The 71,377-nt window shown below is 37.3% G+C and overlaps 4 protein-coding genes and 2 long non-coding RNA genes across 15 annotated transcripts; 4 read left to right on the top strand and 2 right to left on the bottom strand.

Annotated features, from left to right (window-relative positions):
- Positions 1–5,418: 5,418 nt before the first annotated feature.
- On the bottom strand, positions 5,419–13,818 carry LOC137732100 (cullin-1). 9 transcript variants are annotated; one of them, XM_088688359.1, is made up of 20 exons: positions 13,320–13,818; positions 12,820–12,964; positions 12,613–12,712; positions 12,165–12,350; positions 11,847–11,894; positions 11,565–11,768; positions 11,393–11,470; positions 11,155–11,244; positions 9,091–9,171; positions 8,902–8,964; positions 8,108–8,143; positions 7,949–8,035; positions 7,715–7,864; positions 7,552–7,607; positions 7,304–7,424; positions 7,010–7,171; positions 6,762–6,905; positions 6,408–6,626; positions 6,145–6,312; positions 5,419–6,030 (listed from the first exon to the last, which is right to left on the bottom strand). In XM_088688359.1, exons 2-20 carry the CDS (start codon positions 12,951–12,953, stop codon positions 5,929–5,931), a joined length of 2,229 nt encoding a protein of 742 aa, XP_088544485.1. In that variant the 5' UTR covers positions 12,954–12,964; positions 13,320–13,818; the 3' UTR covers positions 5,419–5,928. The 9 variants fall into 9 exon arrangements, with proteins under 9 accessions (XP_088544485.1, XP_088544488.1, XP_088544489.1 ...); XM_088688362.1 differs by having other exon boundaries at positions 12,820–12,954; positions 13,325–13,687; XM_088688363.1 differs by having other exon boundaries at positions 12,820–12,954; positions 13,320–13,639.
- A 21,105-nt stretch (positions 13,819–34,923) lies between these two features.
- On the top strand, positions 34,924–40,414 carry LOC137732207 (uncharacterized). 2 transcript variants are annotated; one of them, XM_068471507.2, is made up of 4 exons: positions 34,924–35,117; positions 35,321–35,373; positions 36,630–37,400; positions 38,140–40,414. In XM_068471507.2, the coding sequence occupies exons 3-4, from the start codon at positions 36,630–36,632 to the stop codon at positions 39,895–39,897; spliced, it is 2,529 nt and encodes an 842-aa protein (XP_068327608.2). In that variant the 5' UTR covers positions 34,924–35,117; positions 35,321–35,373; the 3' UTR covers positions 39,898–40,414. The 2 variants fall into 2 exon arrangements, with proteins under 2 accessions (XP_068327608.2, XP_088544367.1); XM_088688241.1 differs by lacking the exon at positions 35,321–35,373 and having other exon boundaries at positions 34,925–35,117.
- A 568-nt stretch (positions 40,415–40,982) lies between these two features.
- Positions 40,983–42,187, top strand: LOC137731047 (uncharacterized). The gene is made up of 3 exons (XM_068470103.2): positions 40,983–41,286; positions 41,399–41,538; positions 41,708–42,187. Exons 1-3 carry the CDS (start codon positions 41,127–41,129, stop codon positions 41,993–41,995), a joined length of 588 nt encoding a protein of 195 aa, XP_068326204.2. The 5' UTR covers positions 40,983–41,126; the 3' UTR covers positions 41,996–42,187.
- A 90-nt stretch (positions 42,188–42,277) lies between these two features.
- On the bottom strand, positions 42,278–46,201 carry LOC137731046 (mitochondrial thiamine diphosphate carrier 2). The gene is made up of 8 exons (XM_068470102.2): positions 45,948–46,201; positions 45,604–45,768; positions 45,111–45,227; positions 44,841–44,952; positions 44,089–44,216; positions 43,598–43,750; positions 42,979–43,128; positions 42,278–42,795 (listed from the first exon to the last, which is right to left on the bottom strand). Exons 2-8 carry the CDS (start codon positions 45,718–45,720, stop codon positions 42,577–42,579), a joined length of 996 nt encoding a protein of 331 aa, XP_068326203.2. The 5' UTR covers positions 45,721–45,768; positions 45,948–46,201; the 3' UTR covers positions 42,278–42,576.
- A 5,195-nt stretch (positions 46,202–51,396) lies between these two features.
- LOC148689952 (uncharacterized) lies at positions 51,397–54,110 on the top strand. Its single transcript, XR_015958020.1, has 3 exons — positions 51,397–51,820; positions 52,507–52,565; positions 53,913–54,110. It is a non-coding gene; the product is annotated as an uncharacterized LOC148689952 (long non-coding RNA).
- A 7,747-nt stretch (positions 54,111–61,857) lies between these two features.
- On the top strand, positions 61,858–63,877 carry LOC148689951 (uncharacterized). The gene is made up of 3 exons (XR_015957632.1): positions 61,858–62,067; positions 62,167–62,225; positions 63,504–63,877. It is a non-coding gene; the product is annotated as an uncharacterized LOC148689951 (long non-coding RNA).
- Positions 63,878–71,377: the final 7,500 nt, after the last annotated feature.

Below are 71,377 nucleotides of genomic sequence, written 5' to 3'. Positions count from 1 at the left end.
TTCGGGAATACCCAAAGTTCAGTTCGGTTTCGGGTTTTGGAATCCCACCCCGAAAATGATCGTTTAGGATTCGAGGTTTGGGTTTCGGTTTGGGATTCTGACTCGAACTGGCCCTATTTTTGGGGTTGGTGATAATGTTTTGCGGTTTATCATCTACTTTCCTTTTTCTTTTTTCTTTTTTTGTAAATTTCTCATAATCAAAGAGGACAAATAGATGACCATTTTATTGTAATGGTAAAAAATAATTTTTTTAATATTTTGATCCAAGTTTGATTTTTAGTAATTTCAATTTTCTTGAACAACTAAGTATTGAACCTACTAGCGCTATCATTGTACTAAACAAAATTAGAAAACATATCGGCCCATTCAAATTGTAATGAATAGTTTGGTTCGGTTTTAACCGTCAAAAAAATTAAACAGTCGAAGTCATTGGGTTAGCTGGGGATAAATTTTTCAGTGTGTCGAGAACACGATTCAGTACACAAAGTGTAACAAAACAATTGGTTAGAATTTTTTTTTTTTTTTAAGTTTTCAGCAAGGTTCTAAAAATTGCTAGGCGCTAGTCGGGCGGTAGACAAGGGCTTAGCGCCTAGACGGCCTAAGCGGATATATATAAATTTATTATATATCTTGTAAATAAATGCCTATTTACACCTATAAAAAAATAAAAAATAAAAAAACCATACTTGTATGGATAATAAAAGAATGATAAAATACAAAAATAGAAGTAGAAGAATACACAAATTATATACATCCAAAAAGTTCAATATTTAAAAAACAGTAAGCATATAATCATAATGAGGAGGATTTGGATTATAGACTAAATTCTTCTTGTTGATGAATCATGATCCTTGTATTGGATTAGACATAGACTAAATTATTTAACCTTGTTGTATCTGGTTTATTTCTTTTCTTTGTATGTATCCCCTAAAAAATGCTCCAATTTGTTTCACTATTGGATGAACCTGTAGTAAATCCATCATTTGCAAATTAGGTACACCATTTCCATAAGTATACTACCATGAAACCAAAAAAGAAAAAAGCACACAATTAATAAAAAAATGTAAAAAATATATAATAAAAAAAAAACCGCCTACGCCCCGCCTAACTCTCCGCCTAGGCCTGCCTAGCGTCCAGCTTATTTTTCCAAACGCCTTGCCCAAAATCGGGGCAGGGCTCCACCGCCCAGCGCCTAGGCGGCTGCCTAGGCCGATTTTTAGAACAACGGTTTTCAGTAAATTATATTATTACACATAGTGTACTGGACCATGTTTTCGGCACATTAAAAATCTCTCGTGAGAGAGAAGGATGCGTAGGATAATGAGTAAGTTTAAGTTAGAAATTTTGTGTTCAAATTCTTCTCTTACAACCAAACAAAAATGAAATACTGTCAAACGAGCTCAAATAACCTACAACCTTTTTTCAAATAGATAGTCATACATGTCTACAAATATAATATAATTCTAGTCAGTATAGGATAACTGACACACCCCGACCCGGAATGTTCACTAGGACCCCAAATCAAGCTGTGCTGGCCGACACCTGGAAGGTGACGAAGTCATAAAGTGTGATAGTATATAAAATGTGAATAAATTAAAACCTAAAAGTGCTTAAGAACACGAGTGCCCGATGAGCGGGTCTGGACCCATTTCACGCGTGATAAAGAGCATAGATATAGTACAGTAAGGTAAGATAATGATTATACCATCATCAGAAGACATCTATACTGAAAAGTACCACGAATCCCCGTCGATACAAAACTCTGTTGCTAGAACCTAGAGGGGTGCAAAAATAGAAAATGTGAGTGAGTGAAACAAAACTTTTCAACCCAATTTCAATTACCAAAGGTAGTAACCCCTCGCCGTAACACTTGTATAATTTCCCAGAAAATAATAGGTGTGACTATAACTCTAAAGTTTAACCAAAATAACCGTCTCACAGCTATGCCGTGTCAAATATCTCAACAAGAATAAGTAACCCAGGTGAAATAAATCAATATGAAACAGTATGTCAGTTGGATCCACCTATTGTGGCATGTACGGCTGAACCAATAGCTCATCAACATGCTAGCTAGAGTTACCTCACGTGACCTGTACGGCTGAATCAATAGTTCATCAATCAATGCTAGCATATAAGTTGAGAGTCACCTATAGTAACCTGTACGACTTATCCATATCTCATCAATCAATGCTAACATATTTAAATTAGGATTACTTGATTGGAGTCATTCGTCAATTGGGAATGTATTAAAGATATGATTTGAGTAATTAATCATTATCTTTAATTCTTTGACTTTTCCTTGTCAAGGGCAGTTGAGTTGTGAGCAGTCTTATTCAGCTGCTGAGACCTTCAGGGGTGTGAGTTGCACGTGGGAGTATCTGAGGAGCTTGCCCATTTATCGAGGGCAATCTTGTCTTTCTAGAGCAAAAATTCATGTGTCGCCTCTAGAATTTTTGGGATTATTTTTGGTTCCACATTCAGCATAAGTAAACGAGAACATATATCAAATTAACAGAAAAATATCAGTTTTTACTGTATCTCACTCTCTCTCTCTCTAAGATTCTTAATACAGAAAGAATAGCCTGCAAAATTATGCAATCATATGCAAGAATCCAAACCCAATACCAACCACAATAATTCTTTATAATCGAACAGGACGATGGATAAAATCATCATTGTTCCGTTGTTGAGAGAGAGAGAGAGAGAGAGAGAGAGAGAGCAAGCTTTTTTTTCTGAGTGGTGGGAACCATTGAAATCATGCAAATATGTCTGTTATATTTTGTTATTCACATAATTGGCGTGAAGGAAGCAGCACTGAGCAAGTTATGATGAGTTTCTTGGTGACTCAGTAATAAGCTGAAATGACATGTGAGTGCTAACATCAACTAAGAGTACAAAGTAATAAAGCTCTAATACATGAGAGCTGAGTTAAAATGAGGGAACCCTTTAGTATGTTTCAAAATATTTTATATATCAGGATTTTTTAGCTGTTAAATTTTTTATAAAGGATGAAATGAGATACAACCACTAAATTTTTGGTGTATCAGATACATCAAAGTATAATAGAATTTTCGTAAAACAAAATTAATTATAATCTCGGTCTATGCAACTTGGAACATTAATTTCACTAAAAAAAAGCAAGTGATTTGGTGATGGAATTTGTTCAACTAATTAACTTTATCAAAAAGCGAGACATGGTTTTGAGTAAGAACATAAAACAACTTTCAATATTAAGGGTAATTCACAAAGGATTCAGAATTCTCTGTCAATATTTTCACTAAATAATATGGTAAACTCTTCATAGTTGGATCAATAATGTTAATGTCTCCACTCAGCTCGACTAATATGGATGTGATGACAATATGTATTTATGATGAGTTTTTAATACCACATAGTGACCAGTTCCATTGTTGTGGATGCATTTACTTTCGTGGAAAATTACCTTGGCGAGTCTCTTGAGTCATCTGCTCTTTTGATCGAAGAACTAAAATTTCTATAATTCGAATTCTTTAATTAATTTTTCTAACGAAACATATGTTCAAGTATCTTTGTAAATATCATATCATCTGAAAAATGTTAACAAAAGGGAAGAATCATGCAGAAGCGAAAGAAAAAAACAGAAGTAAAAGCTTGACATTCATGACTTTCTTGACAATAGAATCCTTCCCACTAACTAAAAACCAAGTCGTGACGGCAGGATAGAGATCCCAGCCGGATCTCACCCCATCAAATCTTAAGGATCAAGAGATTCGGACCTTTGAAATTTGATCCAACGGTTACAAACATAGGCCTTTCTAAAGTTAATAATAATTGTAGCCTAGTTGAAATTTTAAAAGTCTGGATCCTTAGGACTTGGTGGGGAGATCCGGCTGGGATATCTGTCCGTGCCGACAGGTACGTGCTGCTTCTTAGCTCGCAATTACCATCAACAATTGTGGAAACTTCACCACCTCTTTCTTCTTTAACTGAGAGAACGAGATATTTTTTTATGCAATCAAATTTTAGTTTTAGCAACCCCGTCGTTCAATAAACGTTTATTATATACTCAGAAAGTGTCTACCGTCTAATGAACAATTATGACATAATAAATGGTGAGATGAGACTGAGAGTATCTCTCCTTCTTAACCTCAAAATGGCTCTTGCAAGTGACCATTTACCACAGTGGTAGAAAGGTGTTAAGGCATTGCATGACGGCGTGAGTTTAAACCCCGTCGGTGACTAATCTAACATCTAATCTAACAAAATCTATCGTTTGACCAAAAAAAAAAAAAAAAAAAAAAAAAAAAAGCTCGAGAGGGCTAATTATATATGCATCCTTTGAACAAGGAAACCCTACCTTTACCTTTCCCCCTTGTTTGGTTAGAAATAGAATATAAAGTACAAGAGGTGGTGGTGATCTCAGCAAATGGATCCCAAAATCTCAAGTTTGACAAACTTTATTGAGTTGGAAATGCCCAACAACCAAGCTCGTAGTGACGGGGGCCTCCAATTTTGGCATTCATGAGAGGAGAGGAGGGACAGCCATTTCTGCAATTCTGCTGCTCTTGCACTTTTTGAGTTGGGATTTTCTTTTATTTATTGAATTAAAACTAACCTTTAATTTTGCTCCCATCACTTCCATTGCATTACCATTTTCTCTGCATTTGATAATGGGTAGTACTATTTACACTCATTTTTACTTATTACATACCGCTTTTATTTTTCGGCCGTCGTATCAAATGAATTATAAAATCAATGACTAAATTAACAAAAATGTGTAAGAGGTAAAATAGATGTCTCAATAGCCCTATCCTTTGGCAATTCATTGAATTCAACTACCTACAAAAATAACACCCTTCTTTTCTTTTTTTTTAATCTTTTTTTTTTTGGTTCTATTATAATTTTGACGACCTAGACCAACTAGAAAATCTCACTTTTGCCCTTTCCCTTTTATTGTTAGAATAAAGAATCTACTGGTCATATTTTATGCAAAGTTTTGTTTGCAATCCCATTGAAATCCCACATTCTAGTATATGAATGCAGACGAGCATAAAATTTGTAGTTCAAGTGATTAAATGTAATTACTTGTATACCCGAAATCGTTGCTTCGCATTGGAATGATAATTAATCACGACTTTGATCCCACAGCTGCCTGTCTATTAAGATTCGATTCCGTATCAACTCGGTAACAAACAGCACTTACTTTAAACATTATTTAATCAGCAACGCAAAACATCTTACCGAAAGCTACTCCCACCTCCCAATGGCAGGGCTGATATCATACCAAACTTCTTAGCGATATGCTAAGATCAAACGCTTACTTTAGTGGCCAATTTCTGACAGTTGATGCATTTGAAGTGCATATCCCGCCAACGGTCAGAAATTCCCCATGACATCAGCAAAAATGAAAGTAATAACACGAATCGACCAAACAAATCATGAAGCAGAAGAGCATAATCATCTTGCAATCATTTAGACAAATTCAGAGTTGACAAGCCACGTGTTTTGCAATCAAGACAAAGCATCCACCCGATAAATTTGATACCTGATCGGCTAAATGCAATTTCAAGTGGACACGCTGGGGCCGAAAATACGCCTCCTTCCAGTGGAGCAAAGAAACAGGTAACAAAGATGGATTGGTATAGTCATGGGATGGAAGATAATGCAGTAATCAAAGAAAGATGCGATACGGTCCCATGGGGCACCGGGACCATATTATGAAGTCAATTACAGATCTCCCCAGCAAGAGTGAACTACCCATATTAGCCATCCATACCTTGCTCCAAGGGCAAAATGTACAAAGTATTCTTGGCTCGTGCTTTTTTTAGCAATCACTATTGGTCACTGGTGCAACAGCATTTTCAAGTGATTGTGCCACTTCGTCCACCGCTTGACCCAACTTCTTGTGCTAATACCACGCCATTTGAAGGACGATCAACTTACACCACATCATGCCAAGTACCTAAACAAATTAGGGTTGTCTTTGTCCCGCTCTAAGTAGTCTCTTGTGATTAGATCTTCGATCCTCTTTTTTATTGCTTTGAAGTCGGGCTGAAAGAAGAGACAATGGAGGGAGGGAAACAAACACCACTCTTTCAGAACCAAGGAAAAGGGGTTAAAATAGTATAAAATGAGAAGGAAAATTAAAAAAAGCACTACACTAACCTTGAACATGCGACCTAGCTGCTCTACACACTCCATAACCAACTGCTGATGACCCAAAACTTTACGGCTCTTCATAATACGCACAATTGATGCATCGATGGCATACCGTCTGTCCTTGTCAACATCTTCGATTACTTTCTTCTTCTCGTCCACCGGTGGGAGTGGAATCTGCATGATGATCACAATGATAAGTTAACTGATCACTCACATGAACACAAAATTAGAAGACAAAAAGACAAGATAAAACGTAACGATCCAAGTACCTTGATCCTCCTCATTTTGTCAGTAAACTTAGCGTTGAACTCAAAGTAATCAGTAGGGGAGACAGTTTTTGTGTTTGGTTCCTTATTAAGGATCTTATATTTGGCACATGACAAGGAATGGAGTAGTCTGACAACATCATCATCAGTCAAGTTTAACTGAGTCATAATCTCCGAGTAACTCAGTCTATCTGAGGTATTGAATAACAGCAGGGCTGAAGCCTGAAGGAAGATAAAGAAAAATCAGTCTTAGAAATAAATAAATCTCCAATACATCAGCATCTCACAAGCTAGACCAAAAATATGAACAATAGATCACAGATTAGGAAAGTTCAATTAATATATTAAATACATCACCTGATAAGTCGTCACAATAAGCTCTATGGTTTTTGGTTCAAATTTCCCAATGATATTACAAGTACCCAGTGAGTACATCCATGTAAGTTTTCTGTGTTTTGTCTTTGTTTGATAGAATTCCCTGAAAAGTTCTACACACTTAACCTAAAGCAAGAGTGAAAAATAAAGAAGTCAGAAACTTCCCCAAGATTCTTAACCCAGCAGGTAGTAAATTTTGAAACGAGATTTTCTCAGCAGAATCTGTATACCATCTCTGGGGGTAGGTTGAGGTCAAAAGACTTGTAGCTTGGCCAGAAGCCAGTGGTCAACACAGTAACTGTCAAATCAATCCCAGGATTTGCCTGCGGATTATTTTTCAGATACTCCTCAAAGCCAACTTGGTTGTCCTTGGCCAATGTCAAATCAGTAACCTGCAAAAAAAAAAAAATGAAACCAGTTTTTCTTTCGTAGTCGTATCTCCAGCAGTAACCCAGAAATGCATGCATGCAAGTACAGAACATTAAAAAGAAACATTTCTTGAAGGATTTTTTAGAACAACCGACCATTCCCTCCATCTTTGAGGTAAACTGACCACCACATTGTTGCTTCAGTTTTGTCAAAATACATCTCTCATGGTCATCATTAGCACTCTTGTCAAAAAGAAGACGTCGAGCAAGCTTTTTCCTGCCAGAAATTAAATACGTATAGTTAATCTAATGCCTTATAGTTTTAAACTATATATAATCATCTATAACCTTTCCCTACAATACATTAGATTGAAAGCAAACAGTTTGAGCAATAAAAGTGATACCTATAGAACTCAGCAAACAGGTCCTTGTCACTAATATAAGCCAGCAACTTTACCACCTGCGGTTTGAATGGCCTTTATTTACTGAATTTTTCTACCAGAGTAAGAAAAATGTAATATGTCCATGGAAGGTAAACAAATGGAATGGTACATCAAGAGTTCAGACCTTCTCAAGTGTCTCCTCAATGGCTTCATCACTCAACTTTTCACTCCCACCTTTCTTAAGAATGTTATCACAAAAAGTGGCAAGTAGTTCTGCACTAGAGCTTCCAGCAACACCCTTGTTGCAAAATATCTCAAAAGCCTCTTTTAGGGCCTACAGATGCTCAAAAAACTATCAGTTATGCAGAAATAATTGGTGGCAACAATAAGAATCTTAAAGCCCCGTTAAAATACAAACCTTGTGGAAAAGAGTATGGTTTTGGAAACATTCATTGACGTATGCTATGTACTTATCATGCAGCTCAATCACTTTTCTAACAAAAACCTGAAAAGCAGTCATATTAGTTGTCACTCAAGCAAATCAAAAGTTCCACATGTGCAATGTTCATGAAATTACCTGTTCCTGCAAACCAACCACATCCTTTTTCTCTGCCTGTGGGGGAACAAAAAAGTCAGCATTCACATATAATTACTTGTCGAATACCATTACATGAACAAACAATCTGAATCAAACGAAGTGATCACTGGACTACTGATAAATCAAAACTGACATCATAAAGAAGCTGTCTAGTTAGATATGGGAAACAAGAAAAGTCAACAAATAGGACACTCTTTGGAAAAATATGAGCAATCCTTTCTTCTTTACACTATATAACATATCCTATCATCCCCTCTATGCAGATTTAATGAATCTATTAATGGTGCAATGGAGCTTCCAATCCTTGTGGATAGGAAATTTTTAAAATTACAATAAATAATAGAAGTAAAAAAAAAATATTTAATGAAGATTGTAAAGATCTAAAATTTTGGTCAAGAGGCTACATTATTTCCTCCTTCCCAACCCCCCCCCCCCCCAACCACCCCCCCCCCCCCCCCCCCCCCCCGGGGCGGCGGTGTCAAGAGTTTGGTTTTCATTTGAATCTACTTTCCATGGCTATATTATTTTCCCCCATGGGACTATTGGAGTCTCTAATTTAGAATTTCAGACTTCCCCCCGGGGGCGGCGGTGTCAAGAGTTTGGTTTTCATTTGAATCTACTTTCCATGGCTATATTATTTTCCCCCATGGGACTATTGGAGTCTCTAATTTAGAATTTCATACAAAGTCTGACCAGTAGACAGTATTCAGTAGAAAACCTTCTCAGCAGCCATGAATGTATAAAATAATAGAGAAGATGGTCGAGGCATATACCTTCTTGTTGCTTGCTGCATCTTCTGCCTGTTTGACTAAGGCTGTTCCTTCAGCAGTAACATGCTGCATCACGGAACACCATGAAATATTAAAAGCATGAAAAAAACACAGAAATGGAAAGATATATACGCTAATATGCTACATACCAGATCACCTTTAACCCAGAAAAAATAAAGGAAGACTGCTAACCTGCTTGAATATTTGAGAAACAGGATCCAAGCCTCGAGGTATCTTAGAAAATAGCCTGAACATTCTAGACAGATCATCCACCTTAAACAGAGAAAAGAAAAATGATAAGATACAACATTCGTCTAGTTTTTTTTCTTCAGAATTCCTTCAATACAACAACAACAACACAGCCTTATCCCATACAGGGTCGGCTGTATGAATCATAAAACACCACTACGCTCAGTTTTGCGTCAAGTCTTATGTTAGCTCCAAGTACTCCATATCTTTTCTTAAAGTCTTTTTCCAAGTCTTCCTAGGTCTTCGTCTACCCCTTACACCCTCAACCTCTGTCCCATAATCGTATTTTCTAACCAGTGCATCTGTGGGTCTTCGTTTCAAACGCCCAAACTACCTTAACTGATTTTTTCTCATTTTATCTTCCATTGCGGCCACTCCTACTTTACCTTGGATATCCTCGTTCTTAATCATGTCCTTTCTAGTGTGCCCACACATCAAACGAAACATTCTTATTTCCGCTACACTCATTTTTTGCACGTGTTAGATGCTTGACCACCCAACATTCCATGCCATAAAACATTTTTGTCTTTATTGTCATCTTATAAAATTTCCCCTTGAGTTTTAGTGGCATACAACAGTTGCATAACACTCACAATGCATTCTTCCGTTTCATCCATCCAGCTTGTATTCTATGGTTGACAGCTCCATCCAATTCTCTGTTCTTTTGCAAGATAAATCCAAGATATCTCACCCCTTCCCACATACTTTGTCTCTAATCTACTTAGGCGAAGAATTTTGGGGTGCATTTGTTTACCTTCGTTAAGGTTCACTGGATTAGACTGGACTAAATTTTAGAGTAATCCCATGTTTGTTATACGCACAGACTAATGTTAATGAGACTAAGTTTCACTTGCCTACACTAACGCCTTTGCTAAACTGTCTTAGCTAGAGCCCGAACACCATGGGACTGCTAAGACCTCCTCTCTCTCTCGCATCGTAGTCGAGCTAAGACCTCCTCTCTCTCTCTCTAGCATCCCAGTCATGCTGACTGCATCATCTACAACAAAGACAACTTGTCATCTCCAACCACTCCCGCAGGATCCACTTCATCTCCGACCACTCCTGCAGAGTCTTTGTCATCTTCGATTCTTTGTCCGCATAATCTCTCTCTCTCTAACTCGATCGTCGTCTCAATTTTTGCCTCTAATTAATGGTTTGTTGGATTTGCAGAGATGGCCAATTCGATCAATTGGCACGGAGGATTTTAGGTTTTTTGAATTGGATTTTGGACATTTTGAAATGGATGATTTTGAGTTTTTTATTGGATTTTGGGGTTTTTTTTTTTTTAAGTGAAGGATTCTGGGGGGTTTTAGATTGGTTCTGGGTTTTTGGATTGATTTTGGGTTTTTTGAAATGGAGGATTCTGGGTTTTAATTTTGAGTTATGAATTTTAATTTTTGAGTGATTTGGGAGATATGTGTTTCATGATTTGGGAATTCTATGTTTTGTGATTTGGAAGTTCTAGAATTTGTTGAATTTGGGAGTTGTGATTTGAGTTAGATCCTACTTCTTCAGGTACAAGGGATTATACATCCAACTTTTAATATAGTGTATTGCCACTTCAGTTGAGAGTGAAGGAAAAGATGAAGTCCAAGGAAGTTGAGAGTGAAGGAAAAGTTGAAGTCCAAGGAACTTGAGGACGATGATTTTACGTAAGTTGAAAAATTATGAAAAAATGTTCGTGTGCTTTCTTATTTGTATGAATTGGCTTTGTTTCTAAATGGGTTCTATAGATAGATGCACTACTCTTTACTTAAAATAATAATTATTTTTCTTATCCTCCTTTTTAGTTTGTTATTGCACCAAACACTTCACTGAGTTGGTCCAGCATAGTTCAATCTAAGCCAATCCAGCATAGTCCATGAAGCTAGTCCGGTCCAGATAGTCCGGTACAACAAACGCACCCTTAGAGCACTTCCGCCAAAGGTTAAGCTTCTCATTTACTCCCTCGTGCGTTTCATCTATCCAATGGACAAAAATGTAGATTTTAACATTCTCCGAAGGTACCTTGTCATCTCGAAGCAATGCATGGCACCCCGAGTGCTCTTTCTCAAGTAATTGTGTTGCATAAACAGACAACAGCTCATGTTGAACTTTCTACAATTAAAAAAATAATAACAACATTAACAGTCAGATTTCAAATTCTACAGATATTTGCATCCCGACTTAACTTACCTAGACTTACATTCCATAGGAATATATATATGCATACAAGGTAAAGTCATAGAAATAATCAAATACAAACCTCAAGCAGCTTTGGCTCACTACTAGAGTGCAAGTAGTGAGAAACTCTATCTTTCTCCCGTTTTAAACATTCCTCTGCCTGGAATTTCACACAAAAATTAAGTTCATTGAAATTGTGTCATAAGTGTATAATATACAGTTAAAACAACAAAGACAAGCATAATGGAGTTTACTTTTAGCATATAATCCGGACAGGAATCTTCTAAGATCCAATTGGAAGCTTTTCGAGAATAATAGGCAGCGGTGTCTTTAAGCATGTCAACTTCAAAGTCATTTTCATAGTGATCCATTTGCCCCATTCCAATCTCAACAAATATATCCAGAACATTCTTCAACAGAGCTCGATCAATCTGCTCTCCTTCACGTTCTTGATCAATCTGTTTCGTCAAAATGTCAAGTAAATTTATTTCAACTTAAATACGAGAACATGTGGTTCAGGTAAAACGGAAACGTACCAGAGATATTACAGCATCTCTTACTTTTGCTTTCAATTCTTGGTAGACCTGAAAATCACAATCATATATTGCCCACCATATTACAATCTGTTACTCACAAAAATCAGCTGAAGATGTGAAGGGATTGTGATGGAAGGCATTTTCATACAAATTCTACCATGAAATCGGTTCGGATGAGGGAGGAGAAGCAATTGTATATAATAAAAATATATAAAAATGGTATGGAAGTCAGTTTGGGCTATGGTTCAATAGGCAATCAAAAGAATTCTTCAAACAACGTGATTTAGGATGGCACATAAGGGTACCAGCACAACTTACGAGATCTCGGAAGCACGTAAGTCCAACTTCATTTAAGGGTGGAAGTGATCTCCGAGCTATAAAGTAGCGATCAAGATAATGAAAGAAACGAGAGAGCCACCTGACCATGATTTTATGGTTGGTCCACCTTTTCACAAGCTCTCTCAACATGAACTCATCATGCTTCTCTCTCAAAGATGGCAAAACCTGACATAAGCATATAAAATTAAACTCAACAACAGAAAGAGCATTCGTAAGCAAAAAAAAAAAAACACCTCAAACAACACTTGGGGATTGGGAAGCGTTGAATTATCCCTGACTACACATGCCACAATGAATATCATATCAATGTGCATTGAGTTCTAATAGGTCTATAGGCGATGTTAGATAGTGCAGAGCATTAAGATTAAAAGTAAGTACTGGGACTAGGAAAATGAAAAAAATAAATAATAGCTAAATGCTTCCTCACCGTCGAAGTAATGTACTCTTCAAAAGATTCCCTGTACTTGTCATAGAGCTGCTGTGAATAGTCATGTGGTGGCTTTTGAGTGCACATATTGTATATGGTTCTGCAAATAAAATTAAGAACAACAAAACACAATCAGCAACATTAATCTTTGGAGCATACAACAACAGCCAATGACAATCATAAAGATTAAAAGTTAGAAAGAAATACGTGTAGAGCAACATGTAGTCATCAGAGCTGAACTGCGGCTCGGGCAACCCTTCTAGAATGTTCTTCAGCTTTGTGATCCCCTTCTGCATGATCTCCCATCCTTGTTCTAAATCGATGGTCTTACGGTCGTTCATCCTGCCAGCGTCTAATTCGCAAATGCAAAAACCAAAGACTCATCAGAAACCCTAAATCAACTAGTTCAATCAAATTCAAAGCCAAAGAATCATAAACCCTAAATGCTCTGTTAGACAGCGAATTGAATACGCGATTCCCCAAACAGTGAAATTCCCCACGATTTCACAACAATCAATCAAACCTCAAGATTCAACTTTACGAAATCGAACTCCAAATGCGAAAAATTACCAAGATTACAGCCCCAATCAATGCTGAAAAGCACCAGTTCGTAAGAGACAGTAATAAGTTAAAGAAACTGGTGTAAAACCAATCGGTGATCAGAACAGAGATCAAGAATCGCGATGTGTGAAAGTAGCGAAATTCACCTGACCTGGGAAGCGGAGAAACTCTAATAGGAGGAAAGAGATAGCGCGCGCAAGAGAGAGAGTGGGGGCTGGAGGAGGAGGAGGATAGCAGACGAAGACGACTTAGTCCAGCAGAGCTTTAAGAGGGAGAGAGAGGAGACCGGTGAAAAAAAGGAGTCTGTGGTTAAAGCAATCTATCCGAAATCTCAGATGGAAGCACTTTTCGATTTCTGCTTGTACTACAATCATTTCATTTCAGCATTTGTTTATTTATTTTGCTGGAAAAAAAGCACTTTCCGATATCTGCGTGTACTACTATCAATTCATTTCAGTATTTATTTATTTATTTTGCTGGAAAAAAAAAATAAAAGAATCCAGTAATTTCGGTTATTTTTTCCGTATAGGGTGGCGGGGGTTTTTATTTTATTTTATCATTTTTGGGTAGGGCTGAATAAAAATCTTGAATTACCCCGAACCCAACTGAAAATTTCACAAACCCCCAACCGAAAAATCCCGAAATAAAAAATCTCGAAAAGTTCGGTAACCCAAATTGAAAAAAATCCGAATATTTTGGTATGGGAATTGGGACCTAGTTGTCAAGATGTTCGATAATCCCAAACTGATACATAATACATATTTATTAGCATAAATAAGCGTTGGATTCGGTTGATTAAATCTCAACCGTAGAAAGCTCACTCTCTCTTTAATCGCTCAAATCAGGTATGCACGCTTTCTACCTCACACAGACCTCTTGAATCTCTCTGCACTCTCTCTTTTCCTCCTCCACTCTGTCAACACTCAACACTCTCTCATATCTCTCGAATTGTCTCTGCACTCTCTATTTTCCTCCTCCTCCCTCTGTCACGAAAATATTGTCCCTTGATTTGGATTCTGAAATTGTGAATTAGGGTTTTGGACTTTCAATTTGAGGATTTAGAATTAAAATTAGGATTTCTGTTTTGAATTTCATGTAATTTCAATTACTGCTTGATTTCTTTGTATTTGGTTTCAATTTTTCTCCATTTTGAATTTTGATTGAGGGCTTTCTTCGATCTTTGTATTGTTTTCTCTCTGGTTTTTTAGGGTTGTTTGCAAATTTGGGATTTAGGTATGCATTCATACGATCTTTCTAAATTAGGTTAATAATTGCCGACTACATTCATTCCCGATCCGGCATCGAAAAACTGAAACAACTTCGAGAATCCCGAAATTCGGGAATACCCAAAGTTCAGTTCGGTTTTGGGTTTTGGAATCCCATCCCGAAATTGATCGTTTAGGATTCGAGGTTTGGGTTTCGGTTTGGGATTCTGACTCGAACTGGCCTTATTTTTGGGGTTGGTGATAAAGTTTTGCGGTTTATCATCTACTTTCCTCTTCTTTTTTCTTTTTTTTGTAAATTTCTCATAATCAAAGAGGACAAATAGATGACCGTTTTATTGTAGACCGTTTTATTGTAGTGGTAAAAAATAATATTTTTAATATTTTGATCCGAGTTTGATTTTTAGTAATTTCAATTTTCTTGAACAACTAAGTATTGCACCTACTAGCGCTATCATTGTACTAAACAAAATTAGAAAACATATCGGCCCATTCAAATTGTAATGAATAGTTTGGGTCGGTTTTAACCGTCAAAAAAATTAAACAGTCGAAGTCATTGGGTTAGCTCAGGATAAATTTTTCAATGTGTCGAGAACACGATTCAGTACATAAAGTGTAACAAAACAATTGGTTAGAATTTTTTTTATTTTTTTTTTAAGTTTTCAGCAAGGTTCTAAAAATTGCTAGGCGCTAGTTGGGCAGTAGACAAGGGCCTAGCGCCTAGACGGCCTAAGCGGATATATATAAATTTATTATATATCTTGTAAATAAATGCCTATTTACACCTATTAAAAAAAAAAAACCATACTTGTATAGATAATAAAAGAATGATAAAATGCAAAAATAGAAGTAGAAGAATATACAAATTATATACATCCAAAAAGTTCAATATTTAAAAAACAGTAAACATATAATCATAATGAGGAGGATTTGGATGATAGACTAAATTCTTCTTGTTGATGAATCATGATCCTTATATTGGATTAGACATAGACTAAATTATTTAACCTTGTTGTATCTGGTTTATTTCTTTTCTTTGTATGTATACCCTCAAAAATGCTCCAATTTGTTTCATTATTGGATGAACTTGTAGTAAATCCATCATTTGCAAATTAGGTACACCATTTCCATTAGTATACTACCATGAAACCAAAAAAGAAAAAAGCACACAATTAATAAAAAAATGTAAAAAATATATAATAAAAAAAAAAACAGCCTAAGCCCCCCTAACTCTCCGCCTAGGCCCGCCTAGCGTCCAGCCTATTTTTCCAAACGTCTTGCCCAAAATCGGGGCAGGGCTCCACCGCCCAGCGTCTAGGCGGCTGCCTAGGCCGATTTTTAGAACAATGGTTTTCAGTAAATTATATTATTACACATAGTGTACTGGACCGTGTTTTCGGCACATTAAAAATCTCTCGTGAGAGATAATGATGCATGGGATAATGAGTAAGTTTAAGTTAGAAATTTTGTGTTCAAATTCTTCTCTTACAACCAAACAAAAATGAAATACTGTCAAACGAGCTCAAATAACCTACAACCTTTTTTCAAATAGATAGTCATACATGTCTACAAATATAATATAATTCTAGTCAGTATAGGATAACTGACACACCCCTACCCGAAATGTCCACTAGGACCCCAAATCAAGCTGTGCTGGCCAACACCTAGAAGGTGACGAAGCCATAAAGTGTGATAGTATATAAAATGTGAATAAATTAAAACCTAAAAGTGCTTAAGAACACGAGTGCGCGATGAGCGGGTCTGGACCCATTTCATGCGTGATAAAGAGCATAGGTATAGTACAGTAAGGTAAGATAATGATTATACCATCATAAGAAGACATCTATACTGAAAAGTGCCACAAATCCTCGTCGATACGAAACTCTATTGCTAGAACCTTGAGGGGTGCAAAAATAGAAAATGTGAGTGAGTGAAACAAAAATTTTCAACCTAATTTCAATTACCAAAGGCAGTAACCCCTCGCCGTAACACTTGTATAATTTCCCAGAAAATAATAGGCGTGACTATAACTCTAAAGTTTAACCAAAATAACCGTCTCACAGTTATCCCGTGTCAAATATCTCAACAAGAATAAGTAACCCAGGTGAAATAAATCAATATGAAACGGTATGTCAGCCGGATCCACCTATTGTGGCATGTACGGCTGAACCAATAGCTCATCAACATGCTAGCTAGAGTCACCTTACGTGACCTGTACGGCTGAATCAATAGTTCATCAATCAATGCTAGCATATAAGTTGAGAGTCACCTATAGTGACCTGTACGACTTATCCATATCTTATCAATCAATGCTAACATATAAGTCGGGAGTCACCTATAGTGACCTGTACAACTTATCCATATCTCATCAATCAAAGCTAGCATATAAGTTGGGAGTCACCTATAGTGACCTGTACGACTTATCTATATCTCATTGATTCAGGAGTCACCTATAGTGACCTGTACAACTTATCAATATCTCATCAATCAATGTTAGTCAATAGCTCAATAACATGCTAGCCAATAACTCAATAACATGCTAGCCAATAGCTCATCAACATGTTAGTCAATATCTCAATAAGTATACATGCACACGAGTTAGAACCATCTAAAGTGGTCTGTATGATAGGACTGGATGTAAATAAATGCGCTCAAGTACTACGATCATGTGAAGACTGTGTGAATAATCATGGGTCACCTACGAGTCGGAACCACCTATTGTGGTCTGTACGACATAACTATGCACATACCTTGGATCCAAGGTGAGCGTAAGGCGTGGGAGGTAAACATCACGTGAAGGACTGTGCCCTGGCCATGGACGGGAGCACTAACACCGGGGTGTAAGTTTATGAGCTCTAACTGCATCTAATATAACAGGTAGACTCATGGGCAAGCTGTACGACAAGGTCGGAGTTGCCTATTATTGCAACATGTACAACAATGTCGGAGTTTCCTAAAACATAAATGTAGTCATGCCATAACTCCATCATTTCAACTAATACTATAAACTCACCTGAACTTACCTGTGTGTCCCGCGTTCACCTTTGCACTTCAAAGCATTCACAATAATTATGCGCATATAATATACATATGGATATGCCATGATGCAATCTAATACTCAACCATAACATAGTGTTTCCAAATATATATATACAACATGGCGTGAAATGCATAATCTATAACGCCCCACTTCCAAACTATTTATTTTTGGGAATAATTGTCGGTGATAAGCCCAACTAGACACTAGTTTAATTAACTATCATTACCTACGTTTCTTTACTTTAATTTCTTGATTCATCACACATTGATTTATGACCAACATTTAACCACCAAATCATAAGGTTAAATCTCACATTTTTCACCAATGTCCCTCATATTGCTCAATTCCCCAAACAAGGCTATCTCAATTATTGTATGGCTGCATCTAACGTCTCTTTAGACTGCCTACGTACCCTAAATAGGGATCAAGCCATTTGTAGTTCGTACTAGTCCTCCAAAGCATTCACAATGTTTATATGAAATATTCAATTTATAAACGTTTGTGGAGATGTATATATACATATGTATATATATATATATATGTATATATATGTGTGTGTGTGTGTGTGTGTGTGTGTGTGTGTGTGTGTGTCTACCCACTCACCTTAGGTCCACGCTACAACTCCCAAGCATGAATATCGAGACGTCACGAGCGATCCTCACCTAGAACAATTATTCAGTCATGTCTCAGAAGTCTTATCCATAGAACCCATAGTTTACATAAAACACATCCCAAGGACATTTTAGAATGATTTGAGAACCATTGACCATAAGTCAACCGTCGGTCAAAGATCAACGGTAGGGTCCACAAACCTACGTAACTCAATCTGAAAGATCCGCATCTCAGATTTCCAATCCATAACTTTCACAGATACACATCGTGCTTGTAAAATATCATACTAAAGTTTCATTATGATCCAACGGTTGGATCTCCGCCAATTGCCAATTCAAGTGGCGGTCAACGTTTTATTTTACGAACTTACAAATCTAATTCAGGAAGATTCGTATGTCAGATTCTCAATCCGTAAGTTTCTAATATCCTTAAATATTACATACCATAATGTATTAAAGTTTGATGACGATCCAACGGTCAGATCATCAATTCATACAAGGACCTCATGGTGGCCAACTAGGTGATCAACTACTAATTTTCATTAAAACATTAAAATTTCACTAAGCGAATGACAAATATTATCGGGTCATCAAAATTAGCCTAAGATGGTCATGTGGGGTCTTTGCCCACGCATCGCCATACGCGCCGCCGCGCGTGGTGGCTAACCGCCACGGTTCGCCGAAAAAATTCAACTATCTCCAAAAATTCTCAAATTTCACAGAAATGAAGATCTTAATGAGAAGAACAACTTTCATACCTGTGGCCAAGGCCAATTTGGCCGAGAAATACCTCAAATCCCCCTAAATCCGTCTGAAACCCTATAATGGGTGAGCTTCGATTCTCATTCCTCGATGTTCCAACGCCCTTACAACTGGTTGGGTCTTGTTCCTGGGTCCAAGGGGAGTTGATTTAGGATGATAGTGGGTAATGAAACTCATCGGAACGGTGAAATCGACTTCGAACACCTCCAGTGCTCCGAAACTGTTCTTGGTGATTTTGGACTTAAAACCCCACGAATTTGGGTGAAGATGGAAGAGGGAAGGTTGTCGAAGAGGCTGTAGGTGTTGTATGGTGATGATTCGACGGAAGAAATGGCAAAAATCGTCGGAATTTAGCTTGGGTGGTGTGCGGGTGTACGGACGGGAGAGGTGGGCTTTCTCCTTTTTTTTTTTTTTTTCCTTCTTTTCTCCTTTTTGATTGGTCAACCCTTCTTTTATTTGATTGGTCCCTTTTTTTTTTCCCTTAAAAACCGATTGGCTTCCTTCCCACAAAATGGGAGCTCAAATTATTTAACTAACTTTAAATAATAAATTTCAAACATCTATAACTATACCGTTATAATCCGGACTCACAAACGGCTTTTGCCTATGCATTCGTACCAACGAGTACTACGAGGATACACTAAAAGAATAAGTCCCACATCTCTCAAACCGATAGTCAACGAAAGTCAAAGTCCTTGCCTCTAGGGCATTTTTTGTAAATTCACGCTTTTAAAATTAATAAAAAGATAAATTAGGGACGGGTTGTCACAATAACTACTTGAGACGTCAAAAAATTTGGTAATTTATTTGAAAGAAAACTAATGAAAAAGGTTTAAAAATTTTGAGTTTTAACGAAAATGACAAAATAAAAGATAAAGTGAATAGTACCAGGATTGACTTTTTAGTGTAAAAATATGGTTTTTCATTAAAGTAAATAGTACCAGAAACTTTTCGTTAAAGTTTCCTTTATTTTATGAGCTATTTGATAACTATGTTATCTTTGTTTTATTTAAATTTAAATTTTTTTAATTACTTTCAGTTTTTAAACAAAATGAAAATCAAAAGGTGAAAATTCTAGATCAAATTATTATTTTAAAATTTTTAAATAAGAATAGAATTAGACGCATGTGTAATGTTATTTGTTTTTAAATAATTTATTTTGTTCACATTATTTGTTATTGGCATGCTAAATTCATGCAACTGCTTAAAAGATGTGTATTTTTTGGGTATTTGCCTTTTTTTTTTATTGCATTTATGGGTTTTTCATATGGGCTTCCAGTTTTGAGGTTGACATGGGCTTTTCCTTATAGCGGGCCTAAAAATGGTGGTCGAGCACATCCTTGGGTGGTGTGGGGTGGGTGGTTCGGAATTCCGGTGGTTGGTGGCAACTAAGGGTGGGCACCTGAATCCAAAAAACCGAAACTAAAACACGAACCAATCGAACCGCATTGAACGGTTTGGTTTTGCGATTTTAAAACGGTTTCGGTTTGAAACTGAACCGAATGAAGGAAAAACGGTTTGGTTTCGGTTTCGGAACCTTGAAACCGAACCGAAACCGAAACCGCATAACTTTATTAAATTTTAAATTCTAATTGGTTATTTCCTTGTTTGCATATGTGTGTGTGTGTGTGTGTGTGTGTGTGTGTATGTGTGTGTGTCAAGTATGTGTGATGTCCACATTTTAGTATCTGTGCATATGTGTCAAGTGTATTGCTGTGTTTTCTCTGGTGTGTGGTGTGTGCTCAGTGTGTGTCCCTTCCTTTGTTTTATTTTTCGCTCTATTGCCTGCGGATTCATCACATAAACGATGGCATATCTCACTACCAAAGGTATTATCTGACTGCCTATTTCTATTGATATGCATCTGTTACTATATTAACTTCAGTTACACAGAAAACCCGTAATTATTGTGCACCATTAGTTCACCTCATGCTCAATTTACTTCAAATTAATATGGGTTTAATCGTATTTGTAGTCCAATTATCTAATATGGGCTTAATATTATAGATTGATATAATCCAATATAATTGGGTACATGAGTTTTGGTAGACATGCATTATAATGTTTTTTGTCAATTCGCTGAATTATGTTATTCAAACTACTTCACTTGATTCCAAGGTAAATGGAGTTTATGTAACCTTATTGTATATAGGAAAATTATTGAGAGTTACCAACCCTAGACAGATTATGCAATTCCAAAAATCATGGGTGCAGCATGGCTGCATGATTTGTGTTTCCTGACATATTATGTGTAAATCACTCCTTAGTCTTGTAGTTGGTTTCCTCCAATTAAGGAGTATGGCTGATCTCTAGTGTTTGGTGTAATTTCCTTCAATTAAGGAGTGTAGCTGGTCTCTAGGGTTTAGTCTAAGGACTCTTTTATATATGTGTATCATTGTACATTCACAATATTAAGAAATACGAGAAAACTTAAACCAAAACTGCAACATGGTATCAGAGCAATGTCATCCTTAACCTGTCTCCGCCTTTTTTTTTTTCCCGTTATTGTTCATCTTCAAGCTCCAATGATGGCTGAAGAAAGCTCAGTGAATCTTGAAGGATAAAACTCATAAGTTTCTCCTTCTTTTGTTCCAGACACTGAGATAAATACAAATTAACGTTTATGCTCCATTTTGTTGAATGAATTCACCTATCTCCCATGGTCTAAAGCAGTGTCTCTTACTCTCAGTGGAAGAGGAAAGCTAGGGTTTATCAATGGAGGAGTTGAAACACTTGAGCCTTCTACTCAAGCACACCAAGTGTGGTTATGCAAGGACCAACTGATCATGTCTCTATGACTCAACAACATGGAGAAACATGTGGCTGAGATCTTTAGCTACGCTAAATCCTCACAAGATTTATGGAAGTCTGTGAGTGACATGTATGGGAACCAAAATATTTATGCTCGTGTGTTCCAGTTGAGGAAAAATATTGCAGATATTCAACAAGAAGGAATGACTTTTGTTCAACACCTTGGTGCCCTTAATACCATATGAAATGAGCTGGATGTATACCTTCCTCATACCACTAATCCATCAATTATTCTCAAACATGCTGAGGAAGATAATATATATCAGTTGATAGGAAGCTTAAGCTCCGAGTATGAAGATCTCAGAAGCTACATTTTAATGAGCATGAAGCTGCCATCATTTCAAAATATTTGTGCTACTGTGCAACGTGAAGAAGCAAGGAGAAGGGTGATGAACCAAGAGTCAATCCACAAACTGCCTGAGGCTTGAGGGTATGCTGTGAACTACAGGCTAACTGACAACATGGTGTACAAGGGGAATAATTCACACTTAAAGTGCAAATATTGCAATTATAAGGGACATGTGGAAGAAAGGTGCTGGGAACTACATCCAGAGTTGAAACCTAAGTTCAATAAGAATATTAGGTCAACCACTCCCAGAACATCACATATAACCCCTTACAAAGCACAACATGTTGCGAATCATGCCTCGAGCTTGCTCAACCATGGCTCAGTTGACTTCACCGCCAACCCCTTGTCTCTTATCAATGAGTTTGCATCATATCTTTAAAGCAAATGACATGGAAAGGTTGTACCAACTCCTAAGGTGGACAGTGACAACCACACTACACTTCTTGGTTAGTTTGTTGGATTCTTTACTAACCATAACCATGTCCATCCTGATAAAGCTTCAGGTATCTTCAATGTTTTCTCCATTTCACTTCAAACTAGTGTTGAACTTGATTGTTGGATAATTAACTCAAGTGCCACTAATCACATGACAAATAAAGTTTCAAACTTGCATGACTTTCATCCTTTTTCAAAACCTTCTCAATTGTCAATTGCAAATGGAAAAAGTGTCTTGGTGATGGGTAAAGGAAAATTAAATTTGATGTCAAAACACATCGAGTCTAGTGCTTTATATGTTCCATCGTTTCCCTTTAAATTACTCTCCATAGGGCAACTCACTTCTACTTTAAAATGCATTGCAACTTTCTCACCAACTAATTTGGTATTTCAAAATTGTATCCCCAAAGAGATGATTGGTGAAGGCTTCTTTCTAAATAGCCTGTATTATTTTTGCAAGAAATCTCATCTACCTAAAGTTTTTCAAACAAACTCAAGTAAACCCCAGGATCAACAACTTTGGCATCAAATACTAGCTCATCCATCCGAAGTTGTTTTGTCAAAACTATTTCCCATGTTTTGTCACCCATCCTTTAAGTGTGATACCTGTCAGTTTTCCAAATTTGCTAGGCTGCCTTTTGGTTCTTCAATGTCCAAGTCTAGTACACCATTTGAAATGGTACATACTGATGTATGAGGTCCTACTTTTGAATCAATAGAGGGTTACAAGTATTTTGTCATATTTATGGATGATTACACTCGAATTACTTTCCTTTATCTTATGAAATCTAAAGGTGAAGTTCCAACTATTTTTAAAGATTTTCATAAGCTAGTTGTAACACAATTTCACTCAACTATTAAAACCTTGAGATCAGACAATGGCACGAGTTCTTATCCAATATCATAACTCAATACTTGAGTTCACAAGGAATTATTCACCAAACAAGTTATGTGGGAACCCCACAACAAAATAGGATAGCCGAAAGGAAGAATAGAGATCTATTTGAGAAGACTTGGGCACTCATGTTGCATATGAATGTACCCAAAAGTTTTTGGTCATTTGCAATCCTTACAGCCACCTATTTGATCAATAGGCTTCCTAGTCATGTTCTAGATTTCAGATCACCATATGAAATCCTTAAAAACAGACCAATAAACCTGTCACACTTGAAAGTTTTTGGTTGCACTTGTTTTGTATATGTGCAAACTCAACATTGTGACAAATTGGATGCTAGGGCAGTGAAATGCGTGTTCGTGGGATACTCCTCCACCTAAAAGGGATATAAATGTTTTAATCCTGTCACTAACAAATGTATTGTATCCAGAGATGTTCGTTTTGAGGAAGAGACTCCATTCTTTAAAAAATATCCTATTTCATGTGAGGGTGGGCTTTTGACTGACTTGTTTCCATTGTCTATATACACTGAGCCTTTGAGTCATGATGATTCCTTAAAGGGCAGTGGCAGTCAAGAGCAAGAAGTCATGTTAGAAACCACAACCTTAACAATTTCTCAACCCAACTCACAAGTAAATGGTGATCTTGAGGCTACACCTTAACCCTTCACTCACCAACCTTCTCAAGATGTTAGGAGGAATCCACCTCGAGAAAGGAAGGCCCTTGCCAAGTTTGTAGACTATGTTACTTATGCTTCTAGATATCCCATATCTGAAGCAATAAGTAATCACAGTTTTTCAAATTCTCATGTGGCATTTCTTACTGTAGTCTTAAATCTTGTAGAGCCTAACACTTTTCAAGAAACTAATCTCATCCTTTACAAGAGGAAAGCCATGTCTGAAGAACTTCAAGCCTTGGAGGAAAATTGTACTTGTTGTATCGTTCAATTACCCCAGGAAAGAAGGCAGTTGGGAATCGTTGGGTTTACAAAACTAAGCTCAAGACTGATGGCTCAAGACAAAGACACAAAGCTCGGCTTGTTGCTCATGGTTTCACCCAAACCTTTGGGGTTAGTTATAAGGAAACCTTCACTCCAGTGGCAAAAATGAACACAGTACGTGTGCTACTTTCTGTTGATGTCAATTGTGGTTGGCCATTATACCAGATGGATGTTAAAAATGTTTTCCTTCATGGAGAGCTCCAGGAGGAAGTTTACATGCAAATTCCCCTAGGTTACTCTCTAGCAAAAGAAGGCATGGTGTGCAAACTGGACAAGGTTATCTATGGTTTGAAGCAATCACCAAGAGCTTGGTATCCAAGCTTAGTTCAGTGTTGGAAATGGAAGGTTTTCTTAGAAGTAATGTTGATTCTTCCTTGTTTGTACGGAATGGAACCATTGGGAAGTTGGTGGTCCTTATTTATGTAGATGATCTTATTATCACAAGTGACAATGCATCTAAAATTGGAGCCTTGAAAGCCTCCCTACATCAAACCTTTGCCATCAAGGATCTTGGGAAGTTGAAGTATTTTCTTGGCATCGAGATGGCAGCCTCTCAACAGGGTTTATTTTTAAACCAACGCAAGTATGTCATAGATCTACTCGAGGAAGTTAAGTTCATTGATTGCAAACCAGTTGTCACTTCAATTGACAGTAAACTCAAGCTTACCACAGATGGCGATGCACTTAAGAATGTCACCTATTATCAAAGATTGGTTGTCAAGCTTATATATCTTACTATCACCCGTCCAGACATTATCTTTGCTGTAAGCTTGGTCAGTCAATTCATGCATGCCCCCATAGTAGAACATCTCAATATTGTTAAAAGGACCCTACGATATCTCAAAGGGTTCATCGATAAGGGTATCCTCATGCGTAACAATCATTCTACTGAGATTCATGCATACACTGATGCTGACTGGGTAGGCAGTGCAATTGACAGAAAATCCACCACTAGTTATTGCACATTTGTCGGAGGCAACATTGTCATTTGGAAGAGTAAAAATCAACAAGTCACTGCCTGCTCTAGTGCTAAAGCTAGAGTATCGAGCAATGGCTGCCACTGCATGTGAATTGATTTGGCTTAAAGATCTTTTGTTTGATCTAGGGTTCTCGAGTACAACTCTCATTTTCTCTCATGTGTGATAATCAAGCAGTCATGCACATTGTTGCAAACCCGGTTTTTTCATGAAAGGACCAAGTATATTGAAGTTGAATGTCACTTCATCAGGGCTCAAGTTTAGTCACAACTTATCCAAATGATCTTCACTCACAGTTATGATCAGTTGGTAGACTTGTTCACTAAGGCTTTCTCGTCTGCACATTTTCAGCGTCTTTTAGGCAAGCTTGGATCTACTATACTTCTCGATCCAGGTTGAAATGGAGTATTGAGAGTTACCAACCTTAGACAGATTATGCAATTCCAGAAATCATGGGTACAGCATGGCTGCACGGCACCTTCTGTGTTTCCTGACAGATTATGTGTAAATCACTTCTTAGTCTTGTAGTTGGTTTCCTCCAATTAAGGAGTATGGCTGATCTCTAGTGTTTGGTGTAATTTCCTTCAATTAAGGAGTATAGCCGGTCTCTAGGGTTTAGTCTAAGGACTCTTTTATATATGTGTATCCTTTTACAATCACAATATTGAGAAATACAAGAAAACTTAAACCAAAACTGCAACAAAACTACTAGGAAGACTAACTATTTAGACTAAAGTTCATAAACCATATGATGTGGTTATAATTGAAGCCATGCTTGATTGAATTAAATTATTATATGCATGCTTGAACAATGTAGTAATAGAAGACATGAAAATGAAAAACAAACAGTAAATGTTGCTCATAGAAGAGAATTGAAGTGTATATCAAAGGAAAATGAAATGAAATACAACTAGGTAACCATAATAGCTTTTTCAAACAATGAAACCAAACCAAAACTGTTTAAAACCAAACTGAACCGAACCAAATGGTTTGGTTTCATTTCGGTTTTAGCCTCAAAACCACACTGAACCAAACCGCAAAAACTTGTGATTTTGGTTTTGGTTTCACTCAAAACCACACCAAACCGAACCGTGCCCACCCCTAGTGGCAACTGGGAGGAGGGCGTGGTGGCTTTCTAGCTATGTCCAGTTTGATGGTTGTGGCTGAGACGGTGCGTCAGATTCCTCCAACCTCAAAAACTGACCCTTTGGAAAAATCGTGATGCTAACACTACGCAAAGTTAACCACTTAGTACTACAGTTTAGTGATATTTACTTTTGCTTGTAAGTGAGAGGTTTTATATTCGATTGTCAAAGGCGAATATAAACCACATTATTACTAGCTTATTGTGAAGCTTAACTTATTCCTCTATCTCTTTAGTGTGGATAGTATCGTTTATTAAAAAAAAGTACGTAGAGTTTTATTTTCTAAATCGGTCTTTCAGTAATTGATGTACAGATGAAACTCATTAAATAACAATTGATAAAATATATCACCGACAATAGTGCAAAACGTTATCAAACAAATACATGGAGATTAGTGTCATAATTAGCATGACATGTCATTTTCTTGACCGTAAAAACTACCAAGTCTACGTGGTGGGCAGGCCGAGTAACTAATAAGCTAACTACGTCATTCGGTTGTGTGCAGAGCGTGCCAACTAGTTGGCCTAGTTCGGCCGGGCAGTAAAATATGTTGATGTGGCGTCGGGCATGCTGTTGACTTCTTGATCTTGCGACTGCGGCCGTGGAAGGAACATGTCTTAGCCTTTGGGTTCTAGAGCCTAAAGACAAGGCTGCTAATCTCTTCAAAGTTCACAAATTGTCAACGCCGGGTTCAGTCTCAGTAATTATATTCATGAAAGTATAAGTACGCTGAACTGTCACCGAACTATACGAATACAAATACTCGAAAGAGATAAATGTCTTGATTGTAAAAGTGGTTCGACCGTCGGAATGCCAAACTCTAAAATGTACTTGTGAATATCCAATTATAAAATAAAACTTGACTTTCAATGTGTTGAGCCTAGTAACCTAGTAACATCTCACTTCGCCAAGAAGGCTAATAAGATGACCTCTACCAACAAGGACTCGGAAATCCTTGTCGATTGAGACTTGGATAATAGCCAGTCAGTCTCGAAGCAGTGCTGTTTATCCAAACTGAAGGTGCTCCTCGGTCGACTGATTCTATGGCTCCAGTGTTGTTTATCCAAACTGAAGATGTTGCCAGTTGCCTTGACAGTGCTGTTTATCCAAACCAAAGATGTGTTGGCAGGAAGAAAATGGGAGAGGAAAAAATCTCAGGGTTGTTGAGAAGCTTTGTGCAGGGCAATTTGTGTGTTGATTTGAAGGAGCCTTGAATGATGCATTCCCTTCTCTATTTATAGCAACGAACCCCCTTATGGCCAAACTAGAAATGTACTTGGATTAGAACTCCTCAACCCAATCTGATCAGGTTTCGGCCAATTCTAACCCCTATAAGATTTTGAACCAAGCTCTTTAACAAACCAGATTCATCCCCTAATTCTAAGCATCCTTAGCTTTAAGACTCCTTGTTACACTAAGGTTTAACTACCTCACCCTTATCTAAACCAATCCTCCTAGCAACATGATTTGGCCGACCTTGACTGGACAACCCATGACAAGATTCTAGATGAATGTTACTGGGTCGAGAACAACTCTAAGCTCGACCCAAAATATTATTTTTGGGCCTAAACACATTATATCTGTCATGTTAAATTGTTCATTAGTTTGTAATTGAGTTGATTTTTGATAACTAAATTACTACATAATTTCTTGTGTTTTTAAATAATTGAGTGCACAATAGCCGTCTAGAGCATAAATCAAAGAAAAACTCTTTGCCGATGGCCCCTGCATTTGGTTTTGGAGTCAGTGACAATCATCTTAACAATCATTTCTAGTCTCGTCCCTTTTTACTTTTCTGTTTACTTTGTTTGGTGTAGAATTGTCGATGTGATAGTCGTCGTCTTTTGACTTATGCACATAGTAAAAACAATGTTTTAGATCCAATTATCACCATTGATATAAGATGTCAAATAGTGTCGAGATCGGGTTTAGCTAGTATGATACTATGGGTTTAGCCAAATATGGCTCTTGAATGTCCAAAGGATATGGAGCGGTTTCTGTTTAATAATTTATAAGAATTGTCTTGGAGTTTGGTTTTGATTTCTCTATTTAAGAGAGTTTGCTAGTTTGATTTCTCTCTATAGGAGAGTTGCTTGATTTTAATTTTTGTTTGGTGTGCTACAACTCTTTTTGAATCTATGTGTGAAGTGTGGAGCTGCTTGATTTGCTGAATTTACTTCACTTGGTATTATAGGATTGAAGGGTGATGATTAGATGATGCGATTAGACCTATGGACATCGTACTTCATGTCCCAATATATGATTTGAGATTTTTGTTCTTATATGATCTTAAACAAGGTTTAATGACTTTATTGATCTATGTTCTCGATAAGCTTAAACGAGTACTTGAAGTCTATTCATTATTTTACATTTAATAATGCTTTATTATAATATTTTTAATATGTCGTTTGGGACCAAGTTTTTATAATATAAATATATTATGCCTTTTTATTCATTGAATAAAATATATCTTTTTTTTTTTTTTTTTTTGCTAAACCCACGTCCCTTTAGTGTAGATAATATTAATTGTTCAAAAATAAATCTCTCTTTTAAAAAAATAAAATTTGTGCACAAGAAGTTTTCAGAGACCCTTTAGGGTAGATAATATCAATTGTTCAAAAAAAAAATCTCTCTTTTAAAAAAATAAAAATTGTGCACAAGAAGTTTTTAGAGACGGTTACTTAAAGTGGTCAGGAGGAGCACGCTCAAAGTAGAAGGAGAAGAGCTTTCACCTAGATTGAGTTGCGTTGGTTGACAAAACCAGGCTTTGGTAATATTTGTCATTTCCTCCCAAACAAGATAAGCCAACAAAATTAAAAAATGGCCAACTAAAAAAACTCTCTCAAAGCCAAGTGGCTCCCTACCACAGTGGTGAAGAGGAGTGTTGTCCTTGCACCAGAGTTTAAACCCCGTCGGCTCCCTAATCTAACAAATATATCGTTTTACAAAAACAAAAAAAAAAAAAAAAAAAAAAAAAAAAAAAAAAAAAAAACCCTCTCAAAGCACTAAATTGAACTTTGAGAGCATGAAGATATTGTTTCCCCTATTTGTTTTGCAATTAAAAGCCGGTAAATTCTTATCTCAACTGTCATTTGACCTGACGACATTGTTTTGCAACCAAACGACTTCAACTTCATAGGTGAGAAAGTGATTTAGCTGTCGATGTCAGATTTTATCATAATTATATACGATATTGTCTGTTATAAAAGAAATATAAATGTATAGAACATAAAGAATGACAAATTATAACCCCTAATAGTGGTTTATGTAAATTGATTCTCATGTATTAGAAGCAATGGAGCATGTTGAAATCTAAAATGTTGTTGTTGTTGTTGTGTGAGTTTAATAGAAAAAAACCTCGCTATTTTATAGGAATCAAACTTATGAGACTCATATATTACAGTCAACAAAATTCCTATTGGACTAATTTTCATCTTACTATATAAGTTTAATTCCAATTTATAAAGAGAACTGTTATTTACACTTCAAAAATTTCATTTTGCATTCCTCTCATGTGTATTTTTCTTTTTGATTATAAAAAATTTACAGCGGAGAATGAAAATTTTGAATGCCAATAACAATTTCGTTTATAAAAACTAAACCCAAAATTTCTATACCAAGTTTGAATTCCCCACCCCTAAATCCCAACTACTATATTGTAAGGGTTGTGATTTTCACACACCCTTAACTACTTTTCTCACATCCCTTCTTATTTTTTAATACTTAATTGGTATCCTACTATTTAATCTTCTATATATACCCTTCCTACTTTTTGATAGTAAATAATGAAAGATTAAATAAGGAGGGGTATATATGGAAGATTAAATAGTAGGATGCCAATTAAGTATTAAGAAATATGGAGGTGTGTGGGAAAAGTAGTTAAGGGTGTGTGAAAATCACAACCCTATTGTAAAGTCATTAGTAGGGTCTTTCATATTTTTAATTCACCAATTTCGTCCTCCATCTATTTACTTATGGGTAATGTTAGGGAGATTAAATTTGGAAACTAAATGACGTGTCACTAATATGAATAAACATGTTTGTCAATGTTTAAGTAATAAACCAATCATCAACTTCTATGTCCTTTAGTTTTCAAAACTTTGCCTACAATTTAATCTCCCTAGCATAACCCTTTACCTATTCGGAAAGGGATCATCTCCAGATCCCTTTCACCAAATCCACAAAATCAATTAATCCAGACCTTTGAAATTTGATCCAACAGCTACATACGGGGTTCCTTTAAAAGTTATAATAACTTTAAAAGTTATAATAATAAAGTAATCATTAAATTAAATTTCAAGGGCCCAGATTAGGTGATAGGGTGGAATTGGTGAAAGGGATCTGGACAGGATCCCTTTCCTACTTATTCAAGGAAAAAGATCCTCGCTGGATCCTTTTCCTTAGGATCCCAAGGATCCTGTGATCGTGACCGTTCATCGTATATCGTGCGATCAGTGGGTACTATTTATATTTAAATTTTAAAATGAACAATCATGATGTATAATGAACGATCACGATTACGGGATCTCTAGGAAAATGATTCAGCGATGATCATTTTCCCTTATTCATCAATGTAGTATTACCGGCAATGATATTTTGCCATGTGGATTGAGTTGATAAATGCGTTAATAATAAAAGAAAAACCAAGATTTAGGAAATAAAAAATTCAATTGTCATCTTCAAACTTCAGCAGCCCTTAGCCGGCCCATCCACTCCACCCACCGTCGACGTCGACCTCTAGTCCCACCACTACCACCCACCACGTTCCATACTGTTGCACCCTTTCTCCCCCAAGTAATTCACATAATTCACCCAAGTACCACCCCCTTCCGGTGCTAACCTCGAAAATGTCGTCGTCATGGAGCAGTGAGTCTTTCCCGATCAAATTCTCATCGGCGACATCGCCCTACCCAGTGCCAGTACCCATACCCCGACTAAAAACTTCAGAGCTTTTGATTAACTCATCGAGAGAGAGATGAGTTGTTAACAAAAAAAGAAGAGAGAGATGAGTTGAATTGTGCCGTGGTGGGTGGTGGTGGACTGGTGGGGATTTGAGGTCGACGGCCACGGTGGGCGGAGTGGATGAGATGACAATGCGTTTGCTGAAGTCTGAAGACGACAGGTGATTTTTTAATTTACTTTTTAACCAACAATTTTATATACAATTTTTAACTCAACCCACATGGCAAAATACCGTTGCCTAGGACCCAAATATATGACATGTCAGCACATTAATATTCCAAAAAATAAAAAAAAATTACTAAAAAGTTTTAAAACGACGAAAATTGAAATAACGAAATTTTATTTTTTAGAATTTGTCAATTTTCCTATTTGACTAACCTAAAAACAATGGAATTTGAATACGAAATTTGTTATTTTTAAACTTTCATTCATATAAATTTAGAAATGAAATTTATTTATATGGAATTTAAACTTGGAAATTAGAGGCCCCAATTCCCAAGATTTTTTTCCACGCAGAAATTCTAAATTTCTATGTTTATGAATCCAAACTAAAGGCATGTCAATTTATAAATTTGACTTTGTCAAAATTCCAAGTTTATTTTATTCCGACTATAGTGTAAAGGAATTCTTAAAGGAATTAGATGGCAATGACAATACTAAAAAGTCAATAAAGGGGACGACGAAATTGATGAGTTTGAAACATAAAAAAACCAAATTGATGACTTCATAGTACATTAGGAACCATTTGTGATTAAAAAAAAAAAACCCATGCATAATGTGGAAGTCGGAATCAATCTAACTAATATGTCAAACTATCTAGTAAGAAAACAATGCCTCGTACAGTAAAAAAAATTTATCTATACTTCTTGTATGAGTGGTAAATTGCACTACCTAGTGTCATAAAACTGAATCCAGAAACCGGATTACATATTCAAATTTCATAAATGATACACAACAAATCTTTTATATTTTAAGTGAACATATAAAAAAACAAAAACAAAAAGTTAAAAGAGAGCAAAACTAGATGCTTGCATAACGTTGTCCGCTCAGATAGTCAATTATTACGCTCACACAGTCTGTTTATTACGTTCATATTGTCAATAGTGGTACGTTATGTCACATCCCAGCGTGGGGGGGAACCACTTCCCGGGCCCGCTCCACCATCATAGCACGATATTGTCTACTTTGAGTCCCTACCATGCCCTCACGGTTTTATTTCTGGGAACTCACACGAGAACTTCCCGATGGGTCATCCATCCTGGGAATGCTCTCGTGCGCTACTCACTTAACTTCGGAGTCCCCATGGAACCCGAAACCAGTGAGCTCCCAAAAGGCCTCGTGCTAGGTAGGGATGAGAATATACATATAAGGATCACTCCCATGGGCGATGTGGGATGTCACAATCCACCCCCTTAAGGGCCCGACGTCTTCGTCGGCACATTTGCGACCAGGGTTAGGCTCTGATACCAAATTGTCACATCCCGCCCCGAGGGGGACCATTTCCCGGGCCTGCTCCACCACCGTAGCACGATATTGTCCGTTTTGGGTCCCGACCACGCCCTCACGGTTTTGTTTCTGGGAACTCACACGAGAACTTCCCGATGGGTCACCTATCCTGGGAATGCTCTCGTGCACTACTCGCTTAACTTCGGAGTTCCCATGGATCCCGAAGCCAATAAGCTCCCAAAATGCCTCGTGCTAGGTAGGGTTCCCAATGGGTCACCCATCATGGAATTGCTCTAGCCCCCTTCTCGCTTAACTTCGGAGTTCCTACGGAACCCGAAGCCAATGAGCTCCCAAAAGGCCTCGTCCTAGGTAGGGATGAGAATATACATATAAGGATCACTCCTTTGAACGATATGGGATGTCACACGTTATGTGTTATATTCTTTGTCCACTAATCATCTCTATTATTTCCCTTGTTAATTGACAACTCTGTGTTATATTTTGTGCTATAATTCATGAACTAAGCTGAAATTAAAACCCTTTACCTAACTCCATGTTTAAGAACTTATAGCTCGTCTCTCAGTTTATAACCGAACATCACGTCAATTGAAAGTTGAGCATTTCCGTATTTAAGAGAAAAAAATTCTCAAAAAAAAAAAAAAAAAAAATTTAGAAAGAGCTCCAAATCATTATTTTGGAAAGTAAAAACTTTACAAATAAATCACTTAGGTTAGCATGAATATATTTTCCTTTTTTTTTCTTCTGCAGTTAAAAGTGAGTAAAATCTATCTTAACTGTTAATTTGACCGAACGACAACTGTCATTCTGCATCGAACGACTTCAGTTTCATAAATGGAAAATGATTTGGCTACCGATGTGAGATTTTAACATAAATTATATGAGATATTGTTTGTTAGAAATGCGATGAATGTACCAACACAAAAGAGAACACTTCTCTAGCAAGAAAACATAACCTCATACAGAACATTTTTATTTTATCTTGGCTGTAAACGCGTGAAGTGCACTATTTAATGTCATAAAATCGAATCCAAAAACCAGATTACATATTCAAATTTCATAAATGATATGCGACAAAACGTTCGTATTTTAAGTGAACAGATAAAAAAAACAAAAAGAAAAAAGTTAAAAGAGACCAGAATTGGACGCATACGTAACGTTCTCTGCTCAAATAGTCACTTACTGCGTTCACACAATCTGTTTTTGCCGTTCACGTTATCGATTAGTGGTGCGTTATGGGTTATATTGTTAGGCCGCTAACTAGCCATTCACATTGTCGGTTATTGGTTCATTATGTGTTATATTATTAGGCCGCTAATCACCTCTTATCCTTTGTTAATTGACAACATTGTGTAGCATTTTTGCTAGGATTTATGAACTGAGTGTGTTTAAGAGCTTATGTCCGAGTTAGCCATATCTTGACTCAGTTGATAACCGAACCCCACGTTAATTGAAAGTCGAGCCTTTCCTCATCGAGAAATACCCCAAAAAATATTTAAGAAAATCCCTTCAAATGATTATTACAGAAAATAAAAGAACTTATATAAATATATCCACCCAAAATCAACCCTCACTTACAAACACGCGCCTCTGAGAGCGTAGGACCGCACCATGCAACGATCCCTATGGCTTGCCAATCTAGCTCGTAATAACATTACTACGACTTGTCGTTCAACACACTAGTAATAAACCTCCGTAACATTCACATAGGTGGCAGCACACCATTGGCCCGCCCCTTAGCTACTAGAGAATTTTCAATATGCTCGGAACATAAGATAGAACATCACATTGCATCATACAATTAAATATATATATTTTTTTTAAAGTTTCTCTAAATAGTATAATGATATGATATTTCAACTTTCTACTCCGACCTTATATTCCAGACACACTAAAAAATCTTTCTGCGTCTAAGCAGGCCATAATGTACAAATCTCGTCCGGTCTATCGTAGCAGGAATCTTTAAGGCCACGTGTCAAATGTTACAGGATTTAGTATCTCACGCGCTATGGTGGCACGTGGAGATATCGCTTTCGTACGTCTTTATATGGTCCAGAGCCCCCCCTCACTCTCTCTCACACACCAAAAGAAAACACTCAGGTCCTCTCTCTCCCCCCTCTCTCTCCCCTCTCTCTCCCCTATAAAATCGTAATATTTTCTCTCTCTAAGGACACAACGACTTTGCTTTCTCAAATATTTTTCTCTTTGGTTTTGGCCTCCTTAGAACTCAGCCTTCGTGGTCATGAAAGCTTAGCTTCCATAAAACCCAGGTACAACCCTCTCTCTCTCTCTCTCTCTAGTTTTCATGTCCAACAGCGTGCGTGAGTTTTCTCTCTCTAAAAATAGAGAGACTCAGAGGCACAGGCTCTCTGTGTAAGAGACTCTGTGTGTGCTTCACGCTTTGTTTTACTTATGTATTTTGAATCCAAAGCTTGCAAATTGGTGCTAAAACTCCAAGACCCATTTTTCTCAGGCTTGCTCTCTCACGTGGGTTCGGCTTCAAATATCGTTTCCTTCTCCGTGGAGGTATTGAAATATTAAAAAAACCAAATCTTTCGTTTTCTGGGTTGCTGTTTTTATTTGTTTTACGATTCAATGCAGTTCTCTCTGTGTTTTTGGAGGGTCATTGTTTGGTAAATAAGTGGAATTTCATGGGATCGTGTTGGAATTCTCACTGGGACTGTGGTTTTTACTTGCCGGAATGCTTTCCTGTTCTTTCTGTCGTTTTTTTCTATGTTGGGTAATTATTTATTTTTATTAAAGTTTACTACTTTTTGGTGTTTTTTGTTTTGGTCGTGATTGTTTGTTGTTTTGATATGAATGTGCTTAATGGGTTTTCAGATAATTATCATAAAGTTTATGCCTTTTTGTAGTTTCGTCGATTTTAGTCTGGTTCGAAAAGGGATCTGGATTGGTTATTTTGTTGTGGGTTTGCTGCTTAACGCTTTGTTTGCTTGTATTTCTTCTGGTTTATGCTTAAAAAAATTATTTCTGGGTTATTATTTTTTTCGGAAATTTTTGGTACCTTTTTATTAAAAAAATAAATTATTGGTACCAAAAAAACAAAAATTATTTATGATTATTTGTGGTTTATGAATAAACTTTTTAATATAATAAATGCAAGAAAAAAAAAAAAATCTTTTGTTTGCTTCAAATTTTGAAATTGGAATTTGTTCTGAGGAAATTCCTTCTCTCTTTCTCTATGTGATTAATGATTAACTAGGATTTATTGCTGCTAGTTGCATGAGTTCTTCAATCTGTACTGCTGCTAGGATAAAAATCAATGTTTTATCTTTGGCATGTTTATGACCAACCTGCAGCATTAGCAGCAGCTCAATTGGTTTTGGACTGCTTCATAACCGAACGGTCGTGTCTTGGTTGCTCCTTTCGATCCCGTAAATTTGAGCTTTTAGATTGGAAACAGTGAACAGATTCAACAAAATGAGACATTTAGTCTGAAATTTTGAAAGGGTATTTGAAAATGTAAAATTGGACTGGATTTGGTTGGAGTAGAAGCATTTTTGTAGCATGCAGTTCTATTCCTCATTTTCTATCTTTCTCAGTAGGCTATCATGTTCTTATAATGGTATCAAAAATATTATTGGGGGAGCAATGTACGATTTCAAATTGGCATATAGCATTCATAATTTTCGAAATTTTTTATGAAGTATATGTCTTTTAAATTGTCTGTTGGACAGAAGGAAGAACTTTGATCCTTTTGTTGTCTCAGAAAGACAATTTAACAATACCAGTTCCCCCTCCCCCTCCTTCTTGTATGACAGATGGATTCAGTTGAAGGAATTAGCCATGGGGATATCAATGACGATGAAGCTGAACATTCATTTTCTCCAGAAGCTTCTGATACATGTGGTGTCTCTGGTGACCCTGAGCTAGTTCCTAGAGTTGGAGATGAGTACCAGGCTGAAATTCCCTGTCTACTAGCTGTTTCTGACTATATATGGCTTTTAAAGAACCCAACTGATGCAGAAATTTCTGAAGGTAGTTTAGTAATGGGTTTGCCTATACCAGTAATGTGGATCAGCGAGGAATTGGACACCAAAAAATATGAACATGTCGGACAGACCTTGATTGATTCAGAAAGTGACAACGTAAAGTGCAAAGCTGAGCCAATGGATGTTAAGTCCGATAATGTGATAACATCTGGCGAGTCAGAAAATCTAGTATTGAAACAAGAAATGAAGGCTGAAATGCATCAAAAGCCTGGAGGAGTGTACTGTCCAGTTCCTGGTTCTGCAGGAGACAATTGGAGTGACATGGAAGAAGCCAGTTTTCTTCTTGGTTTATATATCTTTGAGAGGAACCTCGTTCTGGTGAAGAAGTTTGTCGGAAGCAAACAAATGGGTGATATTTTGTCATTCTACTATGGGAAATTTTTCAAGTCTGACAGATACAAGAGATGGAAAGAATGCAAAAAAATGAGAAGCAGAAAATGTATATTTGGGCAAAGAATTTTTACTGGGGCAAGGCAACATGAGTTGTTTTCTCGTTTGTTTCCTCACGTGTCAGAAGAATGCCAAACTTCTTTGCTTGAGGTTATTACATCTCTACGAAACTTCAATACTGTGGATAAAAATTATATCAGCCTGTCTGTACACACATCAATATGCAAACAAACAAAAGTATGCTAAATTAGTTATTTGCTTTACTGAATACTCTAATTCAGGTTCTGTGTAGGTTCTCTGCCAACATTTTTCAAGTTATTATTTGATTGCTAAAATTTAGACAGATTAGTATCCCTTTAATTGTTTAACTCTTTGTACATATTTCTCACAAAGTCCCTATATGCCTTCTGTAACTTTGCTTTCCTTTTGTGTACCTGTTCATTTTTTTTTGGCAGAGTTGAATCATGTGGAAGTGATTGGTAAAATCGAATTTGTGTGTTTATTACTTTAGCAATTAGTTCCATGTCTAGAGATTACCGCCTCCTACTCATTAAATTTAGTAGTATTTTAGCTTAAATTATGGATTTACGGAGGTACTGTATAGACAAATTATATATGAAAATAATGACAAATATTTATTTTCTGATGAAGATAGACAGGTAAGTGCAAATATGTAATGCATGTGGATCCATCATTTTATCTGCCACTTGTTTCCTTCTGATTTTATACAACAGAAACATATAACGTTGACTACTCAAAATGAAATCCGTTAATGCAGATAAACAGTTGTTTACAGAAGGGATACACCTTGGATTTTGCTATGATTGTTTGTCCCTTTATTTGTTCGTATCAGGATATGGTCTGTTTTAATTTGTTTGACCAATTCCAGGTCTCGAAGACATTTGGGGAAGGAAAAATTATACTAGAAGAATATGTATTCATTTTAAGGGCTAGAATTGGATTGAACGCACTGGTGGAGGCAGTGGGAATTGGTACAGGAAAGAAAGATCTCACAGGCAATGCCACAGAGACTTTAAAGTCCAATCAGGTTGCTCCTGTTCGCCCAGAAATACCAACTGGCAAAGCATGCTCCACCCTTACGCCACTAGAAATAGTCAACTTTCTAACAGGGGGCTTCCGGCTAAGCAAAGCCCGCTCGAGCGATCTCTTTTGGGAAGCTGTCTGGCCTCGTTTGCTTGAAAGAGGGTGGCACTCTGAGCAGCCTTATCCGGGTTTCTCCACTGGTTCCAGGAATTCATTGGTCTTTCTTATCCCTGGTATTAAGAAGTTCTCAAGAAGGAAACTGGTGAAGGGATCCCACTACTTTGATTCGGTAAGTGACGTCCTGAATAAAGTTGCTTCAGACCCTGAGCTTCTTGAGCTTGAAATAGGAGCAAATAAAGAAAATGGGTGGACAGATGAAACAAAGCTGGACGAACAAGACTTCCCAAATCAGCAACGTCACTGTTATCTGCAGCCTCGTACTCCAAATCGTAGTAGTACAGATGTCATGAAGTTTACAGTTGTGGATACTAGTCTGTCTAATGGGAAAATATTCAAGGTGAGGGAACTGAGAAGCTTACCGCTTGAATTGGATGTCTCCGCCTCCAGAAGTGATTCTGAAGATGACGACGAGGATGCTTCTGAGGATTCAACAGATAAATATAATTCTGCTAATTCCTTGTGTTCACAGAGGGATGAGATCCACGTTTCGAAGTCCATCCGTTTGGGTAGAAATGGTGACAAATATTTTAAATATGGTACTTCAGAGGTGGAACATCAAGCTTTTGGTCAAGGTTCGACTACTGTGACTGCAGATCTCCCCAAGAATGAGAACATTGGTACATGCAACGACATGCAGAGCCGGAAAGCTATGAAGTGCCAAAAGAGCCGGAAAATGGTTTCTGAAAATGAAAATCATGTTGCCCCTGTTTCAAAAAGACGTCGACAGTTAGCTGCTTGTAGTCGCACAGAGATCACCCCCAGCAGGAGCCAGTTCTTGCAAGGTCCCATGTTACAACAAGATGTTTCTGGAGACCGTGCGGAATTTAGTGAGAAAACTCCCTCTCAAGTGGAACCATCCGGAGAGAAGTTATCATCCGCCAGTACTTTGCCTAGAGGAGCCAGCCCAGTTGATAGTGGTGAAGGCAATCGTCGTGGCAACAGTTTGCCTGTGGAAATATTCCAAGAGAATCCTCAGCGCCCTATGTTGATTGACTTGAACATGCCCCCGCCTCTAGATGCTGAAACTGATGAACCTTTCACAATGATAGAAAGACAAGATGATCAAACACACCAGGAACCAGATATTGCTTCCCATTCAGTGGATCCCTCTGAAAGTGGGGCAACTTCCGAACAGCAGCCTGCAATGAACTCTCGGAGGCAAAGCACAAGAAACCGACCGCTGAGCACTAAGGTACTGGAATCTTTAGCTTATGGATTTTTAGACACAAAACAGAAGCAGAAGAGTAGGGATGAATTTCCCCGAGACAACTCCAAATTAAGGTCATCCAGGCGTGCTCGTACTAAGGTGAGCGATCTCAACAGTTTTGATACTAGTCTCCCGGATTTCAGTATGCAGGAAACCAGGAGTGCTATCCCCAGTAACAACGCTGATGGGTACAGCGAACTTGACATGGTCTCGTAAGTCGGTTTGGTGCTGAAAATCCAACTAACAACTTGAACAAAGCTCTTCTGCATATAACAGAGACCGCTGCTTTTGGCTCCTGCGGTTATAACCAACCCATGATAAACAGCAAGGGCAGCAAGTCTCTTCATTCTTCTGCATTGTACATGGTGTTACATACAAATTTCATTGGAAATTCGGAGTAGCAGCGTCTTTTCCCGTGGCCATTACATCAGCGAAAGCAGCGCAATTAACCAGAAAACCAAAGATGAGAGACAAAAGTTGCCCTCCTCCCTTTCAGTCTTAGTTCAACAGCATTTGATAAAACCATTTACTTTCTCTCTTGTGTACAATTTACTTTAAAAGTGGTCGTCTTTTTTTTTTTTTCTTTCCTTAATTATGAGTTGCAAGACTAACGTATAGGGTGACCGTTGTTGCATTCTGATCAAATGTAGTTCGATTTCTTAGACTCGCGTCGACAGTTTCTCATCGGTTTACACCTGAAATTTTCGTAATTTGAAGAGATTTGTGTTGAGCATTGTTTGTTGCCTGCCGAAAGCAAAAGGTAAGTTAAGATTTAAGTTTCCTTAGAACAGTTTGATTGCTTGCTAATTAGATATCAAAGCTAGGGGTGTTTTCCTTAGAACAGTTTGATTGCTTGCTAATTAGATATCAAAGCTAGGGGTGTTCCAAGATTCAATCCAATCCGCCAAAACGATCGATTCAATCCAATCCAATCCAATCTTGGTCGATGTTGATGATATGAAAGTTTAGAGAAAGAGAGTTCACTAAGTATTTAAAGGTTTCAGAAAGAATTTATATGTGTACTTATCCTAAAAAGCAAAAATCATTAATCACTTGTATTATAACACTTGATGTATTAGATTATTTTTCCGACAAAAAAATTTAGAGTTATAATTAATGCTTATCATAGCAGATAATCTAATTTATAAAACATAACTCTCATATTTGACCAAAAAAAAAAAATTAATAAAAGTAAACGAAATGGGCCCCATCGGTATTGGCTTTGGTGTAGGACAATAGGACACGAGAGTACCACGCGCCACTCTCCACTGTGTCCTGCTCCCATCCTCTTCTTCTTCCTCCTCTCCCACCTCCTCTTCCACTATTCCCACCAAACCCTAAATGTTGAAAAGGGTGTTTTGTATTTTAATCTATCTGCATATTTAACGGAGTTTATTGTTGGTTGATTTGGGAAAAATTAGAAAATAGAAAGCACGACCGACACAATGGGTCAGGCGCTGCGACGAGCTGCTGGAAGAACGCGACCCTCTTCGACCGTCGAAACGGCGTCGTCCAAACCGAAGACCGTCGTCGTCGATAAGCGGCCTCCTCTGGTTCCCCCCGAACGGGCGGAGATCTCCAAGGCCGGCGGCGCTATTGATTCTGGTATATTAAAGTTGCCGCCCTTCTTTTGTCTATTGGCTTTTCTAGCACATTTTTCCTCAGCTCCGTTCAGTTAATTTACGGCGTCGTTTCGAATGTGGTTTGTTGGTTTCAGATGGCAGTGCAGGAACAGGAGGAGCCGCAGAAGCAGTCGAAAATGTGCTCGAAGAACGAGATCCAAATTACGACGCCATGCTCAATCAAATGGTGGGTAGAATCAAAGCAAAGCCCGGAGGCAAATTGGAGATGGGCGAGGTCAGTTTTTCAAAGTTTGGTTTTTTCATTTTGTTTCGCCGTTTGGGTATAACGTAGAAAGTACTTCCGCTCATAAGCACTTTTAGCAAATAAACTAGCTAGCCACGGTTTGAATTTAAGACATTGTATTGTACTGTTGTAAATGTGTATTTTGGGGATCATTGTACAGGCAAATGTGGTGGACAAGTATAAGAGGCCTCTACCTAAACTGAGGGATACGAAGCCAGATTCCGGGAGTTATGAGGAGAGGCCTGCTCCGCCGGGAACTCTGAATGTGGCACAGCTGCGCCACATTATTCTGCTGCATCAGGGCAAGGCCGAGGATCACAATGGCCGCATGGAGCCGGACCAAATTGCTGAGAAGTTCCGGGTTGATGTTGCTGAGGTTCGGAGGATCTTGCGGTTTGTAGCACTGCCTCCGGAGGATGGCAGCGGCAAACAGAACAACAATCGCTGAAGAAGGCACAAATAGAGACAGCTTCTATCGACTATTCTCCTTCACTACTAGTTGGATTTTCCGTTGAATAACGTTGGTTCGCATACAAGTTTGAATGTGAATCCTGTGATTTGGAGATTTTACACTTCCGAAATCTGTAACATGTCGGAAATTTTGTACCTAGTGCTTGAGGCATTTCGATTGCAACACAACTGAGAATCTGTAACATGTCGGAGAAATTCATGTTTACGTGTGGTTATGGGATTTATAAGTTCATTCTGTTTCGAGACATGAGTGCGAATGTATCGGTACTTCGACCACAAAAATATGTAGAGGATGTAAACACGGTAACCAGATTTTTTCCAAGAGAGGAGACGATAATCTCATTTGAAACATGCTGATACAAAAATTTATGGTGCTCTAAATCTCAACTTCTATCTTCAAACATTTTGCTGTCTAGTTACAATCTTATGGCCTGTAAGGGCGGCTAAAATAGGGTCCCTCCTTTCGGTTCCTTCGACGAGGGTTTTCTAAGGTTTCCAAGGACAAAAGAATCTCATCATGCAAAAATAACATTTGAAACTATTAGGAAACAGTTAGATTCAAGTCAATCTGGACTCTAACCAATCTGATGTATATTCAAATGCCACAAATGTCACTGCAGCGGCAGGTGCAGCTTTGACGGTTGATGGGACTATTCCCTTATAGAGACCAGCCCAGCCCTCCATCTGCAATATTCTTCGCAAGGCGTCAAACATGTTGCTATAAGCACGGTGCTCTACTGGTTTCCCATATCTTGGGTGCCTCTGTAGTCCTTCAACCTGCAAGGCCCGGGAAAACAGTATTCATATGACCAACCATCATTGCATTAACATGGAAGCATTTTCATGCACATTTTTCTTCCTTTGTATTCTTGCGGAAAGATTGTTAAATAACACATTAGAGTCCAGATGAACTGAAAGTTCCAGTAATGCAAGTGGCGTTTGGGACGTTTAAATATCTACCTGGAATCTTTTCTTGACCACATCAAGTGGATGACAGACAAGTTTGGCACATGTGCCGGATGCTATACCACAGATGAAAAGCTGAAAGCTCGAGAGACCATCTTCTCTACCGTGCGAGTTCATATTAGAGGATCTGTACCGGTTCCACGCCTAAAATGGACACAATAAAATGTGAGATCACATACTTTTTTCAGAATTTCTCAATCCAAGAAAACCTTCCCACAACACACAAACATATATTGGAAGGACAATTGTATCCAATTCACTTCCAACAAAAGATCTTGCTCTTTGCTGGGTGTATGGCCCTTTTCTTTGATTATTTCAATTCACATATCTAAACATGGCAGGTTATTTTTACACAAGTGGGGAAGGGGAAAACTGAACCTAGGACCTCAAGTGCAGGGGTGAATGGTCTTAACTACTTGAGCTACAGGCCCCCTGCAAAACTAGCCAATGTGGTTCATTTCCTTGTGAGACCACATGATAGATATTTTCAACCAAAACAACTATATATTGATTTCCAAAACTGACGGAAATCATCCCATCATGAGACAAAGAAATACAAATATTTAGTAAAAAACACAAAAAAGTAAATGATAGAGCAGAACCAGAAGCTTACCATGGTCCAGCGCTTAAACGTGTCATAGGTACCAAATTGCAAGCCTGCATAGGGTACAATCTCAACAAGTGTTGGCGACAGTCCAGCATACAACCCTCGAAAGCCACGATTTTTAACTATTTCAACCAACGCAGACCTCATATTTGGATACACCTAAATGAAGAACAATGTGAGTTAGGCTCTATTATGCCAAAGAACTCTTCACAAATTGGTGTTTATGCAGAAACTAATTCTAAAGGTGGCCTGATAAAATTCAACATTATTTTATTAGTATATTAGGCATTTCAAAGCTACTGATTACATAAAGGATAGCTCATGCTGTCAGATGCATAACTTTGTAACTTTAAAGAATTTTATGAAGAATAACATGGATCTAACATTGATTCCTACTCGTCAGACTAGTATAGCTATACATGGCGCGGAACAGTTTGAAAGTTAATTTACAATCACACGCACGCACCATACCAAAAAGTCAACCCATGTACCTATACCTTAGGTTCGCCCTGTGAAGCCAATAAGGTTCTTAGAAGATCAAATGGATATGTGCCAACAGTAGCTACACAACCCGCTAATGCTCCACTGACGTAAGATAAATAGGGGCTCAAACGAATGTGATCCTCTGCATCAGAGCAAACAATGATCAGGACGTACAAGAAATTTGGGGTATTAGAAAAAAGAACACATCCAAAGTGGTCATAGCTCTGAAGTCGTAAACATTACATATAGAGTACTTAAACTAAACATGGTACCTCTATCAGCAAAATCCTCATTGCAAAATTCAAATAAACAACAGAGCAATAAACCTAGACTTTTATTAGAGATGGACATTACATTCTGACATCCAGCTTACAACCCAAGTTACTTTAGCACAAATTCAGTTCTTGATAATCAATTTGAAAGAGAATTTTAGAGAAATAAAGAAGTCAAAGTCAAATGTCCTACGCCGAAGCTACTGGAGCTACAAATAATGAAAGAAGAATCAGAAGATCAAACCATATTCAATTCATACCCTTACTTAAAAGAAGCCACATAATACAACTTTTTATTCAGAATTCAGACCTATGTTTCATGGACACAAACATGGATTTCAGATGCAGGCAGGTGTCCAACTGTGTTTGCCTATTTTCCAAGGGTTTAAACAAATATAGGGTCCGAGTTGTCATACCCTTAATAGTATCAAGTCCTATTGAAATGAGTGTGCAAGTGAAATAAAGAGTGCACATAAGGACTATTCTCAAAGTACCTGTTTTGGAAGAACCAGTAGCAAATGTTTTCAACTTGTGTAACACCGTAAATTGTATCGCGGTATACGGCATAACCATAAGTAAAGCTGGGACATTTCCACGCCAAAAACCCTGCCATAAGAAATTCTCATAATAAGATCTCGGGAAAATGTTAATGTTCTTGCAAAACTGAACCATAAAAGACCACCAGAAATGGCTTCTACAGAATGCCACAAGAAAAAATAAATAGTAATTTACATTCTCCATGAACATAAATTGTGTCACTGTACCAGTAAGCCTTCCTCTCTGAAGATATCCCTTGTTGCTTGAAACATCCCAGTATATTTTGATGGTTCAGACAAATTTCTTTGAACCAAAGCCCATGATGTTGTGGGTTCGAGTTGAACCTATCAACCAAAACAAATAAAAAGATTTTTCATTCCACCACCAGCCTTTAAGATGCATATGCAGATAAGCATCATGCATAAAACCCAAACACCAAATCGATAAAAATTCTTAAAACCCACGAAATTTACGCAACAACAAAAACAAACACGATTTCACACCAAGTCAACACGTGCAGGAGTCCATTAAACTTGAAAAAAATAACAATACATATCATTACTTGTACCGTACTGTAAGAATGTTATGAATTTTCTACGTTGGAAAACAATGCAAAGCTCAGAAATTGCAAATATTTACAAACTTCACCACGATGTCAATACAATTTCGCAGTCTAACTCCATTACAGATAAAGGCAAAAATTTCAAAACTTTCACGAACCTGGAATCTAATTTTAATAACATCTAGCGGCGAAGTAACCGTTCGCGATATTCCACCGGCGATTAAACCCGCCGTTGCATCAATGACCGCTCGCTTGAGCTGCCCCTTCTCTTCCATTGCCAAAAGAAATCCCCCTCGCGAACAAAGCTGAAGCAGATATATCACCTGAAACGATGCCGTTCAATTCAATTAGAACAAAAGATCAAAAATTGACGATCACATTAACGGATTAGCAAAATCTGATAAGGGTTCAGACGATTAGGGTTCCGCCGACGGTGAAATACTGGAAATTCGACTTGCAGAAAGCAGAAAGGTAAAGTGCAATGAGAGGGAAAGGAACCGACCTGGAGAGGGCAGGTGGGACAATGGAGCAGAGAGAAAGCGCCGCCATTGAATTGGGGGGTTTTGCCGCCTTATTGGATTGAGTAAGACCGCGTCGGCGACTTGTAAGAAGAAGAAGAAGGGGGTGGGGGGTGGCTTTTAATAACGTTTAAGGGGCGTTAATTGTGGGGCAGCCTAGATAATCGGGGTTAACGGAGCGCTGCTGGTTAATTCACGGAATTGTTCCCGTCCGTCAATAGTGGGAATGGTCCTTTTTGTGAATAGAAGATATTTTGTTTGGTTTTATTAGTGTTTTTTTTTTTTTTTTCCTTTTTCTTTTGTGCCCTCTAAAAGATAGAATGAGGTCACATCACCACCTAAATCTCATGCCATGACATTACAGCCGAAGACAAGAATGTGGGAACAGGATCGTCGCTAGGTCTATTTTTTTTTTTTTTTTTTGCTGCAATTGTGATTGTTTATCGTACATCATATGATCAATGTTCGTTAGGTATTATTTATATTTAATTTTAAAATTTAAATTTTGAAATGATTTTTGACCGCACGATGTACAATGAACGATCACGATCATGGGATCTTAGAGATGCTATGATTGTGACCGTTTATCGTACATCATGTGAGCAATTTTCGTTAGGTACTATTTATATTTGATTTTAAATTTTAAATTTTGAAATGATTTCTGACCGCATGATGTACAATGAACAGTCACGATCATGGGATTCCTAGGAAAAGGATTTGACGATGATTCTTTTCCATGAATATGTTCCACGTTTTGTTAATATTAATTTGTTCTAGTCGACATATTGACGCTGGTAAATTACACGATGATAGTTAGGAGTAGCTAAAAAACCTATGTGAGTCTTCCTTACCTCCGAAAGAGTGATTGCCATGACAAAGCCCCTAAATTAAGAAAAAACAAATCTTACAATAAGTATGCTCTAAGATGTTCCAGATTGAGTCATTTAGGTGAATTTGATACATTACTTGTCTCCTACTTTTTAGTCTCTCATTGTTGCTTGCTTACATAATTCCTTTTAGGTCCTAGGTGTCAAAATTGGCATTTAGGTTCGATTATCGCTAAAGGCGAATTTGAACCACATTATTGCTAGTTTATTGTGAGGCTAAGCTCACATCCTATCTTTTAGTGTAAAATAATGTCGTTTGTTAAAAAAAAAAATGACATCAATTTTATAAGTTTTAACATGGACGCTTAGACTAACTCGGTTGGTCGTTGGTGCATTTCAAAACACTCGTGTCTTCTATTTATATAGTACCAGTCTTCATGCACGTGCAAAGGCATCCCAAAATAATGCATCAAATAAGATAGGGGCATTTTCATCATTTTAACAGTGTTTTTTTTTAATAATTAATTTTTTAGTACAATTATTTATTTATTTATTTTTATATATTTTTAGTATCTCACAATATGCTAGCAATAATGTGATTCAATTTCTCTATTTTTAAACACGTTCAAAATATCTTAAGAGACATGTAATGCCGGTTATAAAAAGGCCTTTCACACGTGTATATGACATTTTTTGAATCATGACATGCTCCGCGCGACTTACACGTTTTAAATATATTTATATGCGTAAATTGACAAAAGGAAAGTGTAATATTTGAAGTAAATGAATAATCTTAGATCATGTTAGAAGAAACCCCTCATAAACCAATTAAAGCAGTTGAATCCACATAATAAAATTGGTCTTTATAGAATTTACATTAAGAATAGAAAAAAATAATATTTAATAAACAACTGCTTGAATCACATTATTGCTAGACACCGACATTACATGCTTCTTAAGATGTTTTGAACGTATTTAAAAATAGAGAAAATAATATTGAATGAACGGCTGATTGAATCACATTATTGCTAGCCTATTGTAAGATATTAATTTAAAAGAAAAGGTACAAATTATTAAAAAAACACTATTAAAATGACGAAAATATCTCTACATTACACGCTTCATAAGATGTTTTGAACGTGTTTAAAAATAGAGAAAATAATATTTAAAGCAGCTGAATTCACATAATAAAATCGGTCTTTATAAAATTTACGTTAAGAATAGAGTAAATAATATTTAATAAACAATTGATTGAATCACATTATTGCTAGTCTATTGTGAGGCTAAGCCCACCACCCTCCCCCTTAGTGTAGATATTATTGTTTGTTAAAAAAAAATCATTTGACAATTAATTTAATCACATTATTATCTGCGTGCGAAAGACTTTTTTTTTATAACTGATATTACACACCTCTTAAGATGTTTTGAACGTGTTTAAAAATAGAGAAAATAATATTTAATAAACAACTGATTGAATCACATTATTGCTAGCCCATTGTGAGGCTAATCTCATCATTTCCTCATTAATGTAGATAATATCACTTGTTAAAAAAAAAAAAATCATTTGACAACTTATTTAATCACATTATTATCCGTATGCGAAAAACTTTTTTTATAATCGACATTACACGCCTCTTAAGGTGTTTTAAATATGTTTAAAAATAGAGAAATTGAATAACATTATTGCTAGCCTATTGTGAGACACTAATTAAAAAAAAAATTGTATAAAAAAATAAGTTATTAAAAAAAGCACTATTAAAATGACGAAAATGCCCTTACCTTATTTGATGCATTATTTTAGGATGCCTAAGTTTTTTTTTTGTTTTAGGGGCATTTTTGTCCAAATATTTGTTGAAACTTGATGACACCAAAAGCACTATTCACCTTTTATGTTGGCTTTATATATAAGAAGATATCTTCAGAAATAAATATCTTATGACTTTAGTTTATTAGTCTAATAAAAATCACGAGTCCAAAGGGTCAATGGGAGGGCTTTTCATGTGTTTTTTTTTTAATAGCGTCACTTTATAGACAAATATTGTAAATCCAATAATTTAGAAAGGGTATTTTGCGCAATTACTACATGAACTTGTAAGCATGTGCAAGTACTTTCCATCTGGTAAATTTCAACAATTAAGAGAATTCATGTGGTACAAGGATAAATACTTGTGATAACAATGGGAAGTTTGATCTAACTAACAGACCTAATCTGATGAAGAGCTTGAGTTGTAGTCGAACTGTGTTGCAGCTGAGGAGAGCGGGAAGGCAGCAGCGTTTGAAACTGGGTAATCTGACTTGGCTTATCACGCCCCCGCAAGCTGAGGGGGCGTTAGGCGAATGGGAAAGTTGGAAATTAAGAAGGCAAAACATGAAAATGATAGGCCCCTTATTAGAAGATCAGTAAGCTGATGATCAGTTGAAACCGCATATCCAACGACGATTTCTTTGCGAGTGACCTTTTCGTGAATGTAGTGGTAATCCACTTAAACATGACTCATTCGAGCTTGATAAACTGGATTTGAGGCTGATAAGGATTTTACCATCTGCAAAAGTAAGGATAAAAACACTTAAATTGTAGTATAGATGACTCTAGTAAGGTCGTTCTTCACTTGAATTGAATGAATAATTTGTATCAAATCAAATCTTAATTAATTACTTAAAACAAAGTTTTGAAAAAAGTTGATTTTTTATTTAAAATAATAAAAACGAATTTAATAGAAAATAATTAAATAAAATAAGCTAAAAGAAAACAGATTTTGAAAATTAAATTGTAAAAGCCTAGGATTCTGCCGTCGCCTTAACAATCATATGTAGTTCTTCCAATTACTTATGAATTATACATGCATATTTTGAAGGTTAGGTTTTCCTAAAATATTCCTACTTGGACCACCAACATAGAGCGTATATAAAACATGCAACTCATCTGTCGTATTCAGATCAAATCTAAACATGCATGACTCATTAAATTTTGTAAAACCTTTTGAAAAACCATACAACCCTTAAGACGTGGTATTCATCCTAAGTGAACTTGCACATATTAATCACAAGAAGCATTCGTCAATTTCAAGGACCGACCTCCGACCAAAATTGTATCAATTTACTTTTCTAAAGATCCTAATGGTAGCTAAGCATTAAGACAATTAAACAGTTTAAACCGGTGATTAATAATTCAAACCTGCATGCATAATATCATAAGCAAATTGAAAAGAAACTACATATTCTTACTAAGGCTCGTGACCTCGCCCTAGCAAACGGAAATTAGTTACTAACAATCATACAACGAAATATTATTAAAAACAAGGATATAAAACACCTTGAAAATAAACTTAAATCCAAAAGCTCTCTAAAGTGTGTGTGCATTCTCTTCTTTCCCCTCTAAACCCTAATGGCTAAAAAGCCTTATTTATACTACTAAAAAATAAAACTCTACCTAGAAAAGATCTTAGAATAATACTAGGAAACCAAATAAATTAAAATAAATTAGAAAACATAATTCTAAATTGACTAGTAAAATTCGCACAAAATCTGCATAGTCTCAAAACAGCCACGTTTCTGGATCTTTAGAGCTCCAAAACAGGCCCAAAATAGCTAGAATTAAAGCTTGAGATGTCCCGAACATAATTATAGAAAGCCTCGAACCCCAAAGATATCATCTTAGCAGTCAAAAAGCCCAAAGAATCCCAAAACGTCAGTTTGACAACACTGCACGCTGCTCCTTTATTTCATAGCCATAAATAAACCACTTGGTAGAAAATTATGAAACTTTGATATGATCAAGTAAACAGACTCACGAACATCCTTCAATTGGAATCACTCCAAAATTCATCCATTTGACTACTTTTTGCTCCAGAGAAAGTTAAATGTCTTACATTAAGAATATAAATCAAAGTATCACATTTCTCACAAAATAACCAATAAATTAATACTAAGAATATGGTAAAATATATAGTAAAATATTGACTCATCAAATACGCCCAAACTTAGCTTTTTGCTTGTCCTCAAGCAAAACAAAACTAGAAAAAAAAAAAAAAAAAAAAAAAAACTAACAAACTAGAAACTTCATTAAAACTCAACTAAGACAAAATTTTCATCTTCAAGTTGCAATCCATGGAACACGTTGAAAATCAAAACATCCTTCCAACAGTTCCAACTAATCCCACCACAGAATCTAAGCCATTTAGAATCAATTAGAAAAGAATTCACAAACTTCCTTCGGTGTAAAGTGAACCAACATAGTTAAGGAGACTTGACTAAAACCCTTACCTCTTGTGTGACAACCCGTTCCAAATTTTACGTTTTTATTCTATTTAAAAAGCGTGAATTTACGAAATTGCCCTAGAGGCAAGGACTTTGACTTCTGTTGACCATCGTCTAGAGAGACGTATGACTTATTCTTTTAACATATTCTCGTAATACTCGTGGATGTGAACGCATAGGCGAAAGCCATTTGCGAGTCCGGATTATAAGGGTATAGTTACGGACGTTCGAAATTGGTTATTCAAGGTTTAGTGTTGATTAAATTAAATCCCCAATCAGAAATTGGTTATTTCAGGTGAAGCCCAATCAGAAAAAGGAAAGAAAAGAAAAAAAAAAAAAAAAAAAAAAAAATATCCCAGCTTTCCCGTGGGTTTTTCCCACTCGCGACCACCCACTTTCCAAGGCTGATTCCGGCCAACTCCGGTGGAGTTTTTCGATGCCACCACCACCATCTTGAAGCTCTCATTCCCCTCTACAAAACCCACCCAAGAACCACCTTGATTAACCATGGTATGAGGCGGTTTGAGGCCACGAAAGTTGACGAAAATCAATGGTGCTCCGGCCACCCTTCTTGATTTTCCGGCAAATCGGCAAAGCAATGGCCGATGCCACCACTTGGGCTTTGTAGCCCATCATCCCAGGAGCAAACCCCAACCAACCTTGACCCCGTTGGACCACCGTAGACCATGAATCGATGTCGGGAAGTTTTAGGCACCCGCCGGCTTCGTGGGCAAAATTGACCATCTTCCGTCCACTTTTGGACTTTGTGGCAGGTATGAAAGTTGCTCCACTCACTGAGATCTTCATTTCTGTGAAGTTTGAGAATTTTTGGAAATAGTTGAATTTTCCGGCGAGTCGGGGCGGCTGACCGCCACCCGCGGCGGCGCGTGGCCAGTGGGCCGCCAATGCTATTTTTAGGCTATGTCAAATGTCTTGGATTCAGTTTTGTCATTTGAATGACGTAGGTTGATAGTTGGAACCTAAATTCATTACGATACGTTACTTGATAAAATGTGAATCGATGATCCGATTGTTGGATCGTCACCAAAATTGGATACATTATAATACGTAATATTTAAAGATTATAGGAATTTACGGATCGGGAATCCGACTTACGGATCTTCCTGAATTGGATTTGTAAGTTAGTAAAATAAATGTCCACGGCCACTTGTTTTAGGCAATTGGCGGAGATCTGACCGTTGGATCGTAATGAAATTTTAATATGTTATTCTAGAAACATATTGTGGATCGTTGGGATTTGCGGATTGGAAATCTGATATGCGGATCTTCCGGGTCAAGTTATACAGGGTTGTAAACCCTACCGTCGATCTTTGATCGACGGTTGACTTGTGGTCAATGGGTATCAAACTATTTTAGAATGTCGTTGAGGTTGTGTTTTATGTGAATTACATATTCTACGGATAAGAGTTCTGAGATGTGATTTGATAATTGGTCACAGGGACCAATCATTCAGGACGCCTCGATGCGTGCGCTAGAGAATCATAGCGTGGACTCCAGGTGAGTGCATCTTTTCCTTTTTATCGTACATATTATTGAGAGTTCTATCGACACTTTTAAATTGATTAGGCATATTACTTTCATACATATTTATTCTGAATGCTTGAAGTACTATTTGAACTACGAATGGCTTGATCCCTGTCTAGGGTACGTAGGCAGTCTAACGAGACGTTATATGCAGCCATAAAATATTTGAGACAAAAGCCTTTCTTGGGAAATTGAGTAATGCGAAGGAAATTTGTAAAGGCAAGTTTTAGTTTTGTGAATTAGTTAGTTAAATTAGAGTTAATTGGGTTGTCATGGATAATTATCCCTGAAAATAAGTAGTTTGGGAGTAGGGCGTTACTGATTGTACACTTCACACCATATTGTTTATAATTGAAAATACTACGACATGGTTAAGTAGTAGATTGCATCATGATATATCCATATGTATATTACTTGCATATAATTATTGGGAATGCTTTCAAGTGCAAAGGTGAACTCAGGACACCCAGGTAAGTTCAGGTGAGTTTATGGTAATAGTTGAATCAATTGCGTTATAGCATGACTGCAGTTATGAGTTAGGCAACTTCGATACTGTTGTACTGGTTGCCATGAGTTGCACATGTTATATTGAGATGCATTGAGAGCTCATAAACCTGCACCCCGGTGTTAGTGCTCCCGCCCGTGGCCAGGGCACAGTCCTTCACGTGATGTTCACCTCCCGCACCTTATGCTCACCTTGGATTCAAGGTAGGTGCACAATCCTGTCGTACAGACCACTTTAGGTGGTTCCGACTCGTAGGTGACCCGCGATTATTCGCCCAGTCTTCACATGATCGTAGCACTTGAGCGTATTTATTTACACCCAGTCCTGTCGTACAGACCACTTTAGGTGGTTCCGACTCGTGTGCAGGTATACTTATTGAGCTATTGGCTAGCCAGGATTGATGAGATATGGATAAGTCGTACAGGTCACTATAGGTGACTCCGACTTATATGCTAGCCATGATTGATGAGATATGGATAAGTCGTACAGGTCACTATAGGTGACTCCGACTTATATGCTAGCCAGGATTGATAAGATATGGAGAAGATGTACAAGTCATTTTAGATGACTTTGATTGATATATCACTTTGTAGTGATTTAGTTCATTTGGCCTACTTATTAATGTATGGTGGAGTTGATGGCAAACCGTGGTTTTGGTCATTTCTGAGTATGGTTTGGATATATGTATATATGTTGTACTGTTTTATGGAAAACGATACGGGTTTTACATTTAGGGGCATTACTTTTTGAGAGGTAGTAACTTTGGGAAGCTTGGTTTTATTGCTTACTCACACCTTCTGTTTGGTGCCCTCCAGGTTTTAACTGCTGAGTTTGTATCGACAAGAATCTGTGGCGAATCTTAGTATTGATGGATATTTTTGAGGGTGTGATTCTTACCCACACTACTGTACCTTACTTATGCTCTGACATCACGTGTGAAATGGGTTCGCTCCCACTCGTAGCGCACTCTGGTATTTAGACACTTTTAGATTCAAATTCATTCACTTTTTATACACTATCACATTTTATGGCTTCGTCACCTTTCAGGTGTCGGCCAGCACAGCTCGATTCAGGGTCCAAATGGACTTTCTGGGTTGGGGTGTGTCAGTTTGGTATCACAGCATATGTTGGGCAGTATTGTGTTCATCACACGCATGATGTGAGCACTCTTGCTTTTTGTGTTTGACGTTCGAATGATACACCTCGTCGAATATGGAAAAATATGTTAACTTTTCTTCAGTTTTGGACAATTTTGTGGCTTGACGACATTTTATAAAATCATTTTGGCCATGTCCATAGAACTAAAACGAAGATTTCCCTTGAGGGGGGGGGGAAGTGTAGATTTGAGGCAAGTTGATGACCTAAATTAATGTTTTGATAATCAGGTATTGCCAGAGATATTACCAAATAATTCTAACATTGTCCTACTGCCGTTAGTATTGATTCTTTAAAGATTGGAAATCATAGTTAGTCTTGATTTCTTAGTAACATTTCGCGGAAGATCATCGGAGGGATAATTATTGTTCGGTCCCTATTAGCACTAATATCTTCAAGCATACTTGTGTTCATGTTGGATCTTTAGGAGGAAGATCGACTGTCGATGAAGTCTTTTTGAAAGTAGATCTTAGGCAAGGTCTTTTTCTAGCATTGGGATTTTTCAATCAACGCTATTCCAGATTTTTGCTTTCGTAGTTGTACTTATTAAATGGGTGAGAATAGGCTTGCGAATGTAAGTTGTCATATCCTGGGAGTTGTAGAAATCCGAAAAGCAATCATCAAATCCTCCTAGGATCAATGAACTACTTCGCTTGAGCCGAATAAATTAGGATTGTGGAAGCTTAGGAATAAGCTTTGCAATAGGACGGTAAACTCATGATTGTTGTTTTTACCCTATCACTTATCTAGGTAAACGAAAACCCTTTGACTAACCACTTCTCGATCACTTCCATAGGTAGACATTAGAATCGAAATGCGGGATGATATCTCACTGTTAGATTGTTATGAGTGTCAAGGAAACTGTGAAGACCTTTTAGTTCGTGTCGTAGAGTTGGTTAGTAGTACTGTAAATTCGAGGACGTATACTTTTGGCGTCATATCCCAAAAATCTTATCGCGGATACCACCACATTGTTAAGTTGGTATGGCAACATGGCAGAGTATTGCTTTTATTTTTCACGATTAGAACCGTTTGAAACGAACCATCTTATTCATTGACCTAAAGTCAACAGTCATTACCTTATTTCGAAGGCTAGATGACACTTCTCTGGGGAGATTTTGATGATGCATGGTGATTGTCGATTGATGTGATAAGTCAATTCAGATTCAGACTTTCTTAGTATGTTAACGCTTATGTTTCTCGGTGGTAGAACCGCTAAAGATGAACCATCATACTTATGACCTAGAATTAACAATTTCTAATTTCATTGGAATATTGATTGGGACTCTTATGTAGAAAAGTGTGTCCAAATCTTCATTGATCTTCGAACTTTTTGGAACAAGCTAAGTTTTGTCGGAGGCAATAGTAAAATTAAATTGGCATCTATGAGTGCACTATGGTGTATCTACTCTCGCACACTTCCAGCCTGTCATTTTCTATTTAATTGGGAAGTATGAGTATCGATATAGAGTTACCTTTAATATACCAAGAAATGGTTCAAATGATTTTAATCATTTTGTATGAATGGAGTTAGGAAGTATCTTTTTATATGCGCAGTTCGAGATATGTTGTATATGTAAAGAATGTGAAATTCATTAATCGTGATGCTAAACCAATGATACGCTTATATGATGTACCAATTGGTGGTTGTTTACTTAAGTAGAAAACAATATTCTTCTTGCTCTAAAAATTGAAGTATTGGCAATAGTTATTTCCTTAAAATGGGTGTTGAAATTTCAACAACAAGACACTTGTGAAGACCACTAAGATAGAAGTGGGACGTAGTCAACCTCTTCGGGGGATGTGATCTAGAAGTTCTCTTTGTGACGTGATCAAATGTGGAAGTAGGAAAGAGATAAATCGAGGCTCCCTTTGATGTGTTCTAAATGAATCCTCACTCTAGATGCACCCCACTTTTGATTAATGTCGTGGGGATATTGAGGATATAGAGTTCAAACTTCCTTGGGCAATTACAATTTTCTAATTGCGTCCAGAGGACGATGACTTTTTGAGAAAACTACTCCTAGACTTCTATACAAATTCAACAAATAGAAACCTGACAAGATTATCATCTTGGTGTATTTATATTTCATCGTGTTACATGTTTCACTTCCAAGCCTTTGGAAGTCGTTATGAAGATTTTGAGTATTAGAAGTTGTTCAGTATTGCATTTCTACTCCTAGATTAACGATTAGTTTGAAATGAGTTACTCAGACCTTTGTGGACGAGTTGCATCTTGTTTGTCCCACCAGTAGCATGGTTGCAGTATATCCTTATTTCCATTCTAGTCACTTGTAACCACAGTTACAATTTCGGTTTAACTATGGTATCATTGGAGTTGATGTATGAAGATTTTACGCACAGTGCATATTTAATAGACGTATACTTTTGTTAGAATTATGGGTAACTACGGTTACATTCCTGTTTAGGAGTATGGTATCCCTCGAAATATAATACAAATATTGTATGTGCAACTTGTGATTTACAGAAGATTATTGCGAACAAATATTTGATTGAGATTGTGATGTTGAAAATTTATGTTATTGACGATGTTGCCTCAGAAGGTAGTGAATGAGTACGATCGAGGCTGGTATGTGTATTTCCCATTGAGGGGCAAGATGGTAATATTGCACCCTCGGGAATTGTTACTTGCTTATCAAGACAACAGTGAATTGTCGGTTTTGTGGGGTACAGACCGTAATATTAATAACTTATTCGTTGGGTTGTTAAGTAAGTAAACAAGTAGATTATTCTACGTTAATATTTGTATTTACTTATTTAATTCGTTAATTGTTAGGTGGGCTTGACCTAAAAATATTACATGCTTAATTTCGAAGTGCATTACGCTTTGAATACGTTTATGAGAGGATAGTAGGAATTTGGAGGCATGAAAGAAGAGTCACTACACTCCGATCATGACAGAATGTCATCTTTTTTTTATGTAGTCGCTATAACTTGATGTCTTCCTCGTGTATGTATTTACATACATATCTCTTTAAATTTGAGTATTCAACGTTGGACTGATGATTTTAAATTTCGAGGACGAAATTTTCTTAAGGTGGGTAGATTGTGACAACCCGTTCCAAATTTTACGTTTTTATTTTATTTAAAAAGCGTGAATTTACTAAATTGCCCTAGAGGCAAGAACTTTGACTTCTGTTGACCATCGTCTAGAGAGACGTATGACTTATTCTTTTAACATATTCTCGTAATACTCGTGGATGTGAACGCATAGGCGAAAACCATTTGCGAGTCCGGATTATAACGGTATAGTTACGGACGTTCGAAATTGGTTATTCAAGGTTTAGTGTTGATTAAATTAAATCCCCAATCAGAAATTGGTTATTTAAGGTGAAGCCCAATCAGAAAAAGGAAAGAAAAGCAAAGAAAAAAAAAAAAAAAAAAAAAAAAAGAATATCCCAGCTTTCCCGTGGGTTTTTCCCACTCGTGACCACCCACTTTCCAAGGACGATTCCGGCCAACTCCGGTGGAGTTTTTCGATGCCATCACCACCATCTTGAAGCTCTCATTCCCCTCTACAAAACCCACCCAAGAACCACCTTGATTAACCATGGTATGAGGCGGTTTGAGGCCACGAAAGTTGACGGAAATCAATGGTGCTCCGGCCACCCTTCTTGATTTTCCGGCAAATCGGCAAAGCAATGGCCGATGCCACCACTTGGGCTTTGTAGCCCATCATCCTAGGAGCAAAACCCAACCAACCTTGACCCCGTTGGACCACCGTAGACGACGAATCGATGTCGGGAAGTTTTAGGCACCCGCCGGCTTCGTGGGAAAAATTGACCATCTTCCGTCCACTTTTGGACTTCGTGGCAGGTATGATAGTTGCTCCACTCACTGAGATCTTCATTTCTGTGAAGTTTGAGAATTTTTGGAAATAGTTGAATTTTCCGACGAGTCGGGGCGGCTGACCGCCACCCGCGGCGGCGCGTGGTCAGTGGGCCGCCAATGCTATTTTTAGGCTATGTCAAATGTCTTGAATTCAGTTTTGTCATTTGAATGACGTAGGTTGATAGTTGGAACCTAAGTTCGTTACGATACGTTACTTGATAAAATGTGAATCGATGATCCAATTGTTGGATCGTCACCAAAATTGGATACATTATAATACTTAATATTTAAAGATTATAGGAATTTACGGATCGGGAATCCGACTTACGGATCTTCCTGAATTGGATTTGTAAGTTAGTAAAATAAATGTTCACGGCCACTTGTTTTAGGCAATTGGCGGAGATCTGACCGTTGGATCGTAATGAAATTTTAATATGTTATTCTAGAAACATATTGTGGATCGTTGGGAGTTACGGATTGGAAATCTGATATGCGGATCTTCCGGATCAAGTTATACAGGGTTGTAAACCCTACCGTCGATCTTTGATCGACGGTTGACTTGTGGTCAATGGGTATCAAACTATTTTAGAATGTCGTTGAGGTTGTGTTTTATGTGAATTACATATTCTACGGATAAGAGTTCTGAGATGTGATTTGATAATTGGTCACAGGGACCAATCATTCAGGACGCCTCGATGCGTGCGCTAAAGAATCATAGCGTGGACTCCAGGTGAGTGCATCTTTTCCTTTTTATCGTACTTATTATTGAGAGTTCTATCGACACTTTTAAATTGATTAGGCATATTACTTTCATACATATTTATTCTGAATGCTTGAAGTACTATTTGAACTACGAATGGCTTGATCCCTGTCTAGGGTACGTAGGCAGTCTAACGAGACGTTAGATGCAGCCATAAAATATTTGAGACAAAAGCCTTGCTTGGGAAATTGAGTAATGCGAAGGAAATTTGTAAAGGCAAGTTTTAGTTTTGTGAATTAGTTAGTTAAATTAGAGTTAATTGGGTTGTCATGGATAATTATCCCTGAAAATAAGTAGTTTGGGAGTAGGGCGTTACTGATTGTACACTTCACACCATATTGTTTATAATTGAAAATACTACGACATGGTTAAGTAGTAGATTGCATCATGATATATCCATATGTATATTACTTGCATATAATTATTGGGAATGCTTTCAAGTGCAAAGGTGAACTCAGGACACCCAGGTAAGTTCAGGTGAGTTTATGGTAATAGTTGAATCGATTGCGTTATAGCATGACTGCAGTTATGAGTTAGGCAACTTCGATACTGTCGTACTGGTTGCCATGAGTTGCACATGTTATATTGAGATGCATTGAGAGCTCATAAACCTGCACCCCGGTGTTAGTGCTCCCGCCTGTGGCCAGGGCATAGTCCTTCACGTAATGTTCACCTCCCGCACCTTATGCTCACCTTGGATTCAAGGTAGGTGCACAGTCCTGTCGTACATACCACTTTAGGTGGTTCCGACTCGTAGGTGACCCGCGATTATTCGCCCAGTCTTCACGTGATCGTAGCACTTGAGCGTATTTATTTACACCCAGTCCTATCGTACAGACCACTTTAGGTGGTTCCGACTCGTGTGCAGGTATACTTATTAAGCTATTGGCTAGCCAGGATTGATGAGATATGGATAAGTCGTACAGGTCACTATAGGTGACTCCGACTTATATGCTAGCCATGATTGATGAGATATGTATAAGTCGTACAGGTTACTATAGGTGACTCCGACTTATATGCTAGCCATGATTGATGAGATATGGATAAGTCGTACAGGTCACTATAGGTGACTCTGACTTATATGCTAGCCAGGATTGATGAGATATGGATTAGATGTACAAGTCATTTTAGATGATTCTGACTGATATATCACTTTGTAGTGATTTAGTTCATTTGGCCTACTTATTAATGTATGGTGGAGTTGATGGCAAACCATGGTTTTGGTCATTTCTGAGTATGGTTTGGATATATGTATATATGTTGTACTGTCTTATGGAAAACGATACGGGTTTTACATTTAGGGGCATTACTTTTTGAGAGGTAGTAACTTTGGGAAGCTTGGTTTTATTGTTTACTCACACCTTCTGTTTGGTGCCCTCCAGGTTTTAACTGCTGAGTTTGTATCGACAAGAATCTGTGGCGAATCTTAGTATTGATGGATATTTTTGAGGGTGTGATTCTTACCCACACTACTGTACCTTACTTATGCTCTGACATCACGTGTGAAATGGGTTCGCTCCCACTCGTAGCGCACTCTGGTATTTAGACACTTTTAGATTCAAATTCATTCACTTTTTATACACTATCACATTTTATGGCTTCGTCACCTTCCAGGTGTCGGCCAGCACAGCTCGATTCAGGGTCCAAATGGACTTTCTGGGTCGGGGTGTGTCATCTTGTCCTTTTTTATTTCACACATACTAAATTGAAACATAACTATTTTTTTTTCCTTATTTTCTTCCTCTTTTATTTTTTTTTTCTTCTTTTTCATTTTTTTTTCTTCAGTAATAGTAGTGGTCGTGTAATGCTAGTTCCCTTAAGCTTTCTATCCAACCTAGGTAGCGAGCTTTAGGTCAATGACTCCCAAACCACAAAGGCTTTAGGGCACTAGGTGTAGAACATCCCTAAGGACTTACTACCTCGAGCTGAAAAGGCTATGAAACCAACTAACCACTCTGCCCCATGCCAAGACTCTACCGTTAGACATGAGAATCACTGCTGATCAGGCAGGACTGGCCCGGTTACTAAGTAAAGTCTCGGATGGAACCATTATTACTTTATTTTAACAATAACTAACTTTACTTTACTACGAACAAAAATTGAAATACGCTTAGACTAAAAGTGAGGGTTTCAATCTCACTCCCCACAAACCATGTTGATGTAGATGTGCAAATTTTCAATGTATAACTCATGAATTAGTGTCTAAGCAACGATAAATAAAAAAGACTCTAGTGTGAGATTAACCTTCACCATGTCCATTTTTTCTAACGTTTAAAATAACCTATGGATATTAACATAAAAAGAATGAATTTTTTTTAAACTGACAGAAAAATTAAAATCCTAAAATTTTTATTTCCCATCCCTAAACTTAAATCACACTTTATCCTCAAGGTGTAGAAAAATAAACAAAAAACATGAAAATAAATTCATAAAAAGACTAACAACTAGCTATTAAATAAAAACTGAAATTAAAAAGATAATATAAAGACAAAAGATACAAATCTTAATAAAATAAAACTTAAAGGCAAGATGGTACCTGGGTTCGACATGGTCTCCTGATGCATGGAAATCATGGCGCCCATCCGCTTAACAATTTGAGGTAATGCAGTGGGCCATGAGTGAACCCAATCCAGCGAAAGATGGATCAAGCCAACGGGTTTCGGCTGCAAGTACACACGTGAACTATAATAAAAAGAAAACTTTAACGAAAAACTTCAAATACTATTTATTTTAACGAAAGAGAATTGTTATTAGTATTCCAAAAATCTCATTTTACACTCCAAACTTTCTATATTAGGAAAGAAAACTACACTTATGAGGAGTGTAGAATGAGATTTTTGGAGTGCCAATAACACTTCCCTAACAAAAAAATCACATTTTTACATTAAAAACTTAATCATGGTACTATTTACTTTACCCTTTATTTTGTCCTTATTGTTAAAATTCAAAGGTTTCGAGCTATTTTCATTAGTTTTACTCAATAAAAACTAGAATAGCGCTGCTTATCTCTAACCTTCATCCATCTCTATAGCCATGCCACCATAGCCATTTTGTCCAAAGTCGTAACTGATGTTCGAACTACAACTTGCAACCCCCAAACTTCGGGTTTGAGAAATGAAAATCGGGAACTCTGAAGCTATACCTGCAACCCCAGATCCATCACATTGCACAGCCATCACTGGGATCTTTGTCCTCCATGGCAGGTAAAAATGCTCACTCTCCTTCTGCAATATTTGTGCTTCTGCTTAGATGAAATGGAAGAGAGATGTGATGTACCTCATGCATGTGTGTATCTTGTGCAGGACTTTTAGATCCACAACAGGAAACAACCTAAATCGCAGATCTTAAGGTTGAACAAAAGGTATAAATTTTCAACAACGATTTGGATGAATAGATTATGTGAATCTGTGTCTTTGTAGTCATTGTTGTTCATATGATTTGGTCAATGTGTGGCTTCTGTCTCACATCCATAGGTCTGAAAGTCTCCAATTTTTTTTTTATGCATGCTGCCCTGAATAATATGATGAATATTGAGCTAAACAATGCACCAACTGGATCCTTGGTTTGCATGAACAATTGTGCTCTCCTCTATGTTGCTTGGATCGCACCCCGAGACTTGTATGTAGTAATATTTTAAATAAAATGCGAGGGAGTGATTGAGTGAAAGGGGGGCCAAGCAATGTAAGGGGCTTCATCACCAACCCCACTCTGAGTATGTCTGGAAAACTGCATGTGCATATTTCTGCATTCGATTAATTGTCTGCACTTTTCATTGATGATGAATTCTGATGTGCTGAGTTGAATTTGTAAATGCTGTTGAATGCATGATTCAGATGAATGTGCGCGCTTAGTGGATATTTAGGGCTTAATTGCTTCCAAATACAACCTGCAAAGATCACACAAGAAAAATCTAATTAGAATAAACCCAAAATAAAATACTAATTAACTAAAAATATGGCTATTTTTGTGTTTTTCAATTTTCGTTTTTTTTTGGTGATTTTTGTAATTGAAATAAAAGCAAGAAAACTAAATTGAACGAAATTAAAAAGATAAGAGTTGGAAAAAATTGGGTTGCCTCCCAATTAACGCTTTAGTTAACGTCTATAACTAGACTTAGAGGAAGGAATTGATGATCACGTCACTTGTTCTATTAGAATCAACCACTATTTAACAGCATCATATAGCAACAGTAGGTACGGATTGACTTGATATGTGCAATTAAATTCAGTAGTTGAGTTCTTAATGTCCACCATTCTATGAGAATGTATCTTTGAAACCAAATAAGTTCATTTCCATTGATGCTTGTGTTTCCCTTGAATTGACTTAAATCTGGTATTTAATACCCATAATTTCTGCACCGGACGAAGTTCTCTATGAAGAATAGGATTGTCATTAAACTTTTTCTTCATTCCCTTGTAGATCTTAGCTTGCCTGTAGGACTCACTTAGTTTTTCTTTAAATTTGAATGCTTGTACTGTTGGACTGTCCAATTCAGCAACATCAATTGTATCAGTAGTCATCTGCCTTGTATCCAACAGTGTGTTAGAGGGCTGATCATGCGACATATTAGATGTTAAATTTGTGTGAACCTCCCCTAACATATTAACACTCATGTCTTCCTGCATGCTTTGTGGGAAAGGTTTTGGTGGCACATCAACTTGGGTAGCCAAAGGATCTGGGAGAATTTTTGGATCATCATGTGGTGCTTCCTCCTTTGGGCGTAAGCAAGTGGCATATTTCTCCTCAGTTCCTGCACCAATCTTCCCTTCATCAGTAAAGCTCTTCCCACAGTTTAATGCTTGAATTAGAAATCCTTGATTGGTTATTTCAATGTACAACTCAATTGATTCCAACAATTTAGAGAGCTTGTCCTCTACCGGAAGCTCTTGTGGCATATTAAACTGCTCAAAAAACTGCTCAAGATGCTCTTTCAACTTTGGATTGTAGGATTCTGAACAGGGATTGTTCCAATGCCTTTTTGAGTTGTTCCTCATATTAATATGCGTTTGAACATATGCGGGAAAATATTCTCTCTCGGGACATTGCAAAATATCAAGAGTATTTAAATTGCAAAGAGCACAAACTATAGGCTTAAATCCATAATAACCCGTTTCTGCTAGTGAAGCCCAAAGAGGTGGTCCACCGGGTGTTAGATTGAATTCAGGGGGAACTGCAAATTCCATTGTTGCACTGCTCAAAAAGAAACAAATTGTAACCTACAACAACAAAATAAGCAATTAAATAAAAAGATGTATACAATAATAACAAACTAAGAGTTGATATACACAAATTATTTAAAATAATCCCTGGCAACGACGTCAATTTCTTGATAGGGATTTTACCACTTGCAAAAGTAGGGATAAAAACACTTAAAATACTTGCAAGAGTACAAGGTAATTGTAGTATAGATGACTTTAGCAAGGTCGTTATCCATATGGATTGAATGAATAATTTGTATCAAATCAAATCTTAATTAATTACTTAAAACAAAATTCTGGAAAAAGTTGATTTTTTTATTTACAATAATAAAAACGAATTTAATAGAAAATAATTAAATAAAATGACAAAATAAAATAAGCTAAAAGAAAACGGTTTTTGAAAATTAAATTGTAAAAGTCTAAGGTTCTGCCATCTTAACAATCCTATGTAGTTCTTCCAATTACTTATGAATTACACATGCATATTTTGAAGGTTAGGTTTTCCTAAAATATGCCTACTTGGACCCCCAAACATGGTATTCATCTTAAGTGAACTTGCACATATTAATCACAAGAAGCCTTCGTCAATTTCAGGGACCGACTTCCGACCAAAATTGTATCAATTTACTTTTCTAAAAATCTTTGTGAACACGGAAATTTCTTGAAACAAGAACACGTGTACAAAAATAATATTTGTGTTTAATGATTTTGGGGTTACGATCTTTCTCAAATTTGGTCCTCTGATTCGATCTCTGTAAGATATAGAATTGTTGGTCCAAGGGCCGCGAGACTTGATCTTGGATGAACAGTTGAAAGTTTCTTCAAGGGCCTTTGGGGCTTTGATCTTGAAGGTTGATGGAGGTTTCTTCAAGGGCCGTTGGGCTTGATCTTGAAGGTTGATGGATGAGCGGATCTTCAAGGGAGGCTTTTGGGCTTGATCTTGAAGAATAGATGGCCTCAAGGATTTGACGAAGAACGAAGAGTGCTTTCTCCATTCTTCGGGATTCTTGGGAATTTGGGGGTTGGATGCTTGAGAGCTTTATAGTTTCAAAGCTTCAAGGATTTTGGATGTGTGGGGAGTATTCTCTTCCATTTTGGGAGTAGAGAAATGTATTTGTGAATTGGTTGATTTTAGGATCTTTGATACCTTGATGGAGAAGCCTATTTATAGGCTTTAAGAATGAATCACCACCACAAATTTTCTTGGTGAAGTAAGTGGATGTTGTAGGTGAAGTAAGTGGATGATGTAGGTGAAATGAGTGGAGGTTGTAGGTGAAGTAAGTGAATGATGTAGGTGAAATGAGTGGAGGTTGTAGGTGAAGTAAGTGAATGATCTAGGTGAAATGAGTGGAGGTTGTAATTTTAATGCATTGGTTAACATTTATTTTACCGAAATTTCGATGTCTACAATCTTAATGGTAGCTAAGCATTAAGACAGTTAGACAGTTTAAACCGGTGATTAATAATTCAAACCTGCATGCATAATATCATAAACAAATTGAAAAGAAACTACATATTATTGCTAAGGCTCGTGGCCTCACCCTAACAAACGGAAATTAGTTACTAACAATCATACAACGAAATATTATTAAAAACAAGGATAAAAAACACCTTGAAAATAAACTCGAATCCAAAAGCTCTCTAAAGTGTGCGTGCGTTCTCTTCTTTCCCCTCTAAACCCTAATGGCTAAAAAGCCTTATTTATATTACCAGAAAATAAAACCCTACCTAGAAAATGTCTTAGAATAATACTAGGAAACCAAATAAATAAAAATAAATTAGGAAACATAATCCTAATTTGACTAGTAAAATTCACCCAAAATCTGCATAGTCTCAAGACAGCCAAGTTTCTGGATCTTCAAGGCTCCAAAATAGGTCAAATTGGCTAGAATTAAAGCTTGAGATGTCCCGAACATAATTGCAGAAGGCCTTGAACCCAAAAGACATTATCTTGGACGCCAAAAAGCCCAAAGAATCCTAAAATGTTAGTTTGACAGCACTGCGCGCTGTTTCTTTATTTCATCACCATAAATAAACTGCTTGGTAGAAAATTATACAATCAAGTCAACCGATTCACGAACATCCCCCAATTGGAATCACTCCAAAATCCATCCGTTTGATTATTTTTTTGCTCCAGAGGAAGTCGAATGTTCTACATTAAGAATATAAATCAAAGTATCAAACTTCTCACAAAATAACCAAAAAATTAATACTAAGAATATGGTAAAATATATAGTAAAAGATCGACTCATCAGAGGCTACAACAATGACACTTGTATTATCCCACCACAGTCGTGGAGGTGCAAGAGAAATATATATGCAGGTCATAAAATATGTTTCGAAACCAAGGCAATGTTGCAGATGTGTAAGCGAGTTGACGATAATTTGCTTGAGTGCTAGACCAATAAACTACGCGTTGTTTTTTGGAACTTTAGGAAATCTATTTAACAGCTACCCAGTGAGTAGTTGCGGGAGAATGCATGAACTGGTAAACCTGATTGATAGTGAATTTGCAATGTCAGGTATCGTAAACAGAATTGAAGTGTCCTAACAACACTATGCATTGGCATAAGAGAGGGGTTATCCTTCACGAATACTTAAGTGATGACCTAGTGCAGGTATAGACCGAGGTTTACAATTAGCCATCTTGGTGCATTTGAGAAGGTCCGAAATATACTTGGACTAAGAAAGGTGGAAGCCGGTTGGCTTGTGAATTACCTCCATCTCCAAGAAGAAATGTAATAGCCCAAGATTCTTCTTAGAAAATAGTTTTCCAAGTCGATCTATAAATCATGATATTTGAGTGTTATTATTTCCTATCACCAAGATGTCATCCACATATGTAAAGAGATAAAGTACAGAGGAATTGTCAAAGAAGGTAAACAAAGGAAGAATCTACAGTGGATCGATGCGACGAAACCCAAGTCTTCCAGGTGATGAGAAAAACATTGAAACCAAGCATGAAGGGCTGTTTGAGTCTGTAGAGAGAACGACGAAGTTTACATACGTGTGTGGGATATTGTAGATCGACAAAACCTGATGGTTGACATATATAGACCTCTTTAGCCAAAGGACCCTGATGCTCGTGGAGTAATTATTTGCAAGCATGTGCAACTTTCTATTTTCATGCTTGAGCCCTTTGATCTTTTGTCTGAGACTTGCAACCTCAACTGTTAATGATTCAACTTGGTGGGTTTGAGCAAGTAGGCGTTAGCCCACATTGGATACAAAGCCCGCACACTGAACACTAAAAGCCAGAGAGTCTTGAACAACCAACTCATCGGGCCGTTTGGAAAGTATCCTGTTATCCTTGTGAGTAAGAAGATTCTTGGCCACCACCGTAATGGCTATGTCATTTTTCATCACAGAATCCCCAACGTTAAGAGGACCATTAGGGGATAAGAAGAATGGGTGCCATATGTTATCTTGAAGAGACATGTCTGCCTCTTCCACAACAATTAAGTTAAAACGAAGGTCAGATGGGCAAGCCATTTTCAGAAATGATGAAGGAAACATGAGGTCCAATAAATCTCAGAAGTACAAAAAATAGGGGGAAAATTCTACAGGCAGTAACTTTCTGAGCGTGCTTCTTGAACATAATTGGTGCCCCTATAAAAGAAATGGCAACATGGCTGCTTGTTCAAAAATCGAAGAGGCAACGCTTTTCGAATTTCAAGAGCCAGATTTTCTTGATTAAAGTTTGCCAGCAATTTTCATACACAACTTCAACTCTTCGGATACCATATGCAACTTTGTCAAAGATCTCTGACAAAGTTAAGACACATGAATTTTGTAGTCCCAACTACCCTACTATTACCTACAAGGGTAAAGGAAGGAATAGCACCACTACTTGCTATTGGGAAATTCTTATGTGTCGACCTCCATCCTCCAAGATAAAGCAGACTTATAAGAAAGCCTAATTTTTCCTCCTATCTGAGAATGCATCTCCAACAGGGCCTCTTGTTAGAAAATCTAAAAGTTATCGCTCTCCGAATTTTGAAAGCCAGCTTTTCCTGAATAAACTTTATCGGCACTTTTCGTACGCAACATCAGCTTTTCAAATATCAAGGGCAACAGATCTCTGACAAAGTTAAAACGAGTGAATTTTGCAACTCCCACTACATCATTATTACCGAGAAAAGTAAAAGAACAGCACCACTACTTGCTATTGGGAAATCCCTATATATGTTGACCTCCATCCTTCATGGCCAGGCAGACCTACAAGAATGCCTAACTCCTCCTCATCTCTGAGAATGCATATTCAACAAAGCATCTCGAAATACTCTATTTTCTTCTTCCTTAAGAATACCTCCTCAACCAAGTCACCCAAAATGCTCAACTCATTTCCCCAGCAAGAAAACAGTTATTCAAAAGCAAAAGTATCTCATATCATCTAGGTCGAAGAAAAAGTATCTTATATCATGCTTTTTCCCTATATTTCCTTTGCCATTGCTCTTACCTGCAAAACAAGGAGAAAGAAAGTAATCAGTCGAAAGCTGAAATCAAACTTCTAGTCTGGAACTGATTGCCTAGAAGCTTTGCCTGGTTGCTTACCTTGCATTGCTCTCAAGTACTCATATTCAACTGTTGTCAGGTCTCGAATTTCCTCAGCAAATAACTTAGAATAATTGATATGATGGTGGCTCTTTGCACTGAAACTACCAAGCACAGATGAGTCGCTAAGAAATGATGTTTTAGAAGATCATCCACGTGAAACCACTCGTGGTCCGTTTCGTCCAAGACCAAGTCTCAACAGCCCCTTTAAGAAACCCTTCAGCCCAAGATCAAGCCTGTAGAAAGTCATCAAGTGCGACAAAACACGTGCCGATTCATTCATTACTTATTCAAAAGCAAAAGTATCTCATATCATGCTTTTTCCCTGTTTTTTTTTTTTTGTCCTTGTTATTACCTACAAGAGGAGGAGAAAGAGAGCAATTAGTTGGAACCTGAAATCAAACTTCCGATCTGAAACTGGTTGCTTGGAACCCCTTTCCCTGATTGCTTACCTTGCTTGGCACCTCTTTCGGCAACTTTCCTCACTCAGAGACTTGGGGGACTCCTACTATATGGTTTGTATCGTACTTGACTAATCTCAAAACCACCGCATCTACTTGGGGGATAAATAAGGTAGCGGAAGATACCACTCCTAGATTGGGGACAAGTACATCAGAAAAGATGCCACAATATCATTTTCATCGCCATCCTCAGCATCTCCAGGACCATCCTCACACCTTCCTGGGGGAAAACTAGATAGCATACCACTTTTACCTAGGGGACAAATAAGGCAAGTGAAAATGATACCACACTCCGGTACTTAGAAGTTTCGTGATTACTTAGTGGCTTAGATTTTGCAAGTCCCCAATCGAGAAGCTTCCCTAACGCAGGAACTTAGGGGATCACTATTTGTACCATACTTGACCAATCCCAAAATTACTGAGCACCAGTCAACGTCGTACCGTCAAGGACCCATAAGAATTTCCCTTCAACCAGGAAGCCAATCACAATGTGACACATGTCAACATCAGAGGCTAATCACAGCACGACACATGTCGACGTCGGAGGCCAATCATAATGCGACACATGTCAACATTAGAATAAGACTAAAGACTCTCCTCAAATATAAAAAGGAGATCATTCTCCTACAATGAATCTCTAATGTCATTTGTACAAAACTATTCATTAGAACTCACTTATGAGGAGCTTGAACCTATGTATTTGTGTAAACCTTTCACTATTAATGAAAACTCCTCTACTCCGTGGACGTAGCCAAACCGGGTGAACCACGTACATCTTGTGTTTGCTTTCCTTATCCTTACTAGGTGATCAGAGCAACTAAACGAAGGTCACAAACTTGACAATTTACGTTGTTCTAAAGTCCTCACTGATTTTGTGCATTAACAATGATAATTTACCTATTAAATAAACAAGACACAAAGTATGCGTCTAGGCGGGGGTTGCAATTTGTCTTTCTTTCCTAGCATTTAGATCTCAAAGCTTTACTTTAATTCTCTCATTTTTCTCACTTGCACAGAGTAAATCACAAACTTCCTCAGTGCCACCAACTTCTTCCTTGGGTTTGGGTCGGCCGACAACCCCTTTCCCCTCTTATCTTTTCCTTTTCTTTATGTATGCTTGTGCACTTGGAAGTTTTCCTGGCGTCTTTCGCCATTTTTCAGAGTTCTTTGCCGTATTTCAGTGTTTATTACCATCTTCTTTGTCTTGACAAACCCAATCCCCATCCTTCAACCCCTTCCCTGCAACCCCTAACATTCGTCATCTTCCACCTTTGTTCAAAGCCATGAGCGATGCACTTGGTTTGGTCTACATATCTTAGCCCTCAGTTCACGTCTCTATGCCCAATCGGCATGCCGGAACTCGGGGCCAAGCATGTTGCGATTTTTCCCACAACGAGGCTGTTTTAGATGCCCCCTTAGCCCCATCCCCTTTGTTTTGGTTTTGGTTCTACTTGCATGGGCTTGTTTTGGTGGTTCATATCTATTGGCTCATCTCCGGTATAACGGTCTTGGTGGCGAATTTTGGTTGGAGATTTTTACTTGCTGTTGGTTGTTTTGTGGTGCGATTCCTTCATCAAATTTAATGCGGAATTGTTTTTTTCGGGCGATTTTCTTTGTGGTCGCTGGCGAGGTGATGACATTGACAGCATTCGGCCTTTGCTGGTTTCAACTCTGGATTTTTGTTTTGTCTATTTTTTTGCTAAATGGGCTTTGGCTATCCCCACTTTACCGGACTAGTGTGTTGTACTTGTATTGGGCCTTTCTCATTCAATAAATTTGCTTTTCCTTTGTCCTAAAAAAAGGGCTTACTTTAACACGTTGGAAGGTTAGTTTCACAAGCAACTAGGAAGAACGAATCAACTTTGGATGATGGACCTTGAGTTCTCGACTAATTACCAAGTCTGATAGCGATGCATCAAGTTTTCAACTTTGGGATGCAACGCGCTGCTTCTTTTCATTTTTTTCCAGTCAACGAGTTGTTCTTGTTCTCATCCCCATCTGCTCTAGACTTTAAGACTTGTAGTTTTCATTTGAGGGATTATATTCACATATTTTAAATTATTTTTTTTATATTATTTTTAATTTTTAAATATGTTCTATACATCATTAACACTTGATAGAAAAATATTAAAAATTTAAAAGGGTGTGAGAGAAGTAATTTGAGGTGTGTGAATATAATCTCCCTTCATTTTTTGTAGACGTGACAAATTTTTGCACGATTTGTTAACTTGATTCGAAAATAACTAGTTTTGCATTAATCTATTAACAAGTTAAGTCGTTATTAGGTCATCCATTAATAA

This window comes from Pyrus communis, chromosome 16 (genome assembly GCF_041283825.1).
Source record: "Pyrus communis isolate YQ-2024b chromosome 16, ASM4128382v1, whole genome shotgun sequence".
Classification (NCBI taxonomy): Eukaryota; Viridiplantae; Streptophyta; class Magnoliopsida; order Rosales; family Rosaceae; genus Pyrus; species Pyrus communis.
This window is presented reverse-complemented; position numbering and strand designations above follow the sequence as displayed.

What these genes read in the sequence shown, in the direction of transcription:
- LOC137732207 (XM_068471507.2), top strand. Translation starts at nt 36,630, where the DNA reads ATGGATTCAGTTGAAGGAATTAGCCATGGGGATATCAATGACGATGAA. An exon ending in GCCAAACTTCTTTGCTTGAG is followed by an intron (nt 37,401 to 38,139) that starts GTTATTACATCT and finishes GACCAATTCCAG; the next exon opens with GTCTCGAAGACATTTGGGGA.
- LOC137731047 (XM_068470103.2), top strand. Translation starts at nt 41,127, where the DNA reads ATGGGTCAGGCGCTGCGACGAGCTGCTGGAAGAACGCGACCCTCTTCG. An exon ending in CGGCGGCGCTATTGATTCTG is followed by an intron (nt 41,287 to 41,398) that starts GTATATTAAAGT and finishes TGTTGGTTTCAG; the next exon opens with ATGGCAGTGCAGGAACAGGA. An exon ending in GCAAATTGGAGATGGGCGAG is followed by an intron (nt 41,539 to 41,707) that starts GTCAGTTTTTCA and finishes ATCATTGTACAG; the next exon opens with GCAAATGTGGTGGACAAGTA.
- LOC137731046 (XM_068470102.2), bottom strand. Translation starts at nt 45,720, where the DNA reads ATGGAAGAGAAGGGGCAGCTCAAGCGAGCGGTCATTGATGCAACGGCG. An exon ending in TCAGAGAGGAAGGCTTACTG is followed by an intron (nt 44,953 to 45,110) that starts GTACAGTGACAC and finishes TTCTTATGGCAG; the next exon opens with GGTTTTTGGCGTGGAAATGT. An exon ending in TGGTCAAGAAAAGATTCCAG is followed by an intron (nt 42,796 to 42,978) that starts GTAGATATTTAA and finishes CGGGCCTTGCAG; the next exon opens with GTTGAAGGACTACAGAGGCA.
- LOC137732100 (XM_088688359.1), bottom strand. Translation starts at nt 12,953, where the DNA reads ATGAACGACCGTAAGACCATCGATTTAGAACAAGGATGGGAGATCATG. An exon ending in TTACGTGCTTCCGAGATCTC is followed by an intron (nt 11,895 to 12,164) that starts GTAAGTTGTGCT and finishes TGTGATTTTCAG; the next exon opens with GTCTACCAAGAATTGAAAGC. An exon ending in TTATTGTGACGACTTATCAG is followed by an intron (nt 6,627 to 6,761) that starts GTGATGTATTTA and finishes ATCTTCCTTCAG; the next exon opens with GCTTCAGCCCTGCTGTTATT.